This window comes from Rhyacophila brunnea, unplaced genomic scaffold (assembly GCF_057557595.1).
Source record: "Rhyacophila brunnea isolate RB1 unplaced genomic scaffold, BYU_Rbru_1.0 scaffold_11, whole genome shotgun sequence".
NCBI lineage: Eukaryota > Metazoa > Arthropoda > Insecta > Trichoptera > Rhyacophilidae > Rhyacophila > Rhyacophila brunnea.
The window spans coordinates 39,880,062-39,952,150 of record NW_028232763.1 but is presented as its reverse complement, the minus strand read 5'-3'; the positions used below and the strand labels follow the sequence as shown (position 1 = coordinate 39,952,150).

At 32.7% G+C, this 72,089-nt stretch overlaps 1 protein-coding gene across 1 annotated transcript; it reads left to right on the top strand.

Moving 5' to 3' along the window:
• The first annotated feature begins 18,322 nt into the window (after window positions 1-18,322).
• LOC147078707 (uncharacterized) lies at window positions 18,323-53,082 on the top strand. Its single transcript, XM_085960500.1, has 2 exons — window positions 18,323-18,986; window positions 53,060-53,082. The coding sequence occupies exons 1-2, from the start codon at window positions 18,323-18,325 to the stop codon at window positions 53,080-53,082; spliced, it is 687 nt and encodes a 228-aa protein (XP_085816626.1).
• The last annotated feature ends 19,007 nt before the right edge of the window (window positions 53,083-72,089 follow it).

The following is a 72,089-nucleotide window of genomic DNA, read 5'->3' as shown; positions in this document are numbered from 1 at the left end:
AACATGAAAATTAATATTTGCCAGTATAATACTATGTTTGTTGGTAGAGACTAAAATTCCACGTCCCATGGTTGTAAGAAGCATAGCTATTTATAGTGGAACAACGTACCCTTGAAAATGCGCAGATTCCACTGCGCACGAATTAACATAATAATATGGTAATTGTAATTATAGTTTCAGTTATTATTTCCAACTACTCTTACATGAAGCCTATTTATTGCATTATTTTCTCCCATTCGGGATCGCTCTAACTTCGTCATATTTTCTATCAAACTATCAAACTTCAGGTATGATTATAATACGAGTAGCATGCTCCCGTTGATCAATCGACGATCTAAAACAATGTCAACCTGCACTAATTTATTTGTAACAATATACAGAAAGTTTGTATAGTTTTACTAAATTTTATAATAGCTGTAGGCCCGTGGGTATCTTATACTTTTTGTCAGTAATAATTAAATAAAAAAAAAATCGCGACATAAAAAACTACGTACAAAATATTTTATTAAGCGAATGAGAAAAAAAATGATTCTTTACCCTTCTTCCGGCGCACTAAGGCGAAAATAAAGTATCTTTTAAGACAAAAAGCTATGCTGTTATTTCTTCTAAGTTTATCTTCATCTTGGTTGGCTCGTTCTATTGCCTTCCTACCTTTTTGGTAGCCTTTTTGCAACTCTTATATTCTGTGTTAACTAAGACAATTTTTAATATCAAACCAAATTAAGAAAATGTAGGTTCATTCTTTTTCCCTTAAAAGCCTTTTGAAGATCATTTATTTTCTCCAAAGTCTTGGAAATATCTTTTATTTACTATCAACGGGTTACTTAATACGAGAAAAATAAATGACGCGTGAAATACATCTCTTAGAATTCGAGATTTAAAACCGTATCGTAAATAATCTTTCGCGATAATAATTATTACAAAAGATATTTCTCTTGATTTATCCATTATTATATATTATGTTAGTAACGCATGAGAGAAAACATACACGTAATCGCGTTTTATAAATTTGAAAAATAAACTGACATTCCAATAAAGAAATCGTTTATTTTATTCAGGCCATGAAAGAAAAGAAAATAAATCCAAGTACTTTCATATAAGTTTGACAGATACATGCAGTGCAGTACTAACATATCGAGTAATTGAGTACCTACATTAATTATATATTATATAATATCAAATGACATTAATTAATTTCTGACATATTGAAGGAAAGGTATAAAGAAGTATAGTGATGGATAGGAAAATTATATTTTCTCTAAAAGTAACAATTACTAAATTTATTTTAAATTTTAAATAATTTCCAATGTAAAACTAAGCCACATCTAATCTGAATGGTAAGAGGTGGTAGTGCCACCTGGTAATTGATTCTAGCAACTATGTATATAGCTTATTAATATTATATTTATGGAATTATAATATCACAATGTCAGGTCAACACGGACGCAATGTTCGAAGGAGCACCCTCGTCTATGACGATACCGCAGTTATAGTTTTGCAATAATTGGTTTACGTTACAAAAGTATCTTAAATATTTTGTAAACTGCGTACCTAAATTCTACAGTGTTTTATGTTTTCCTTTTTCTATCTATGAGTACCTATATCTTATATTTAAACTGAAAAAATACAATCAAACAATAATCAATAAAACATATTGTGTATTATATGGCAATTAATTATTGTAAAAGGTTTCATACATTTGACTATGATTTTTTGTTTGGAAAGATATTATATTTTTCACTTCTGACAAAAACATAACCAATAGATTAAATTATTATGATTCGTTTTGAAAATAATAGCTTACCGAAAAAATACAGCAGTTATAAAAAGAAATATTGAGAATCTATGTGCATTCAGTTTCAAAATCAGATTAAAATTTTAACATCGTGTGTAGTAAAATATTATAATAAATGCCTCTTATTTGTCATTTTATAACTTTTAAGGTGAATGCAGCGTTACTCAAAAAGAAATACAAGAACTTTTTGATTGTGGATATCCCTGGGAGCGTATTCTTTACGTTGTTTCGGGTGAATAAACAAGCTTATCTGAGTGCATACGGCAACATGGTGACATGTCACGTACAGTTCGTCATTTTCTAGGAAATATTCACACAATATGTATGTAAGAATTATATTTGAACACCTATCGTTAAGATGTTTTTAATTTAATTAACTTTATTATACTTACGTTGTGTTGCAAATGACAATAAATGTCATTAATATAAATAGGCAGTGCCAACCTTAGTAACTAAAGAACAATTATTAATAAACCGTTTCTTTTATTCAAAGATTTTGAGAATATAACATTCTATATTATATTGAATATAAATTACTAGAAAACACCTCAAACCCCTAGAAAAAATTATTTAAAAAAAAATACGAAACTCTACGGGTTTGAACCCGTATAATCATTGATGTCGCCGTATGTGCGGAAGATTAGACGAGTTTAGATGTGAAAGCCGGCTAACGAAGACAATCGACGTCAAAACCAGTTGATACCGATACATCTCTAATAAGCATCAATATAGACGCTTAGACCATGTCCGATCCTAATATATATGGGCATCCACAAAGTGGAGGTTTGTATTAACAGATTTTGTTTTTACGAGAAATGGACATCAGCCACTTGCTCAATCTATTTGGTCCACACTCTGACTGATGCACAAATTGAAAAACAATATGTGTACATGCTGGACTCAGGATTCGACCCTGAGACCCACGACGCTATAGACCGACGCTTAAGTCGCACGGCACTCATTTTTTTATTTAAAAGAATATTTACAACATTAAGTATGGAATATAATGTCGTTCAAAAATGTCCGCCGCGGCTTTGCTTGGTGGCACGTATTCGGGAGGTCAATTTTTTTAAAAAGATGACCTTGTCGCATAAATCTGGCTGAATTTTCTGTATGGCGTTCGTTATATTGACTTTGAGGGCATCAATTGTTTGCGGTTTATTCGAATAGACATGCGATTTAAGATAACCTTAAAGAAATAAGTCTAATGGCGTTAAATCGCACGATCTCGGTGGTCAGTTCACGTCGCCGCCGCGCAAGATAATGATGCCCTCAAATCGCTAATGCAGAATGTCCATCGTGGCATGCGCTGTGTGGCACGCAGCGCCGTCCTCTTGGAACCATATGTTATCGGTATCCATATTATCCAGCTTAGGTCACAATATGTTCCTTATCATCGATTTGTAGCGCTTGCCGTTGACGGTTATGGCAATGCCAGTTTCGTTTTGGAAGAAGTACGGACCGATGATTCCGCCAGGCCAAAGACCGCACCGAACTGTGACTTTCTCGGGATGCATTTGGTGCTAGTATATCTCGTGTGGATTGGTATCGCCCCAAATCCGACAATTTAAATTTTTGGCTACGTCGAATAGTCGACTCGGCAGGATGGTTGTGGCGAGGATAAAAATCACGTGTTGTGCGGAACGTTTCTCGAACGGACCACTGATTTTGATAATAAAATTTGATAATTTACACACGTTTTCAACGCTATAATCTTTAACTACTAAATAATCCACAACAAATTTGATAGATGTCACTTTAACAACATATCATTTTTTATAAACATTTAAAAATTGAGCGTCCTTATTCAAAGACCCTTTATATTAAACATTTTATTAGATTTCCATCAAATTGTGATAGTTGTGTACGATCATGTTGAAAATAATAAAATAAAAGATGAATTGTTTGAAATAAAGACTAGTATAATATTATTATAGTATGCAATATAAGCAGGCGTCGTCTTATTGTGATATCCAGGTGAGATGAAAATAGAATTTCCAACAGCGTCATCTTTAACATCACATTCTATCAGATGTGAAATACTTGTGATAAGTTGTTACTTAAACAGGAAAAATATGGAAGAGTTTATCATTATTTATACGTGTATGTAAATGATAGGATCGTTAATCATAACTTAGCTAATCCGAGGATAGTACTATATTATATATTATTATGGAAACGCTTTTTTGAAATAATTTTTCTTTCATAATTACAAGTTTAATGCAAATACCTGCACTAAATTGAATAAGTTATTAGGTATCTGTAGTATGAAAAACTGTTAATTAGAGGAATCTATGTAGATAGTTGAGAAAGTTAACTTAAAAGTTAAATATACATCCTAATATAATATTAATGTGGTCTAATAAATGTGATACATATTTTTTCCTGTACCAAATGGAAATCTACATATTATTTCTCGATGTTTACTAGTATTAATAGTATTAAAAAGGTAAAATGAAACAACCTAAATTAAATTCGTAATTATAAAGATAATAACAAAATTCAATGTAATGAAGAAAATATTCATAAATTTTATACAAAGAAGTTTCACGGTTAAATCTATTTTTGCTCATTGTACCGATATGTTGATATCAAAACTATCACTCATATTTCCCTTTTTAATATTTTCCTCTTCTTTTTGTGCCATATTATTCATTATCAGTCTTCGGCGATGGGCTTTTCTACCTTTTCCTTGCTTTGGAGACTTCTTAAAATCGCGCTGATATTTTCAACTTACCAGAGGTAAATTATTTTTATGCCAATATTCGAATCATAGCAGAGTTGTTACACAAATAGGTATTATTTGTAAATAATTTCCATATTATGTTTGATAGGAAACTGATATTTTTTTTCCGACCATGTCCGATCCTAATAGGATCATATGGGCCTCCATAGAGTAGAGGTTTGTATTAACAGATTTTGTTTTTTACGAGCAATGGATGTCACCTACTTGCTCAACCTATTAGGTCCATATCCTGACTTACACACAAATTGAAAAACAATATGTACTCGCCAGACCCAGGATTAGAACCTGGGACCCACGGCATGATAGTCCAACGCTTATGCCGCGCGGCCACCATGGGTGTTTAGAGACCATAATATGGTTACTATTTGTAAAAAAACTCGTATCATTCAGGGTATAACCCAATTATTCAATACAATCAATCATATAAATAATATTGATTGCGCTTTTCATAGTATACTGTAATTTTGTGACAGAACGATTATGATGATGGATGTGGATGCTGGGGGGGGGGGAGTTTACGTTAAGATGCCAGGCACTGATCTTTTATGATGTTGATGATCTTGCTTCATGGTCTGGTTGCACTAGCACTCGCGCGGTAATCGAATTAATCATTAAATGATGGTTTAGCTTTAGCAAGCCTAGCCGCGTCTGCTGTCTTGAGGTAATTTCAGGTAACTAACTGTTACTCAATCACCGTCGACTGATGACCCATAACTGCTGGTCGCCTTGACTTGCTACAATATCTGGAGATTTGAGGTAGGTGGGAAAAAGCGACCATAGTTGGCCCAACAAAATATAATCAAATTATATCAACCGTATAGTTTTTTTTGCTATCTGATTATTTATTTGTTAGTTTTCATTCTCATGTTGGTATTCGTAACTTTGTAACGTTCGACCTTCAGCTTCTCAATTTGATTTTAAATAATAAAAATAGATTTTTAATTTCACGTAAGAAACGATTATTAATCCAGTAATATTTAATAACTGATTAACATGGAATAAGGCCGGTCAATTCTGTCCCAGGAAAATGATCAAATGCGCACATACCTTTCGTCCCCATGCTTCATAAATATAAATGACTCATCGGGGTCTTGCGGCGAATGAAGGTATAATGCATTCCTAAAGCCTCTAGTCTGTGTGGTGTAAAATTTGCGAGCCTTACATCGCCGGGGGAAGACGTAAAGTAACCCACCTACCCTGCTCCGTATATTATACGCTAGCTGTTTTTGTCAGAATATATAAAAGATACTTAAGTAACCTAACTACAGTTAGGAACCTATATACCCTCTGAATAGGGACTAGATTCTTGGACAGAATTTTGAGATTAGTATTGCCGACCCCGAACCAATATTATATAAAATATATTTTGAAATTTTATACAATAAGAGCAGTTTTTGTACTAATATTATGATTTAATTGAAATAAAACAAAAAACGTTACATAATAAACTACTTATTATTCCAGTAATTAAATAATCATCAGAACTGGTTTTGTCTACTTCAATATGATATTCAACAGATCAGTAATATTATCGGATAGGTATATGAACTTCAGATCCATCGTCTCGTATGTTTTATTAAAAAAAAAGTGTTTCTTGCAGAATTTCTAGCAGATTTCATTAAACAAGTATTAAAGATTAATTTGATGAATTTATAGCTTTGGGTGTTGACATAGTGTTTTATAAATTCTTAAAATAGGGTCTACTTGGCTTATTCGGTGTACTTCCTTGTATCTTGTATCTAATTTATAATTTATATAATTATAATATATATATATATATTATAATATAATATAATTTGTAAAGTTTACCATAAAATAAATAAAATAAAATGTTTTTTGATTTATATTTGTATTATAATTATCGTTAAAGTTTGTCACGTAAATAAAACGCACATTCAATATTAGTAATATTTTGGGACACTGCGGTCATATGTTATTCTTGTATTTTCTAGACCAACCATCATTAAATAATAAACCAAAACTGGCTTCAATATTATTATCGGAACTTATAGGATCTAGGATCTAGAATCTGTTCTTAAAGAAGGTGGTTTTACTCCAACTTGGTACCCAGTTCATATTATTATTGTATCTAGTTTCGATAGGTGAGTCTGGTCAGCAAATTCTTAGCTAGATTCTACTATTAATTGCTCAACATTCATTATTAGTTTCTTTGCCGGATTATTGTCATTAAATTTATTAATTAGACTTCTGAATATTTTACCCGAAGAGAAGAAACGGTTTAAAAAGAATGACAATCAGAGCATCCCCAAGGCAAGTTCTTAGTAACGAATATGGAAAACCCTCAACAGAGCATGCATTCTATATGGAAAAATAGTGACAACGGTCTGCTATGCTTTAAGTAGTTTAAGTGCTACGAAATGAAAAGCACGGCACATAATATCATCATGCTTTCTAACAAGAAATTGTGCCTAAAATAAATTTATTTGACAAAACATGAATGTTCCACAACATGTTTAACTGAATATTATATGTTTTATTTCAAAACCTCATTGAATGTTAAGTTTACACTTATACAATCTTCTTCTATTGGTGTCAACCCTCAATAGACGTCGGTCAATATCAGTGCGATATTTGCTCTATCATCTGTTGCCCGAAATCATTCGGCGCATGAAATCCTCCGTAACGTTCATCAATGGTAAATTAATGCAATACTTACGTAAAAATACAACTTACTTATATTAAATTATAACAATTTATTTAATGACTGATGGTTAGGTTCATTATCATTTTTTTTCTTCATAAGGTTGGCGCTTTGTAAGTGTTTCCATTTAATTTATTTTGTGAATTTAAGATATTATTATTATAATAATTATCATAGTGTAACATTTTAACCCTTAAATGTATAATGGCAACCCTTTAAATCGATCATATTTGATGTTGAATATTATTATAAATCTGCAGTACCATCTGTGAATAAAAAACTATTTTGTCAACACACTTTGTCAACTGAAGAGAACTGCTAGTTTTTTTTTTAAATAAAATTTCGTCTAAACAAAAAAATATAAAGAGTAATACAGTTTGTTACGGAAAAGCAACACCATGCAATAATTAAGGCTATACCTCAGCTGGGGCACGGTCTAAAAAGATCGTGACTAGGCGATGCGCAGATTGTTTAAATGACGCGTGCCAAACGAAATATAGTTTGTTATAAAAATAAACATGCGTCCATTTAATGTTCTGTTTATTGTTCTATTAGCAACAATAATAGTATTTTCATTGACATGTTTTCTTTTTCAAATAAATGGGTAACGTTTTTTAGTCATCTTTACACGGTTTAAGAATTAATACCCCCGTCGCCATCGGGAAACAAATTGACGTGTTCACGACTCGATTTTCGCTCCCCGATTGCCAGCAAATCCAAAATTTCGTCGCACCTATAGTTGAAAATTATTTGCCGTTTCACTGAAGTATGCTCTTAAGGGTTAATTGTTGAAAATATTTATATTTTTATTTGCTCTTGCGACGTTCTCCATCGTCTCCATAAACATTAAAAAAATGTTTTTATAAAAACTAATGATATGACTTTCAAAATATCACTTACAATCTTAAATGGGTTGTTATTTTAATGTGAGTCTGACCAAACAAAATCATTTTTAATATTATGTGTAACGTGGAGTATGAATGTAGAATCATCACTAGGACAACCAAATTAGCGCTGGCAGAAAATTCCGATTTCAATATTTAAAAAAGACATTAGTTAAATGTTCTTCGAGGTTGTTTTTAAGTATGAATAATAATTTATATATTATAAAGCTTGCACTTTAGTCATTTTTTTATAAATAATTATATACCATTCATTGATAGCTAACATAAAAAAATATAAATTTATTGACTGCTGAGTGCTGACTGACTGGAAATATGCTTTATATTTTTACAGTCTACTATTATTTATTACCTTCTTATCTTGGATGATAAAAATATGAATGAGAAATTTTCATGGGCTTAGAACGTTAGATTAATGCTTGAATCATATAAATCGTCTTATGTTCAAATGATGCGTACTATCAGATAGCCGAGATAAGTAATGTGTCTCGTGTATTCGAACAATTTATCTCGACATGAATTATTACAATATTCACATTGCGTCTGCTTAGTTCAATGGATATTGAAAGTCACTGAGCGTATTATAGAAGTTTTGCCAATACGATCTTAAGATATTTACTATACGTCTACATATTGTGTCTGACCTAAATTGATAAAGTTATTACTCGAGATAACATTTAATGTAATAATAACGATATTGCACAAAAGCACCATCCATTGTAGACCACGTAAAATGGCGAAAAGTGAACCCTAGTTCCATATCTGCAAACTTTAAATCACTGTATGCTAGTGACGAAGGGTGGAGGTAGACTATTTTTGAAAACAAATCCGTTTGACTGACAAAGTTTAGTGTGCATTATTTATGTCGTATCTTAAGAGCCTACCTCCACCCTTTGCCACTGCAGTGTGTACTAATTATCATGATGTGGGTTCCAAAGTATATGCTTAAATTTTTAATGAATTAAAAATACTAATGCAGGTAGAATGACGTATTTTAAACACTGAATTATTTATTATAAATAGCATACACTATTTTTGAAAACAAAGATGTACTTATTTCTTGAGAGATCGCCAAGAAGAATTTTGAAAGTTCACGAATATATTAAAAGGATTGTATTATTGATACCCACGGTGGCCGCGCGGCTTAAGAGGAGACGCCGTGGGTCTCAGGTTTGAGTCCTGGGTCTGGCAAGTACAAATATTGTTTTTCAATTTGTGTGTGAGTCAGGGTATGGACCTAACAGGTTGAGCAAGTGGCTGACATCCATTTCTCTTAAAAAACAAAATCTGTAAATACAAACCTCTACTCTGTGGAGGCCCATACGATCATATTAGGATCGGACTTGGTCGAAAAAAAATTATATTATTTATTATAGATTCGATAGTTTTGATTTTTGGAAATAAAGTTAAAACGAAGGAATATACATTTGCAAGAAATTTGGAAAAAAAATCTTAGCCTAAAATCTAATATCCATATAATAATATATCCTAATCTTAATTATAATTTTCAAGATTTGTTTTAAAATATTTAAGAGATTCTCGTTATTATTTAAAAAAAAAATCAATGAGAATATTGAGAATTTACGACTATTTTAGCATATTTTTTAAAATTATGATATTTCGAAAATTTTAAAGAACAAGTGAAAAAAAGCTGTCGACGTAGAATCAGGATGATTTTTTAAACTTATACCCCGTTTACACGTGCATGGATTTACTGTTAGTTGACAGTAAGAAAATGTATGGGTATCCTGCAGTTGGCACGATTGCATGCATGCATTAAAAAGTTTGGAAGCTTCTGAATTTTCATGCGACAGTAGGATTATTTCCATCTGCGCCTGCGCAGTAAAACGAAAGTGACTAACCTGCCAGGAAAAAACGAACTACGAACGAATTTTTAGGTTGACCGATTTTCACTACCTGTCAAATAATATGAAATATCACCATAAAAGGACAATATCGCGTTTTATAGAATGAGATTAGAGAGACAGCCAACACTTTCATGAGTAAATAGTTATTGTCAGGATAGTTTAAAATACGCACTATTGACGCCTATTGTACGGGCGCTATTACTTACAAAAAATGTAGTTATTTTAGTATTTAAAAATGAAAAATAGTTGTTAAGTCAGACCCTCTAATTTTTTTTATTAATGGCAGGCATTTTGGCACGTTTACACAGTACTGTAAACGGGTACTCTGTATGAAATATTATTACGTATCTTTTATTTAATTATATTAAGATTTATAATAACATTGTTATTAAATCGAAGAACCTAGAGGAATAAAATATTTTACGGAACATTACCGTTACAACAGAAATAAACATAACGTTAATTACGATTTAATGCAGGCAAAAGTGCATACGCGTATAATATATTATAATAAATAATTACACCAGTTAGGCTTCGTTGAAAACTTTCAAGGAGGTCGCACATTTAAGTGCGTAATATATTATGAAATAATAACGACTCTTTGGAGAGTTACAGGGTGTGTTAGTGTAATGCATCCCAGCAATTTTGTGGAGAATATGCCTGCCTCCCTTTGGAATCTGTAGGGCGCGGTGGCCAGACGGTTTGCCCGCCCTGCGCCCTACTACACCCTACAGCCTGGGCCGGATTTTCAAATAGCAATGTTGATATTTCGCTTAGCGTCGTATTGTCGAATGACTTTGCTTCGTGGAAAAGAGAAGGAAAGGGAAAAGAACGATATTGCAAAATTATTTTCACACTTGGTATTCACACACTAAGCAAGTTCTTGATATTTCGTGTAAATACTGAAAATACTTAAGGCGTCTAATTACAAACAGCGACGTGTCCACAATTTAATATTTTCGGGAAACACCGTTTTTATGTTTCAAGCTTTAATTATTTGTTTTAACGTGAGATTATTTTTTTCCGTTGTATTCTATGTCGAAATTAGAACCAAATGGTAATTCGTTTCAGTCGATAAACTCTTAAATGTAATAAATATAGGCAAAATAAAATTGGACGTAGCGCTACTTGTACCTCACTTTTTAATTTATTCCGCATAAGGCACATATTTCCGTGGCACTGTCATGAGTTTACCAGATGCTACAGCATGGGAGACGCCCTTTTCAATATTGAACGTACCCTAATTGGTTGACTTAATCACGCGCGAAATCAACCAAGCTTTAAATAATATGAAACACGGACTTGGCGCTATAGTCCGTGTTTAGTGCTAGTAATCTTAGATAAGTTTAAGACGTTCACAACATGACATTTAGAAACAAAGATATATAAATATAACAGTATTACATAAAAAAGAGATATATCATTAGATGAATTAGATAGGTGCAAGGAAGTACACCGGATGAGTTAAGCAGACCCTATTTTAAGAATTTATAAAACAACATCCACCTAAACTCATTCTCACGTAGGTGGAATATATCAACACCCAAAGCAATTTTGTTGAACATAGATATCTAAGAGATAGAGAACATAGAGATCTTGGAATTACGTTTGACGGTAAACTGACGTTTAGTGGTCATATAGATACCATTTGTAAAAAGGCGCTAAAGATGTTGGGCTTTGTCTTGCGTACTTCCCGGGTCTTTTCGGATGTTACGGTACTAAAAATTCTCTAAAACTCCTTAGTTAGAAGCAGACTTGAGAGTGGGTCTGTCGTTTGGGCCCCGCATCAGTTGAAGTACGGCCTTATGGTGGAGAGAGTCCAAAAGAAATTTTTAAGACTCCTTTACTTTCGGCTGTATGGATATTATCCGTGGCACTATAAGACTGATTTTCTCTTAGCGATGCTTACAAACTGTAGCTTAAAATTTAGAAGGGATCTTTATTTAGCTACATATTTTTTCAGACATATACGCGGCGTAAATGTGAACTCTGCCTTTCTTGGTGGTGTTGGCTTGTGTGTCTCTGATAATTACCTTAGGAATCGAGGACATCCGTTGTTTGTTTTTCCACGGTGCAGAACTAACCTGCCATTAGTAATGCCAATTGGGAGGGCAATAACCATGTTTAATGAAATCGCTTCGGATATTGATATATTCCACTTACGTGAGGGTGAATTTAAGTGGACATTGTTTTTTAAATTCTTAAAATAGGGTCTGCTTAACTCATCCGGTGTACTTCCTTGTACCTATATACTTAATATTTTTTGTATTTACACATTTATACTGTACATAAAACTGTTTTAATAATATTTCTTTGTTTCTAAATGTCATGTTGTGAACGTCTTAAACTTATAATTTGTAATGTCCACAATATTTAAAATAAATAAATAAAATGAAAATAAAAATAAAAAATTGAACACATGGGTTGTTTAGAAATGCATTGTTGGGAAAAAATATATCTAGCTCGATGTATTTCTAAAAACAAAATTTTAACTTGGCCAATTGTGGCACCCATTTGTATTGTCATATCATGTAGGAACAATAATCAGGAATTTTTAACCAGTAAAATCATTGTTTAATAGAAAGATAATTATTTTATTATGTTTCAAAATATTTTGAACAAGAACGCCATATGAAAAATTCTGATGAGGCTCGAGAATTTTACGAGACATCTTGCTATCTTCTAGGATTCCACTAGAAGGAACGGTATATTCGAGGATCCCACGAGACGAAACGGTGTTCTCGAGGAATTCACGAACCGGAACGGCGCTCCAGGGCATTCTGCTCCATTCCGAGCGCTGGATATTATCCATGTTACCGCCCACAATAGCCTAGCAAATATAGTGTTGGTCTATAATCTCATGGGTTCTGGGCTTATGCCCTGGGTCTAGCAAGAAAAATATCACAATTAAAGTGTGTTTGGACACATAGTATGGAAACATTAGGTTGAACAAGTAGCTAACCCGCATTTCTCGTAAAAACAAAAATCTTTTTAGGATTGCCATAGTTTAAAAAAATATGTATCGTTTTCTGTAAGAACGTGTTGATAAATTAAAGTCACCTTTATCTATCCCCTGACCAAGGCATGTGAATAATAAAGTTATAGATCCTTTCCAAGACTAATTATCACAAAATACCTTTTGTTCTTTTTATGTATTATAATAGATTGTATAATATGTTCAATGTTCAAATTATTATTTAAAATATTAACACAAACAATCATAGTCGCAAACGTATATTATTTATGATAAAATATCTAAATGCTGCCTATGATTGTTTTTATTTTATTTAAAAAAAGAGCTGAAAATTCAATCAAACTAAACAAATTAAGAAAACACCATCAAATGAGTTGCAATAGAAAAAGTTTATCAGACTTATTTTGGTTATATTCAAAACTGTTTAATATGGCTAGTGTTTTAAAGAACGGTTTTTATGTAAATTTTTTTACCTTCTTTTTGTAAATTGTATTAGTCCAATTTTCCACAGCATATGTGTGTTATACTCCGGGTCTCTCTCCAGGCTGGGCTCCCGCCCTTTGTTCAACGTTGTTATCTCGCTCAAAAGTCACTCTCGCTCCAATGGAGGGGAAACATTTTTGCATTCGCTTGCGGGATTCCCCCGATAGAGGTGCGAACTGATGTAAATCATAACTGCAAAAAACGCTTGCGTGGCGCTGAAATTCGGGGCATTTTTTACACATTGGTCATTCCAGGACCTAGATGGTTTTTAGGTTGATGATTGGAGTCGAAAAAATCCAGTCTGGCAGCTCATTATAATGATTCAATTTTTACAATACAAATTCAATAACCTACCACGACATGGCAAGAATAAATATATAGTTGACACATTTAGTTATCTAGTACTTATATGATTGTGATACTTAAAGTTTTTCTTTTATATATATATTTAAATACAACTTAAATACAATGTAAATATAACTTAAATACAATTTAAATACTACTTAAATTAAACTTAAATACAATATATATGCAACTTAAATATACTACTTAAATAAATTATTATACTTGATGCTTATTAATTGATGCTATCTGTGTATTAGATTCGATTAAAGTCATTTCTTTTAATTATCTTGACTAGAAAATAATATGTTTTATAAATTTTTATAAAACAAATTAATATTTTTCATTTAGGTTAGGTTGGATATTTTGAAATGTATTTAAATATATGATAATTTGGTACCCTATAATTGATAACTATATACAACTCTCAATTGATTCACTAAAAATGAAAGGTTTCTAGTATATTATTGTCTGATTCTAATTCCTTCCTTCGTTGGGGTTATCGAAAATGTTGTCACCTTTTAATGCATCTAGAAACACCGACATGGCGTCGAACCATGGCAAAGATTTGTTAGCCATGGGCTAAATAACGGGTATGTCGGTCTCTATACGATGGTAACCACTTACACTTGGCTAGCATAGACCAACGTATGAGGGATATATTATGATTATGACCAAAAGCAAATAATGATGTTGACAATATTTGCTAGAAAGAAAAGTGTAACCGGGAGAGTGGTAGTGCTAGTGAGTGAAAACCAGAAGCTAGTCTCATCATCATTAAGGTCAGTGCCTATAATTCTTGGTATAACCCCCGCCCTCCCTTCCCCAGCATCATCTCGTTCTATTACAGTCCACTAAAAGCGTAACCATAATTAAAATTTTTCACTCTACAAACACTTAAGGTTGGGCGTGATTATAAAACCTTTGATAATTAAATACTTGTAAATTGTAGATTTCAACTATACGAAGAACTGGGGTTCTACTTTTAGACATACAAAACTTATTATTACATAATAATATCTACGTGATAATCGCGTTGTATAATATTGCTTATGTACATACTAACTTTGTGTAATATATTATTTAATTTTAATCCCTTTGCACATAATAAGTTATCGTGTGTTTTCAAGTAACCTCTTATAATATTATTTAGTCCAGTGGTGGCGAGCCTATGCCACTGGTGGCACGCGAGATGATTTTGAATTGCACTATTTTAAAGAGAAAAAAATAACTATACTAATATATATATAAATGACAAAATAAGCATAACGTTTAATGTAAATAACATATAATTCCATAGGTTAGTCCTTAGGATTAATGCGTCACAAAATATCATAATATTGCACTAACCTCATCCGGCGGCAGGGGTGTCGCGCCGCGAACCTCTGATTTTGATCGATCTACAATGCTTGAGATCACTGTAGCGAGAAAATACCTAATCTGATCGGAGCAATTCTGGTATCAATTTTTCGTAAAAAACCTAAATAAATAATACAGTAATAAATAATAATTTTATTTATTATTATATTTTATTAGCGCGGCTTAAGCGTTAGACTATCACGCCGTGGGTCTCAAGTTCGAATCCTGGGTCTGGCAAGTACACATATTGTTTTTCAATTTGTGTGTGAGTCAGAGTATGGACCTAATAGGTTGAGCAAATGGCTGACATCCATTTCTCGTAAAAAAACAAAAATCTGTTAATACAAACCTCTACTCTGTGGAGGCCCATATGATCCTATTAGGATTGGACATGGTCGGGGCGGGGGGGGAAATAATTATTTTATTTCAACCCACAAAAAAATGCTTTCATCAAATAAAATACAAAAACTTGGTGGAGCTAGTAGTAGCAATTCTAGCAGACAGTTTCAAAATTAGTTGACCGAAATACATGGCGTAATTATTGAAATAAGTGATAAAGCTATATGTGTGCTTTCAAATCAAATCAAATCAAATTTATTTATTTTACATATAATGAACATAACAAATTATAAATTCAAAGCGTTCACGACATGACATGAAATAGATGTTACAGAGAATCTATATATATATATAAAACAAAGTCGGGTTAGTAACACCATTTATAACTCGAGAACGGCTGGACCGATTTTTCGATCTTTGCATTGTTGGATTTGTCTGAGCCCCGAATAGCAGAATAACTATTAAAACATCGGAAAAATTCACGGGAAAAAAATTATGAAGAAAATTAATTTTCTCATACATTTTGACATTTTGAACAATGAACGCGCAATCGAAAATAAAAGAAAATCACAAAAAATTTAAATCCATATACAACGATACATGACAAAAAGAATAAACAAGAAACAAACAAACAATGAAAGGCGTTGTATGCATTATCTATCCTTTGACAGTTGATTCAGTTCAGACTCAGATAATCCCGAAAGACTTTGTTGTATACTCCGGCGAATTTTGGAGGAAGTTGTCTTGTCTGAATCTTTTTACTTCTACGACAGCGTCCAAAAATAAAGCCAAGGATAAAATTACATGATCTCATTGCTGGTATTGCTCATTATTTACCTACCAATTTCAAAAACCATCATTTGAACTTCATTCGACAATCGATCTACGTGAATAATCGAGTCGATTACCAGCTAGGTGCGCAAATAGCTATTTCGATCGTGATTTTCAAACGGTAAGTTGCCTTCAAAGATGTTCACTTTGTGAGGTTATCAAATTTGTGATTGTGTGTGCATCGATAACTGCTTCATTATGTGATTAATTCTCCAGTGTTTATCATTTGATGATTCGTCAAAATGCTGACAACCATTTGTTGCGATTTCGTCGATTGCTTAAAATCGAGACGGAGCGCCTCACTTTTATTCGGTTGAACCAAACCAAACTGCGATCGGAGGAGTATATTCATTTACGCGATGCAATCAGCACCGTAGGAGATGCAGCTAATATTGGTCGATCGACTATTCTATCGGCGATGTACATTATCAGCCCACGTCATATGCATGAATATGCGCAAGATGCAATGACATATGTTCGTTATTACGGTCGTCCAGATCTATTCATCACCTTTACATGAAATCCGAAATGAATAGAAATTGTTCAACTGCTACTCCCCGGACAAACATCAAGTGATCGGCACGACATCACCGCACGTGTGTTTAAACGAAAAATCCTGTCGCTGATGAACTATATTGTTAATCATCGCGTCTTTGGGGATACTCGATGCTGGATGTATTCGATTGAATGACAAAAACGAAGCTTGCCGCAGGCACACCTTCTTATTTGGTGCGTCGAAAGAATTCGACCAGACCAAAAAGATGACATCATATGTGCCGAGATTCCTGATTCCGAAACCGATCCAGACCTGCATGATGTTGTAACTACTTACATGATTCATGGACAGTGTGGCACCATCAACCCCCAATCACCGTGCATGGTCGACGGCAAGTGTTCCAAGCGTTATCCATGAAGTTTAACGGCGGAGACTATCACTGCCAATGATGGTTATCCACTGTATCGGCGTCGATCACCCAATGATAACGGTAGAACTATCACAACGAAATGAAGTGAAACGATATCGTGGTCGACTTTCGGCACGCATACAAAAAAAAGTTTGCTAATCCTGATTTAGTCGATAGTATAAATTTATTTTAATTTAATATTTACAGAAGTAAGTAAGTTTAAATAAATTTGATTGACGATGTTGACACATTATATAAGTCAAATAGTAAAATATTTAACAAAATGTTTACATAAAATCACTTTCTCTGTACAAAAGGTAAATAGAGTCGTACTCCCAGTAAGTCTCCGCAATTTTATTTGTTTACTTTTGTAACTAAAAGTAACTGCAAATGTTTCTCGTTTTTCAGAAAAGCAGACAAAGTATTTCAAAACTTTTTTTTTACTTATTTCGGCAACGCTTAAGGAATATTTTATCGTGATAAACCACGTTAGGGAAAAGTGTCTATGGAATAACAATGATACTCAAAAAGTTTTCACAATTTATTGAGCACCGATCTTATCTTAACTTTATATTTTCTCTGAATTATAAAGCCTAATAAGCCATACAACTTTCTAAATAATGCTTCTGCAAAGATGAATTTTATTATTTTAGATCGGATTTCTTTGTAATAAGATAACTGATTTTTCAAATAAAAGTTTATCAGCCATGTCGAATTTACATGAAAAAATGTGTAGTTTTAATCGGATTATACGAAAGTTTTTGTCTTTTTATTATTTTTTAAGGAAAAAATTGGGCTATACCAACATTCGATAGAAATAATTTTTAAATCATTTTGAAGTTATACTTCTTGAGGCGCGTTTGGAAAATCAGATCAGAGTGTATTTTTGGCGTGTGACATGTAACACATAATTTATTTTTTCACACGAAAAAAATTGCACTTGATTGGATTCGAACCACCGATTGTTCGGTTGTCAGCCGAACGCACTCCCTTTACACCACAGTATGATACTATGAGCTGGAGCTGCAGAAGCGCTTATATGATGCTAGAACTCTCACGTCTTCCATCGACTCGGATCTCTTGGAAGGAAAATGGATATTATTCCGGGATGCTATAATGAGCTCCGCAACTACTGCCTTAGGAGAGCGGCATACGCACAGGCCGGACTGGATGTCACCTCATACATGGGAGATGATTGAGAAGGAGAAGCTCCTGAAAGAATTGCGAGACAATGGTACATACGACCCACAGCGCAGCGCGGAATACCAGACAATGCACCGCGTGGTAAAGCGTTCTGCCCGCCGCGATAAGCGCCGACGCCTGGATGACCTCATTCGGGATGCGGAATCTGCTGCTTGCAAGAATAATCCAAGTGCTCTCTTCCGCATCACCAGAGCAATTTGCGGTAAGAAACGTCCAGTGGTCACTGCATTACGCAACTCTGACGGAGTGACAATCACTGAACCTGCAAAGGTCCAGGAGCTATGGCGCCAACATTTCAGTGATGTCCTGAATCGCCCACCTCCATTGCATCCCTTCGATATTCCGTCGGAGATCACCGCCCTCGGAATCACTACTGCATCGGGATTCTGCGAAGATCCTCCGACAACTGCTGAAGTTAAAGAGGCTGTCAAAAGAGTGAAGCGCAGGAAAGCTCCTGGAGATGATGGCATCCATGCAGAATTTCTGCTCTGCGGACTGAGCGCTGTATTGCCGTCCTTGTGTGACCTTCTGCACGAGGTGTGGGAAAGGGAGCAGTGCCCCAAAGCCTGGAGGGATGGTACCGTTGTTACTCTGCACAAAAAGGGTAACCCACAAGACTGTAATAATTACAGAGGAATCACTCTCCTCAGCGTTCCCGGGAAGGTGTTAGCGCAGATTCTCCTATACAGGATTAGAAGTCCCATGCTGGACGTTTTGCGTGCACAGCAGAGTGGATTTGTCCCGGGGAAGTCCTGCTCAGAGCATATTTCAACTCTCCGATGCCTCCTGCAACAGTACCAAGAGATTAATATACCTGTCGCCTGCTGCTTCGTGGACTATGAAAAGGCATTTGACAGTCCTCATCGTGAATCTCTGTGGCAAATTCTGCTAGGCTATGGTGTTCCACGGAAACTAGTCGCCGTGATAAGTGCTCTCTACACCAATACAGAGTGTCGCGTAAGAGCAGCCGGAACATCCTCTGACCTCTTTGAAATCACGTCAGGAGTCAAGCAAGGATGTGTACTTGCGCCCTTTCTTTTTATCATCATGATGGATTTCATAATGCGTAAGACGGTTTGCCCCGACAGTGGGATACGCCTACATCATGATGACACAAGCGATCTATGCGAAGAAAGACTGTGCGACTTGGAGTATGCAGACGACGCAGTCGTGTTTGACTCGACGATCGAAAGGTTGGAGGTGACCGTGAACAGGCTAGCCGCGAACTCGATGCGTGTGGGTCTTCATCTGAATGCCGCTAAGACCAAATCCATGTGCAGTGCTACTTGCATCGACGCCGACACTCCTCTGCGGGTTTCTGATCTGCCCGTCGAGCTGGTGTCCAGATTCAAGTACTTGGGTGCCACGGTTGCCGATGATGGTGGTATTTCTAGTGAGCTTGGAATCCGCATGGGTGTGGCGGGCTCTGCGTTCAACCAACTTGGAGTCGCATGGAGGTCAAGGCTGTATTCTGTGAGGACCAAATGTCGTTTGTTTAACGCGTGCGTGCTACCTGTGCTCCTGTATGGCTGTGAGACATGGCATCTTACTAAGCTTCAAGAGTCTCGGCTTTTGAGCTTTGAGAATCGATGTCTCCGCAGAATCTTAGGGGTACATTGGTACGACCGCGTTACAAACATCCGAGTTCGTGAGCAGACACAACAGCCTTCGGTGATTGAAGTTATCACGAAGAGACGATTCACGTGGCTGGGACATGTATTCCGGATGCCGCCAAAGAGTGCGGCACTTCGTACCCTTGTGGCACAGCCTCAAGGGTTCCGTCGCCGTGGCCGGCCCTCCCTCACCCTGCAGCGATGCTACAAAAGCGACCTTCGTGCTGCAGGTCTGACATGGCGGGAGGCACAGGAGTTGGCGATGGACCGAGGGAAGTGGCGCCAACTTGTGCTTGCCTTATGCCCCAACGTTGGGACGTGACAGGGTGAAAGAAGAAGAAGAAGAAGATGATACTACAATCGTGTCGATTATAGAGTATAATATTATAGTTTAGAATTGTTCCGTTGCCTAGGCAGCGAATATATTATTGTCGGCCATTTGCAATTCCTTACGTAAACAAACAATTAAACGTCAGAGTGACATTTGGTACTTTAAAAATAAAAACAACGAGAAACCATTATACAATTATTTAGTAAAGTGTATACAAATAAACCAACGGCGCTTCAATAAGCGGCCCGTTTTCTTACGTGTGTAATTTAATAAGGTATTTAGGAGCTAGTCGAAGAATTTAGAATATTACAAGTTTTGTTTTTGTTTTGTTACCCCAAAGAAGTATAACTTCTAACGCGCGTACATAAGTACACACACCGTTTTTTTTATATAAACTTTGGTGTAAAATTCAAAGGGAAAATTGTTTTTTTGGTTCGGTGTTCACGCACTAACGCACTGGAAAACGGACGGTTCGGAATGTCACTCTCACGGTTTAACTTTGGTTTTGGGATAATGCTGATGACAAGTGCAGGATGGATGATAGACGCGACGTTCACTTCAAATTTAACGCAACGAAGGTCCAACAGATGCGTTTTATATGAGTCACTCTGTGGTTAGCAAATGCTTAGCTTTAACAAGTCAAGGCGCGTCCGCTGTCTTGAAGTAACTGAATGTAAACTTAATCATGGTTGACTCATGACCCGTGACTTGATCTTGCGACAGTAACTGGGATTTTTGATAGGTACTAAAAAAGGAATGATGACCACCGTGATTAGCCCAATTTAGAGGTGAAGCTGAAGAGGTTAAGGAGACATTTTAATTTTTTATTAATTAATTTATTAAGGCAACAAACAGTTACATATTGATTACAAAAATATAATAATGAAATGTTATTGCAACCAGCAAAGTTTCCATGTATACACAATAATATAGTTAGGCCTAACAAGATAGAGAGTAAGAATAACAATAATATAAAGAAAGAACATGAGAAAAATGAGGAAGAATAATGAATAATTAAATTATATACAAAAAAGTAACATTAAAAAATTATATATATTATATATTATAGAATTTTATATATTATAGAAGATTGTATAGATAATTAATATAGACATTATTGATATTTTTGCCGTATTAACATAGTTTGTTTCATCTTCTATTGTGAACATCTTGATTATGTATTAAAAAATATTTGAATAATGTTAATTAGAATGGCGTTTGTGTATATAACTTATATAATTCTTAAATTGAAATCATTTAATAAATATATTTTCGTTACCGCAAGAATAAAAATGAAGATTTCTAAATCTAACTACGCCAGCCGATAAACTATAGAGTATGGTAACAAATACTACTGTCGAATACACAGTACAGCATTTTGGCTATCATTTATCAGATATCTTGTCATATTTATAGGGCAATAATTTTATTCCGGACGAAATTATACGTCGCACATTTTACATGCACCATTTCATCTAACCTGCAAACTAAGCTTTCTGCTAAAGCTCCGGGTTATTCGCCTGGCCACGCCGCAGGCTTCGACGCAAAGAAAAGGCTCTGATGACGCGTCGCTTTGTGGTAGTTTTGCGCACCTGCCAACGTAAGCTGTCAGATCGTCCGTCATATTTTTCTTGTTCCAGCGGATTTAAGGCCTCCGATTCAACGGTCTGAGAGGCACCTTGTAATCCGGTCTCAAAAGACAGGGGAAACTTTAAAGTTTTATCCGCGAACACTTTAGCGTGGAAGATTTTCCGCACGTTTTTTGTTGTTGTTTCAACCTTTTTTATAAAATGTATACCTACTTAAGTTGAATTATACATTTTGTTTTTTGTTTCACGCTTTCCTACTTTTATTTGATGGTTATAAGAGTAGAGTATGTGCAGGGATTGTGGAATACCCTTTTTATTTTTGACTCTAGTAGCCGAAATTATATTACATTAATTAATCTGAAACATTTATTTTACAGATAATTTAATTGGCTTTATGTAGTGAAATACTGAATAGTGTATAATATAAACTCTGTTTCATATTGAATTAAATTTAAAAAATGAGTAAATTCCACAATACCTGCATAGTGAAGTTAATTTCGAATAAAACTTCAGAATATGTTACATAGTTCAGTCAAAACAATATTTGCAAATCGTTGATACAGCTGAATTTGTTGACATATTTGAATTTTCATTTACTTTTTTGACAAATATGAACAACGAAGTCCATGGGACATTAACATAGTTTGCATCTGCCTTTGAATTTTTCTTAGTAATAATGGCTTTAATCGCTTTTTTCGTGTTATTCTTGTTATGTTGTTTTTTTTTGTTACTTGTTTTGCCATTATTAACTTGTTCACGATAAGGAGAGCATCAAATTTTAGCACTGATAAATTATACAAAACTTCTTAATGTGGAATATATTCCACATTACCTTCAACAAAGTTTTCCACAATACCAAATTGTAACCAATTTCAATCGAATAAGTAGTAAAGATTAAAGGCTAAAATCTATCATAATTCACGTGGTGATATTTATTATACATGAATTAAGGATGGCTTTGTAATTACACACAAATAATTTACTTACATTTTACCGGAGAATCAGCAAATCAAGCACGAGCGTGAAAAAGGTTTCACGTCCCAGAAAAACACGAAACTCCAGATTAACAAAAATATGTTTGTTGTTAAATGTTTAATCAATAAAGACGTGAGTTACCAACGACATTATGTTAGTTTTAACATTAAACTAGATATTGAACTGCTTATATAAACGAGTAACACTCATATTCTACATTACCAACATATTTCAAATTCCCTTACACATACCCATAAAAAATGCTACATGCTATAATATGATGTTATATAAAAATATAATATATTGATTTAAAAAAACACAGTATGTACATAATACTTATTCCGCATAGTTTTGCATTATTAATCAGGAAGTAAAATGCGTCCGGTTTAGTTCTAAGCATGCTTGAGGGTAGGTCTATTGTTTGGGCGCCGCATTATAGGCCTTATAGTCGAGAGGGTTCAGAAGAAATTCTTGAAACTTCTTTACTTGAGGTTGTATGGATACTATCCGAGGCTTTATCCAACCAACGTTCTCTTAGGTATACTTACATTCTGCAATCTGCAATTTAGAGGAGATCTTTATTTAGCTATATATTTTTTTCGACCCATACGAAGTATAAATGAGAACTCTGCCATTCTGGACAGTGTTGACCTGTATGTCCCTGATTATTAGAGTATGAATTAATACTTTTTAATACTTATGAATAGAGAGCATCAGTTGTTTATTCTCCCAAGGTGCAGAACCAACCTGCCACTGATAATGCCAATTGGGAGAGCGATAATTATTATGTTCAACCAAATCACACCTACATATTTCACCTGCGTGTGATATTATAGGTGGGCATTGTTTTATAAATCCTTAAAATAGGGTCTGCTAAGCTCATTCGGTGTATTTCTTTATATCAAATTTATATATAGGTATATAGATAATATATTTTTTTTGTATTTAAACTTTTCTACTGTTTAATAACTTTTATAATAATATAATCCTACTGTTTCAATAATATTTCTTTATTTTAAAATGTCATGTTGTGAACGTCTTAAATTAATATTTTGTAATATTCACCATAATTATTATGTACAAAATAAATATAATTTAAATGTAAATATACATCATCATAATACATTTTATATATTTTAACCATTCAAGAGCTTATGTATGTAAAATCAACAACAATTAATAACAATGCTATGCTAAGAACTATAGATTTTAGTTGATTTAAGTTTTAAACAATTTCATTAAGATATTTTTAAAGGTAAAAAGTGAATTATATTGAAACAGGCTGAAGAATGTATATACAGTGTTCGTTGCATTAAAGAGTCTATTAAGGTTCAACCTATTGTCCAAAAAGACAAAATTACGGATATAGAACATGCCTGTGAAGCCAATCGCTCTGTATGGGTTTCAAATCTGAAACGTGATGGAAAAATCAAAAAAAAAACTATACATGTATTAAAAAACAAAATTCTCGTAATGACACTTAGATCAGATAAAGAAAACCAAGGGTGTCGTATTCGTATGAACGCTGAGCTTTATGAAGAATTTAAGCTGATAATATAGTCAATCTCTTAAGTGCGCGAGGTGGGCCAGTCACGTTGTTATATGGGATGAATCTAGAGTTCTTCATAAAGATTATGAAGGAATCACTGTAGTTACTAGGCGCCTGGGCCACCCCCGATATACAGTTTCATTTTAATAATAATTGTGATCCATGTTTAAATTTGAGATAACACTCGAATAATTAACACTTGTCCATAAAAATACTTTTTCATAGCTAATTATTTACCACGATTTTTTTGTATTCAAAATTATTCAATATTAATTTGATGCTTTATGAATGTGCATGTCATACTAACTAAAGCTAGTTAAAACCAAAATAAAACCGTTCGTATGATTACACCAGTGAAGCTTTTATGCTCACCTGTCCAAAATTAATCGAAATATTTTAATTAAAATTTGTACATTTTGCACAAAATATTTTTCAATAATACCAACTATGCCATACAATTTAATTTAGCAGTGTTTTAAAGAGACATAATATAAGTGATAAACAATTAATACTAAACATTATTTTAAATATACACATACAAATATTTTTTTATTATATAATTATGTACTTATATATGGTTTTTTCATCAACATTGATAAAGTTACTTCCATAGAATGGTTCTAAATTCCGACAAGTCAAATTAAAGATATTGAAACCCTAAAATAAAATAAATATATCCGAAATACCGGTTGAGTTATATCGGTATAGGTTAGGTTAGGTTAAGATTACGTTCGGACCTCTTTCTTCTCTAGGTAAAGCTAAGATCGGTATAAAATCTATGCAATAACCGAACTAACCTGTACCTCCACACCTTTATCAAGATTTTGACAGGTCGATTGTTATTATCGAGATATGACCTGAACCTATTTTTATTTATTGAGAGGTGAAATAATATTTTCTTTATTGCATTTAGTTAGTTATATATAATAAACAAAAGAAAAATAGTCAATAGTAAATAAAGATATAATTTTAACGAGGTCAATTAGCAGGTAGTCTTAATTATAGGTGCATACATAAAAGCAATATTTAATCAATAATAAAGTAACCTATTTAGAATTGTATGGAATATTAATTAAAAATGAGTAGGAATATAATATATTTTTAATTGGTTCTACTATAATTATGTCAATCTGGTTTGCATGACTAAAGCGTCAATTACATTGAGCTTCTTAACGAGCTGTTTGTTGGCGAATTTATAATCTGCCTGTAAAGTCGCCCAGTGTAATCATCGAACAAGCTAACATGTTCGATGATTACACTGGGCGACTTTACAGGCAGATTATAAATTCGCCAACAAACAGCTCGTAAAGAAGCTCAATGTAATTGAAGCTTAAGCGGGTTCATAGCAGATTTTTGTTTTTGAGAAATGGATATAAGCCACTAACTCAATCATATTATACATGCTCAATACATGTTTTTGGTTTGAGTCTAAACACCTTTTGAAAAACAACATGTAAACTTGCCAGACCCGGGATTTAAACTCCTTATTGCTTCAACATCGCGAGCGAAAAATAAAAATATGATTAATTTGATGTCAACCAGCGGCGAAAGGTGGGGTTAGGCTGTTAAAACCTGATATAAATAGTGCACTCTAAGCTTTATCAGTTAAACGTAATTGTTTTCATTGAACTTAGGCTACAATGTATAGATATAAGATGGTGTGTGTTAGTTTTTACTATTCAATTAAACCCTGCCTAATCCAAGCCATAATAATTTTTAGTAGGTTGTCAAAAATATTCTTTTATCTAGAAAATATCTAAAACTATGCCATTGAATCATACATAACTTTAAATATTTTATATATAATATATTGGTATAGGCGGGGCTTAATAAATATGAAAAAAACTAACCCATACCATTTGTAATAATGTAATATTAATTCAAAGAAACAAATAAGTGTGAATGAAAAAGTGTACATTATTTTTGTCGGATCACTCGTAGTATAACTAAACTATTATGATTTGGTTTTGGTAGGGTTTAAGTGAATTTTAAAAACTAACCCGTACCTACCACCCACAAATTGTATTCTTAGTTCAACGAAAACAAATAAATATTACTGAAAAAGTCTAGTGTGTACTATTTATGTCGAACCTTAACAGCTTACTTCCACCCCTCGCCGCTGAGGTCAACAGACAATAAAATATACAAAAATACGCAATATAAAAAACGTATTAATAATAAAGTAATGTGAATAACCGCTATATTGTTTACCGCTCGGAAAACAGATGTTTGCGACGGATACTGGATGTGCGGTGGGTATGACTTTACGAGCAACGAGGAGATAAGAGAACGCACCAAGCAGCCTCTCATCACGCTGAGAGCGAAGAGGCGACGTTAGACCTGGCTCGGCCACGTGCTGCGGATGTCAGAAGAGAACCTCAACCTGGCTTGCCTGTTCTTCAAGCCAACCGGATTCCGGCGTGCTGGAAGGCCGCTAAATACTATCTATAGAGTGTATACGGCGAAGCTACGGGATGCTGATTTGACCTTGAACGAAGCAAGAAGACTGGCAAACGACAGGGATTATTGGAGGCGCCGCGTGGTGTCCTTATTATGCTCCAACTAAAGGGCGGATATGGCCGAAGAATAAGAAGTATTTAGGTTTGCAGGAAATTATTTTAAAATATGCAAAGAGAATAAAACATATCTGCTAGATCTCTATGATGATCCATAGTTTTGCAGATTGGAGCCACCAGGCAATTTGTAATACTCAGATAAGTTTTTTATAATATGTTAATATATAGTAGTGAGATATGTGCGGCGGAATATTTAAGACATATGGCAATATATCTTATATAAATACATATTACTAGGTCGTACTGTTGTTTTGAATTATCAAAACAGCCTACGTTTCATTCCGGAAACATTTTGGGCACAAGACATTATTCTAGCTTCAGCCATTTTCCTCTCCTCTGTAATATCCTTTGTGACATATTATAGTATTATATATTATTCCACAGTTCTGTTATTTATAAACAAACAATGGTTGTGATACCTAATATGTTTAGAAATACTGAAGCTACTTATAAGATTACCCCATTGTTCAGTTATGAAAACAAAAGCTTAGAAACAAAAAAAAGTATAATACTTCTCTAAAAAACAACCTTTTAATAATAAAAATGTAACCGGTACGCTGTAAAATAATATATTTTAAAATACCAATAAATTTATGAGAATATAAATACTAATATTATTAAAATAGGTAAATAAGATTTTAATCCGTTGAAATTAGACTCAAACATTTAATATTGTAATAAACAAAAATGATCTTTAGATATTTTTATAGTAACATAAAAACTGATTTAATAAAATAATATTATTTATATTATATAGGTAGACAAAAAAATACTACCCTTTTATGTTGATTTCCTTAAACCAAACTTCACTATTTATTCCTAAGGAATTCAATTTTCTGATTATTCTTGTGTTGACATGTACAATACCTCCGTTCAGGTAATCGAGGATTGCAATAAATGATTTTTTTTCAACTTATTTTAATAATTTGATTATGCTGCTTGTATGTTATAGTTATTTTTCTTATATTTTTTTTCAAATTTAACGATAAATTAAATTTCGTTGTCAAATAATTAATTAATTGTTTATAACTATAATATATTTGATATAATAATTTAATTATAATAATGTTAATAATATATTTATTATTAATTTATGTGTTTTGTTTTACTTTTGAATTATATATATATATATATATATATATATATCATATACTATACATGCGCCGTTTATAAATAAATATCATATTATACTCTTATCATTGAATAATCTGAATAAAGCGTTCAACGTTCGGAAAATAAATATAATTATTATTCTTTGAATTATTCTTTTGTTTTAGAATATGCATAATATTATGTGAAAATAGCTTTCTGTAACTTTTCCTTGAATTCCCACGTTTGTTCATAAAATATGAAAAAATTCAAATCTTAGTAAAGTTCAAAGATGAACAAAAAATCTTGTAACTTCTGACATTTTGGTTTATCAGTAATATTTTCCACAGAAAGAACAAAGATTTTCTTTACTAATCATTTTACGAATAATGACCTACTTATATGTCAGGAAATTTTCTTACAGTAACATTAAGAGATGCATAATTGGACCATATTTTCAATAATGAGAATTAAATGTGTATTTAGATATTTTATACGGTTACATAATATTATTGTTAATTTTATTGTACGTATTACATTTACCGTCGTAGAGTTCATCGTGAAGTATTCTATCGGAAACCGATGGCATGGTGCATAAGGATCAAAGTCATAAATAAATAAATCATTTAAAAGCATTTCAATTTATTTATTTCAATTTCAATTTATTTATTTATTTTACATATTGTGGACATTACAAATTATAAGTTTAAGACGTTCACAACATGACATTTAGAAACAAAGAAATATTATTAAAACAGTTTTATGTACAGTATAAATGTGTAAATACAAAAAATATTAAGTATATAGGTACAAGGAAGTACACCGGATGAGTTAAGCAGACCCTATTTTAAGAATTTCAAAAACAACGTCCACCTAAATTCACTCTCACGTAAGTGGAATATATCAATATCCGAAGCGATTTCATTAAACATGGTTATTGCCCTCCCAATTGGCATTACTAATGGCAGGTTAGTTCTGCACTGTGGGACAACAAACAACGGATGCCCTCGATTCCTAAGGTAATTATCAGAGACAAACAAGCCAACACCACCAAGAATGGCAGAGTTCACATTTACGCCACGTATAAGTCTGAAAAAATATGTAGTAAATAAAGATCCCTTCTAAATTTTAAGCTACAGTATGTAAGCATCCCTAAGAGAAAATCAGTCGGATAGAGCAACGGATAATATCCATACAGCCGAAAGTAAAGGAGTCTTACAAATTTCTTTTGGACTCTCTCCCATAAGTCCGTACTTCAACTGATGCGGGGCCCAAACGACAGACCCACTCTCAAGTCTGCTTCTAACTAAGGAGTTATAGAGAATTTTTAGTACTGTAACATCCGAAAAGACCCGGGAAGTACGCAAGACAAAGCCCAACATCTTTAGCGCCTTTTTACAAATGGTATCTATATGACCACTAAACGTCAGTTTACCGTCAAACGTAATTTCAAGATCTCTTACAGATGATATTCGCGAGAGAACTCTGCCATGCATTGAGTACTGGAAAAACAATACTCATGAGGCTTTAGTAAACGATAAAAAATTTCATTTATCAATATTGAAGTCCAGTTTGTTACGCCTGCCCCAATCTAATATATTATCTATATCAAGTTGGAGTTGACGACAATCGTCCAAGGTGACAACTTCCATGAAGAGTTTCAAGTCATCAGCAAACAACAAAAACATAGCATTTTTAATTACCAATGCTATGTCATTTATGAAAATCGTGAACAGCAATGGCCCTAAGTTTGAGGCTTGGGTGACACCAGAAAATGTGTAAAAGGTCTGTGACTGATAAAGGCCGTACAAAACGTATTGTTGACGGTTCCTAAAATAACTCCCGAATAGCTTCAAAAATCGATCCGACAATCCAATAAGTTGGAATTTTTTCATTAGAATATCGTGATCAACTCTGTCAAATGCCTTCGAGAAATCATTGTAAGAACAGTCAACCTGGCTACCTCTATCTAGCACTGATGACATATTATCAGTGAATACCATCAGGTTGGTTTTCATTGATCGGCTTGCTCTAAATCCATGCTGTTCATTCATTATAAATGACTCAATTTTTGGAGAAATCATGCTGTGCATGATCATCTCCAGAACTTTTGCTGGTGCAGAGAGAACAGCTACCGGCCTGTAGTTTTCTACTGACGACTCTGTACCACTCTTATAAATTGGAGTCACCTTCGACATCTTCCATATTTCCGGAAAGATACCTGTCTCCATTGTAAGATTATATATATATGCAAGTGGGCCTTTGACAAAATCAACACACCCCTTTAAAAAAAAAATTGGGACGTTATCCGGTCCCAAAGAGCGAGTATTCCTAAGTTTTTTTAATAAATCTAAACACGTCACCTTCATCAATTGGGAAGATGTCAACGGATTGGGCACCGCACGATCGTTTTCTTGACGTTGAGGCGACATCCAGATTCAGAGTACTACTTGCGTAGACGGACCTGAAATGACCAGCAAATGCTTCTGCTATTCTATGTCTAGTCACCTCTTTGCCCTTCCAAGTCATCGAATTGGCAAATCCACCATCCTTTCTTAATGATTTTATATAATCCCAAAACGATTTAGGATTTTCGCGAATGCAATTCTTTACCGATTCCATATATGTTCGATAGGCCAGCCGAACAGCTTGTCTCACTCTCATACGATAAAGGCCAAACATTTCATAGTCATGCTGACCATGCTTAGCCTTCCAGGCTGTATGATAGTAGTGTTTGACTCTAATGTCTCTTATAATCTCCCGAGAAAACCACTTCGGATATCGTCTTCCACCTCGACATAGTGACTTCCTTGAAAAACATGTATTAAACACATTATATACAACATTATAAAAGTATTGTACCGCCTCATTCACATCAAAAATCTCACGCAACTCACTCCAATCTACTTCACTCATTAAAGAGTAAAGCAGCTTGAAATTTCCACCATCAAACTTCCATACCCCACACCAATTAGCTTCGTGTGAGGGAATTTCTGTTTGCAGCGGGCAAATCGCATGAAATACGTGTAAAAAAACCAACGTAGGGTGATACACACCCTCTCGTATCAAAGGTAATGTACATCGCAAAATTGATAAAATAGCGTTACTGAAAATCCTATCCAGAAGTCCACCTTTAGAGTTAAGAATATCATTGTACTGGGAAAATCCAAAAACAGCACACAGAAATTCCAGTTCACTCTTGACCCTTTCACCGCTGCGCGCTGAGTTTAGGTTAAAATCTTCCATCACAATAGCCCTCTTATCCCCAAATACGACGATACTAGATAACATTTTTTCAACAAAAAGTTTATACGCCTCCACTTCATTTGCTGGAGGAAAAAAAACGACACAAACGTAGACAGTTTCTCCGTTACAGGTTAGTTTAACCCAAAGGTCCTCGTTAGAAGTCTCCAAAATACGAAAACGTTCGGCCTGCAACCCTTCCATATTTCTAACTCCCAGGAGGCAGCCTCCTCCCTGCCTGAGGCCTGTTCCGGAGTCTCGATCCCGAGTGGTTTCGGTTGTGAGGCCTCGGGTGACGATGAGGAATCCTCTTCTGAGGCGACTGCTGGAATAACCCCGAGTGCAGGATAATTTTCCTTGCCAGGACGCGATCGTTCTAACGCGGCATTTTTTGAATTTGCATCAATTTGTTGTTCGGTCGATGCTCGGCGCTTCGTTTGCGCGCGCGTTTCAATCGTCGATTTTGAACTTGCCGTGGTAATTGGTTTTACCGTATTGTCACTAATTACGACGGACTTAATTACTGGCGAAGTGCAAGTACGAAGCATGTTTTAAAAACTACCTGAATGGTGGAATACGGCATCTGTATGCATACAATTTTCTGCACACGTTTTTTTAATAATAAATTAAGATAAATCGTGTATAGGCATACGCCATCGCACATAAAATACATTGATTAAGACAACATGCGTATTTCAAAAAAATATTACCAGTGTTTAAATCATGTATAGGTATTCCACTTCGGTAGTAGATAAGTGTTGCAGATGAAAGACAGTAGTAGTTATTCGTGATGATGGAGGAGGCGAGAGTTTATTTACCGTTTCAATAAGTACAAGGGTACAATCGATACAATATAAAAAATATACTGACAATAATTCGGTGCAATGTGTTTTTAACGGGAACCTATTTATAATCGAGTGACATATCCAAACAATTATAATGACCCGATATATTTTATTTATCGGTGTACTGTCAAATAATATGTTGAAATGATTATGCATTAAATTGCGGATCCGCTATCTCACAATATTACGAAATCATATTATATATTATACTGATTCTACGTGAAAATGAATGTTTAATTAAAAATATTATAATTTTATTGACATCTGGGTTGTCACAGCCACACCTGTACAATGGTAAGTACTTAATTAGAGTTTATAAATTATTTAATGATCATTTATTTTGTATAATCGTACTTTACTACTGGCGGATAATACCCAAGACCTTTAGTGTTTGTTAACCAAAATAAATACCGGAAGTAAGACACGAGGGTTTAGTATGAGTCTACAACAAAATAACGTTTTTATGGTCGTAAACAAAAGTACAGAAATATCCGCCGGCATATTGAGGCAGTAGCGAATTTGCCAGTAGTTACTCTATGTGCGCACAAAAGTAGAGCCCTTTCAAAGCCTTTGCAACAAAGTTTAAAAATATGAAAATGCTCGTATTACAAATATTTAAGAACCATTTTTTAGAACCAAACTGAACTTTGGATTGAAAGGATTTTTCAATTACCGAGAAAGAGGCATGATCACCATATAATATTATTCAATGATATTGAAGACTTAGTTTTTTTTACAAAGGAAATTATATATTATAAATATAATAATTAATTATATTGAATACGTAGATGAAGAAAAATGGAAATATTAAAACTTAACGAGTACATAATAATATTCAAATGATATTAATTATGTCAATTTAAAATGCGTAGTTAATTAAAAATATTTATTGATACTTTGACCAAGACCCCGAATAGAAAAATTAACCCCTGCATTGAAGGCAATCCCGTAAAGAGGGTGGAGCATTAAAATATCTCGGTTGCTATCTACGTAAAGACTGGAGCCTAGGCCATTAAATCAAGATCAGAAATGTGGTGGCAAGAAGAAACAGTACTCATCAAAAAATAAAATATTTCTGAAGGGCAGTCTGGCAGAGGAAGTCTGTAAAAAAGGAACGACCATAATAAAATTGATAGCTTTTGAGATATTGCTGTATTGACGATGCATGAGAATTTTCTAGATGAGATTTTAAGATAATCCAATAAACCAAGATAACTCATAACTACTATTAGGCGCAAAGACGCTGCGTAGTTCAGCCATACTGTAGAGAATGGTAGAGGGCAGAAGACACAATATAATAAATGTAGAATGATATTATCTTGGTTTACTGTTCAACACGTTGATCTCATACAGTTAGGCAAGAATAAATATATGTACTGCAATTTAGTAGCATATCTTTGATAGAAGCCGGCTCGAAAAAAGGAAAAATGTATTTTTTATGTTTTTTAATTGGCTTCGTATTCAAGATGTGCGGATCTTGGCTGCCTACTGCGGACGTTTCAATATAAATATATTTTTAATACCAGAAACGATTGTTATTTATACTGTGTTAATAACTTAGTTAGCAAATTATCTCTGTAAATAAACACAATTTAAAACGAATAAATAATAAAGTTTACTAAATGTTATATAATATAATACCAGGACATATATTATACAAAGTGAGTAAAATAGACCATAATATTATGTTGAAATAATATGCATTTAAACTTACCCTTATGTATGTGGAATATATTGATAACCGAAACACTAATTGTAGTAATCTGGTTCGGCAGAGGATAGGTATTGCAGATGAAAAACGGTAGTAGTTGTTCGTGATGATGAAGGAGGCAAGAATTTATTTACTGTGTCAAATAACTACAAGGGTACAATCGATGCAATATAATAAATATAACGGTAATTCGGTGCGATGTGTCTTCAACGGAAACTTGTAATCGATTGAGGTGCCCAATCGATTCTGACCCGCTATATATTGACCGGCGCACTATGAAAGAATATGTTTATTTTTATTATTATATTGCGGATCCGCTATCTCATAACATTACGAAGTCATATTATATATAGGTACTGACTGATTGTACGTGAAAAATGAATATTTATTATATAATATTATAACCGATGACAGCTGGTTATTGTCTTAGAAACTTAACGAAAAGCATACAAAATATAAAAGAAAAAACATAATTTATACAGACTTTATAAAAAGTAATTCAATTTATTTATATACTCGTGAACGATAATTTTCCATAAATTCAACTAGTAATAATAATTATGAATAAAAATATACCTACCTTTTTTTAAGAGTTACAATAGTAGTATACTCTTGGGTTTTCACCGTGTCTCCTTCTTCCTTCTTTACTCGACGTTTCGGGCTCGTTGCAGAGGCCATTATCAAGAGATATGTTTTATGATGAAATATAGTGTATGTATGTGAATGTAAACGTTGCTCTAAGAATGTCAAATTGAATCCGATTATCTAAGAGCAAACGTTGCTCAGAGTAATCTGTCGATCATTACGACCGGGGATACTGGCTCGAATATTAGATTTTGCTGATAGTGCCGGAAGCCATGACGTTTTTAACCGTAATCCATCATCCCTATTGATATTTTCAGGGTTTCTGTGGATTTCAATGGCCTCCTTTACCAATCGTGCGAAATATCCTTTATTCCGACCCAATATCTTGGTCTCAAAGTCAAATTTGTGCCCTGTATCCATCGAGTGCTCGGCAATTGCGAGGAAGAAGGAAGAAGGAGACACGGTGAAAACCCAAGAGTATACTACGATAAAAAACAACCGTGAAAGCCTCAAACATTATAGTTACAATAGTTTCTGTTTTATTACATTATCGAAAACATAAAACCAAGTCACAAAATAATTTTGAACAAGAGAGATAAACTCATCTAAATAATAAAACAATAAAATGTTTTTTTCCGGGAATGCGATATTATTTTGGTAAACAGAAAGCTCTGTATATTATATTATACATCTTTCGTAAAAAGATCTTTCCTAAGACTATCATACCACTCCCGGGGACCCCGCTTAATTATTACACCACAGCACTAGGGTGGGTCTTCATAAATAGAAAATAACTTATTGTCATTGCAAATGAACCTTATTTAAAGGTTATCATTATATAATACTGGAGGAACCGGCGGTTTCCCTGCATGAATTAGTTTGTTTCGTACATACTCGTATTACTTTCTGGCCAATTTCACTAACCGAGAAAGAAGGATGAATACATGAATTTTTAAGTAGATGTTACTTTGAAACTCGCTACAACATTTTGTTTGATAAATTCTCGTGCGAAATTATAATAGGTACCTATAATATAATAATCAAATTTTTAAGTTAAAAAAAACTGTTCTAGATAGAATTATAATTTAGGATTTTATAATTAATTTAAAATTATACCTACTATATTATGTTTAAATTTGAATACTAACAAATTTATTAAATAAATTTAAACTTATAATTTGTTTAAATGTTTAAGAACGATATAATATAATAATTAATGTAATAATATTCTCTATTGAATCATGGCCAGAAGTGATAAATTAAAATTAAACTAGTATGTTCAGATTTGAATACTTATGAATACTAATAAATTTGGTGAAGATTTAATAATAACTATTTAAAAATGTAATATTCTTCATTGGATATACATGGTCTGATATGGATCTCGGCCACCCCACAAAAAGTTGTTTTTTTTTTTTTAACGATAAATATATTAGTCACTTGCTCAAGCAATCAGACCCATGCTTTGGGTAACACGTCGTGGTTGCGCTTTTCATAGTGGACTATAATTTTGTGACAAAATGATTGTGATCGTGGATGTGAATGGTGGAGAGGGGATCTTAGAATGCCAGGCACTAACCTCATTGCTGTTTAGGCTGCCTCCGTGATCTGGTTGTACTACCACTCGCGCGGTATTGTTTTTTTCTAGATGATAGATAGGTTTGAGTTTTACGGTACACTTTTAATGAATGACAAGAGCCGGTATCACAACTTGCCAGGTATTTAGAATCATAGTTTGCATTGTGGTCACACTGTATCAACCTGACCTGGCCGTGGTCTACGAATAACTTCTGAATCGGTCTGTATGCGCTTTATGCTTTACTCGCGACACTCTAACTTTAGCAAACCTAGGCGCGTCCGCTGTCTTGAAGTTACTTCAACTAACTGGCTATTCTAAAATCACGGTCAACTGATGATCCGTAACTGAGTTGTACCTGGACTTGTGACAATAACTGGGGATTTGAGGTAAGAGGAAATTTTAGGATGAAAGCGACCATAATTAGCCTAACTACGCTATATTATTGAAACATATCATTGCACTGATTGAAATATAACGTATTATGCACTAATATAACACACATGAATTTTTCAGACCCAGGATTCAAATCAAAAGATCGTGACTTCAGGAACGGACACATTACCATTCGTATATCGTGGGTGATATATAACATCGGTATCTAACATAAAACATATTATAATATTACATTAAGCCTTGAAACTATATTCACTGTCTTTGAGATGGTTGATTTAATCTAACCAGTTGTTGGACCCATCGGGCCGTTCGACTTGATCGCCACAAACGCTTATCTTATTGCCTTAAAAAATGGCCAAGTCCAATTGCAGACATAAAGATCTTTTCTTATAGAACGTTTGTTCTGTTTGAATTAGATTTATTTTATATTACTTTTTTATATAATGATTATAACAAATTAAATTAAAACTCAGTCAAAACACAATGGGGTGCGTGGCAACTTTAGTATTAAGGAACTACTCATGAGACACCATTTCCCGGCATAAAAAACTACTGATGCTTTACATCAAACGTAGGGCCATGTGATCTGCTCGATAAAGACTGAGTGTGGTGTGGGGCTGATGGTTTGGTGGGTCTATATTTATGTTATATTTACTTAGGTATATGCTGCGATGCGGTAATGTAAATCAGTCTCCCGACATATAACGCATTTGTCCGGCACTACACTTAACCCAGCCAGAGCTATCTAGTAATTACAATGGGTGAAAAGGTGAACGAGGCATTAATTAGCTTAAACTTTTTGCATAGAAAAATAAGTAAATGATCCTATTTTTTTTATTATAATATATTCTGGAAAAAATATTTTTAAATGTAAAAAACTTTAAAGCTTTTTTCAATTTCAGAATATTTTTTTCCATTGAAGTACTGTTGACATTTTTCAGGATGATGTTTGATTGGCAAATTCACATAGTCATTCGGACAACACAATAATATGATTGGTCTCGAACTGCATGCGAACAACTTGTTAATTGCGCCAGACGTACGGTAGTCAATGAGCATTCAATTAATGGTAAAATTTCTGCACAAATATTTGACATTGCGTAATAGATGATCGATATTATTTTAAAGCTAATTTCAATTTTTGAATGACGCGTGATTTTCGATATATATATAAATTCGGCAAGTTTTAGAATTCACATATTGGTTGCGCTTTTTGCAGTGGACTATAATTTGAAAATGTGGATTACGGATCCAGGGAGGGTTGTTTAAACAGGATGCTAGATACTGACCTTTTATGTTGAGAGGGCTGGCGCGTGCTGGAGCTGGTTCGGTGTTCACGCACTCGCGCACTGTAAACGGACGGTTTGGAATGTCACTTTCACGGTTTCATTTGAGTTTTGCGATAAATAATGATGACTAGTTCAGGATGGATAATAGACTCGATGTTCACTCAAACCGTATCATATTTAGCTAAACAAAGATCGAACAAATACGTTTTGGCTGGGTTACTCTCTGTAGTTAATGCGGCTTTGATCGTATCGTACTTATGACCTGTGACTGCTGGTCGCCCGGTCTTGCGACAATAACTGGGATTTTTGGTAAGTAAGAAAAAAGGAACGAGGGCTACCATAATTGGCCTAACCAGACATTAGTCAAGAGGATGAGCATGAGAAAATTTCATTGGCAAGCGTCTACTTTATAAAGACTTGATCAATAACATTTTCTTGGCATGGGGGAACATAATAATATGAACTAATACAAAATCTACCCTGCCCCATAAAAATTCTTTGCAATAATCAATGCTTAAACTCCTCATCTGAAACCTAAAACATCATAACCTGATCGAAAACACAATCATATTATAATACAAAATAAGAAATTATTCCGACTTCCGGAAAACGTTCATCACTTAGAAGTTTTGTATTCCTTACATCTAGAAATAAAAAAAATGCCTAACCTTGAAATATTTTGGGTGAAATTTTGAAATCCTAACAGTAAAATGCCGAGATGATGGAGATTATTTTTAAATATTTATCAGTTGAAAATGCACTCTAAAGACAAAAAAGATAGGCAAATTGGCACGGTCCGAGATGACGTGGATTCGTGTCTAATATATTTTTTGGAATATGTAGCATAAAACTTTCTATAATTAAAAATAAATTACATGAATTACCCTCAGTAATAATTCTCAAAATTTCACGTTAAAATTATTATATGGTTTCTTTATACGGGTGTGTGTATGAGTTTGAGTAATAAGTAATTAAAAAAACATAATCAATCGTTGCTCACATTTCGAGAATTAAATAAAGTTTTAAACAACGGTGTCGAGGAGGGGGTTCTAACGACATGCGGCGTAATTCCAACACATGCGTTAAATTGAATTCATTTCCCATGTCGGCGTTAACAGTTTTATGGCAAAGAAAGGGACATTTTAATTTTCAACTGAATTTTAATTTTCGAAATTATTTTCACTCGGTTATGGAAAATATGAACACGCAGTAATGTCAACTCTGCAAATCTCGGTGTTATCATGGAAAGATAAATTTCATACACATATTATATATTATGTATTTTCTCATATAAATATAATATTCAACAGCAGTATATTATATTGACTTATATCTAAATTGCTGACTGTCGACGTTAAGTTTATATTTTTATGGTTTTTTTTAAACACTTTAAGAATCTTTTTATCCTCTCTTACTAATTATTGGGAAAATTAGAGGTGTTTTATAAAAGTTTTATATATTTGTAAATATCTTGACAAATCAACCTCCCAGCAGGTAGCTATATAGTCAAATAACAGGAAAGATGATAGATTTTACCAAGTTTTTATTGGCTCATATTCTTGTTTGTCCAAGATTTGTATTGGACGATTGAAGATTTTTAACTTACTTCTCAACTAGCTAGACATTTTAAACTTTTAGAATATATTAGAACACGACGACAATGCATTCTTTTAATACAGTTGTCCATCTTTAAGCGGAATTGAATTCATTTTCAGTTAATTCTGTTTTGCATGTTTCGGAAAAATTTCATAAAATTAATATTTACTACTCACTATTATTGATTGCTAAGGGGTCATAGCAACTATATTATTAATATATACCTGCGTTACTATGGAAATCAATATGAAATGTCAAAATGACATCTCAGTATTCTTTAATATTTACTTAGCATTTCTATCAAGTACAAAAAAAGTATTTATTAATACATAAAATTGTCAAGTTTATATGAATCAACAGAAAATTTTGAAACGTGGTATATAAAAAGTTCTTTTTATCTTGTAATTATTTTGGGTTATTTGTCATTTATGTAACGGAGCTGCTATACATATTATATATTATTACTATCTAGTTTAGAATTCTACAATCATACATGCTGCTAATAATATATTAATTACTGTAAGCATGGCCCCCACATCCTGAAGCAGGCCTCCAAATTACTAAAAGCGGGACTACAAATTGTCTAATAACCGTGTTTGCATAAAATAATAAAATGACTATGATTTTTTGTGATCTCTGATCCTAATAGGATCATAATTATGGGCCTCCACAGAGTAGAGGTTTGTATTAACAGATTTTGTTTTTTACACTTGCTCAACCTATTAGGTCCATACCCTGACTCACACACAAATTGAAAAACAATATGTGTACTTGTACACCCACGGTTAGCGTTGGGCCTATGAATTTTGGTATTCTGTAATCACGATTTAATAAGAGTTAGTTAAATATAAATAACTTTTATTTATTGATCATATGTCAAATAACTATAGCATTCACTCTAGTAAAACAAGTTTTCTTAAATCGCCAATACAGAGTACCTACACCAAATTAGTAGGTAGAAAAAATATCGGCATGTCATAGTTCAATATTTTGATAGGTACGATGGTATGCTTTTTCTTTCATATCATGCAGTGAACCGCATCAATATTGCCAACATACTATTCATTTGGCAATTGTCCAGTCATCCTGGCGTTCAAATTGTATTTTCATGTCGGCGTCGTCAAATTTTCTATCCTCAACTAAATTATAATAGTATTAGGTACTACGATAGTAAAATAGTTAGTAAAGTAGATAGATAAAACAAGTGAATAATTAATGAAGCAGTGTTAGTCAGAATTAAATTACCTATATATTTTGAAATCTTAATTGTCTTTCCTGTTACAAAATTACAAAATACAAGCAAACTATAAGAATATATATTTTTTTTAAATATATACAATTCGACTTAAAATTATTTTCATTTTTATTAGTCCTGCACAAATGGTGTTAAATAAATTGGCATCGGATTTTATAGTCAGCAAATTTTTGTACGTAACTTTTCGGTCTACAGTTTGTTTAAGCCTCGTGAATGAATTGAATGGACACATTTGCGTTGGATTTTCCAATGTATTTTTTAGTATTTATAACCTACACTATTATTTCATTGTAGGTGTAAATAAATGTAGAGATTAAAATACAAGCGTATAAATGGTCTCACACAATGAGTGAAGAATGTGCCATATTGTTTTGTTGTGTTAAGCAAGAGTACAATTGAATTTAAATTCCCATTTAACAAAAAATTACCCTGTTGTCATATTCTATGCTATTTTTTGTTTCAAAAAACTAATTTTTTATGTAACTGTGAATATTTTTTTGTAGAGTAGAGTCCTTGATGACCAGCAATGACACGTGCAGATTTTTGAATTATATGTAGGTACATATATACCTACTTGCCTAATTTAAAATGTATCCAAATATTTTTGTCAGTCGCTCGCGAGCTTAGGAAGTTGCCAGGTGTATTTTTAAATGTATCTGAAACCGTGGAAATATTTCTATTGAAGCAGGGGTAGCATTTAAATTAGATTTATTAGTATATATTTTGTCGGTAATGTAGCTATACCACACATTTCTTAGATATTCATGTCAGAAGGATAATGAAAAATATTGTATTGAAAAAACGGGACGGCATTTTATCTAGGGACGTCACTGCTTTTATCCTCTCAAGACGTGGCTGAAGTGCTGTAGTTTTCTGTTTTTGATATTACGCAGAACTTATCGGTCTTTTCCAATTCATCATACGATATCACAATATATCACCTTATCATTCCAAAGAACATTGAAGATTCATTCAGTCCTAACTAGGATTGAGAGAACCAGGAAACCATGCCTAGGCTCAGGTCTAGATTAAGCTTATTCTACGAAAGGTGTATGTGTATTCATAGTGTATTAATATTAATATAATAGAATGGTTTTTAATTTCTTCAGATAAGTATTTTTTTAAGTAAAGGTACTTTCAAATCACTAGAATTTTTCTCCGTTTACTGGAGCTTTCCTTTAAGGGGAGGATTTATGTTTTCTAAGTAGTGATAATCATTAACTGTAGATTATTATCTCAGACTCGATATGAATAACATTTAATTAAGTAGTCTTATAGGTATGTGAACATGCCAAAAGTTTTTAGTTGCAATAGCTAGAAATAGAGTTTGTAAGCAAACGATACTAATGAAAGTTTAACGCTTAAACTTTATCTTCACCCAGAAAGCTCATCGGATCCTTATTTTATCCCCCTGGGCATAAATTGTTAGACATCAGCACGTTATTTACCTACACAGGATAAGTATTTTTAGCTAAAACTTTTTATTTAAAAGTATCAAAGTGCTAATATTACAAACTTTATGAAATTTATTTAATCTTAAATATTCTATTACGGTTTAGTATTGTAAGTTCCATCGGTGAAAATATGTCAAACAATCGTGATTAAAAATAATTTAAGTAAACCATATTTTTTAATATCTGTATTCAATTCAATTTATTTTTTTAACATATTGTGGACATTACAAAATCTTAAGACGTTCACATTGTGACATGAAATATTATTGTAAAGAAGAAAAAAAGTAATAAAAGTGAAAAATGAAAATATAAAAAGGGAACACAATAATATAAACATACAAAATCAGCGACAATACAATTTAAACATCACGTTTGCTAAGGATACCCTATTTTAAGAATTTATAAAATAGCGTCCACCTAAACTCACCCTTACGCAAGTGGAATATATCAACACCCGAAGCGATTTGGTTGAACATAGTTATCGCTCTCCCAATTGGCATTACCAGTGGCAGGTTGGTCCTGCACCTTGGCAGAATAAACAACTGATGCTCTCTATCTCTAAGATAGTTATCAGGGACACACAGGTCAACACTATCCATAATGGCATAGTTTTCATTTATACCTCGTATAAGTTGAAAAAAATACGTAGCTAAATAAAGATCTCTTCTAAATTGTAGACTGCAGTATGTAAGAATAACTAAGTATTATATTATATAGTCAAACCACGCTGCATCCTGGTAGATATTGACTTGTTATTATTTAAGGGAAGTTTTATTATAATAAGTGAGACGACTATAGAAAAAGAATTTTCCGACTCAAAAATTTCAGAATGAGTTTCAACCCCTTTTTATAAAAATAGGTAGTCAAAATCATTGCCAATATTTAATAATGATTATGGTATATAAATAAAGCTATTAATCAAGTCGTTAATTACTTCTTGTCTGATAATAAGTTTGTCATTATTAAAAAATATGATACATCAATTTTTAAAATGCTTACAGTATGTCATGTATATTTAGGTAGATAGGTGTTCTCAGGACAATATGTTTAAATTGAGAATATCTTTCATAATACAGCTTGCATATACAGTAAGTTGCATTGTGTTGATCACTAGCTATTCTCATGTAAGGCATACCCACTCAACGAGATTCTACAAACTGAGGAAAATGAGGTAGCCTAGTAACGTCATGGAAAATTGGCAGGAACATACGATTCTAAAGCCTACAGTCATTTTTTTAAAAATTTGTGTCGATAATTTGAGCGAATGATTAACAACTAATAACAGCATTTGCTGCGTCCAACGCAACTGGTGCGTTGCCCATCAGGTGGCCATTAGATATAATTGACATGTTTTTTCAATGGGGTCATTAAATATTAATACTTTGGACGCGGAAGACGCACACGGCGCGTAATGACCAGGCGGCCGATCGATGTAATTAACGTGCATTTTAAAGGGGGCAATTAAAATCTCATTATCTCTTCAGCAGCGAAAGCGTTATTTAAAAAATCCGCAGTAAATGGGGTTACCCATTTCTTTGGAAAGTGACTAAAATCTATTACTATACTGTAGAATGTAAGTATAGTCAATCATTGATAAAAGATTTATGAAAATAATGTCCACAATTTAATTAAGTTTCTAATAATTTAGTGATATTTTTCGGGAATCATTGAAAAATGTTATATAATCGAGGAAATTAAGAACAAATATTAAATAGGTATAACAAGATATAATTAATTTGTGTGAGTATTTAGAGTTTCATACGTTATATTGCATAAAACAAAATCAATAAATTTCGTAGACAGGTCTACGAAGCAGCTACGTAATATAACACATCTGCTACGACGTTACAACTTACTACTAGCTAAAGTGGTGTTGTATTGTAAAGGCATTTCTATTCATACAACCCGGCGCCGCTAGATCGAGTAGAGCACCTATTGTTATGAACGATTTGCATTGGCTAAAACCTAGGAAAGCAATCACAAACTCTTTTCGTTATCAAATGTTTCATTTACAGTACCTATTCAAAATTGTATATATTATAAATGTCACACATTTTCAAACAGAGCGTCAGAGCAGAGCTCGTAATAGGAGCACGGAACAATGGAGGAATGGAGTTTTGCCCGGAGCAGGAGCACCAAAAATGTGTAATGCTCCACTGGTCCCGGATGTTTTTTTTATTAATTAATTTTCTTCCTAAAATAAATGAAAATATTTTATTTGTCACTTTGCAACACTGGAATTATTTGAAATACGGCTACACTACCGAGTGATAAAACATAATCTCACTTTTTTGACAGAAGAGGCAGATAATAAAAGACGATTTTTTGTCGGTTTTGTTTAATAATGAAATGGACAAATAATAAATCTTATTTTTTTTAACATTTGTATACATATAATACCCATTAAAACTTTTTATCTGGTGCGGAGCACGGAGCAGACCCTGGAGCGAAGCTGGAGCAAGTATTAGGGTCCCAGTCCAGAGCGAAGCAACGCAAAAAAGAGTCCGCTCCAACCCCCCCTGTTTTCGAATGCCATATAATTATTATTGTCTTGTTCACTTCCAATATTTTCTTCTTTTTCATCAGGACCTTATGACATGGCTATCACCTTTCCTCATGATAATGCAAGACCTACGGAATTTTAATAAAAAAAATAGTTTACCCAAAAACATGAAGATTTTTTTAATATTTCAACGTATGTTGGTATTTTTTAATTTAAATACAATCGTTTTATTATTTTATTGTAACTATATTTTTTAATTAAAAAAAACCTTTGTACTGTTTTTAGATACGTTTTGATTATTAAAAAGGAAATAATCATTAAGACGTAGTAAATTCATTATAATTTACATATTCATTCGTTAGAAGAATTTTACTCTCATTCTAAAGTCATATTATCCATGATTTTATAATTTCCTTTAATAAAACACTGTTGACGATCAATGCAATAGGCTTGTAGCTTTTTGCTCCCAGTGGGGCGTATGCTAAAAATAATATGTCTTTAATTAATATTAAGTAGTAAATTCATTATAATTTACATATTCTTTCGTTAGAAGAATTTTACTCTCATTCTAAAGTCATATTATCCATGATTTTATAATTTCATTTAATAAAACACTGTCGACGATCAATGCAATAGGCTTGTAACTTTTTGCTCCCAGTGGGGCGTATGCTAAAAATAATATGTCCTTAATTAATATTTGATGACGTCTTCAAACGATGTCAGGAATAATTGCGGATTTATTTGTAACGAAGCAAATTAAATTTTAATTTTCCTTGAATATGTCAGGGCTATTTCTGTTTTGTATTTGATATTATTTACCTACTGAAACCTTTCCTCTTCTACTCTGGTTTCTTTCCATTAAGCAGAGAGTCACCAAGTGAAATTTTAATAATAGATTAAGTGCTTTTTATAGCAATAAAAAAACCTTCGTAGTTAACTAGCTTGCCAACATAATTTTTGTACATAAATTTGACAATTTATTAAAGAGAGAAGGTTTAAAATTATTATTTTGAAGTAAGCTTGTAATTAAACACATAGGTAATACAATAATTGAATACATAAGTTAAAGAAATCTTTATGGTATTCCCTAGAAAGATAAGACAACAAATGTATATGCAGAGTTATGTTCTAGACCGATTTTTTTCGCAGTTAATGAAGCCATATACAAAATATAATATGGTTAGATCAATTATGCTCGCCCTCATCACTGTATTTCCTTCCTACTTCAAATCCTCGTTATTTTCGCAAGACCAGGCACAGCACAGATACGAGTCAGTGGTTGACCGATTATTAATATCATCGACCGCATGCTTACAAACACTTACAACTTAATCCATCTTTGAAAATCAAGTGCCGCCCATCATGTGCCCTAATAAGTAATACCGCACGAGAGTAATAGTGCAACCAGACCACGGAGCTAGCTGCTACAGCATAAAAGGTCAGTGTCTGGCACCGTAACATAACCCTCCTCCTCAGCATCCCTATCCACCATCACAATCATTCTATCAAAATTAATTACAATCCACTTTAAAAAGTGCAACCATAATAATATTATTCAGACCATGCGTGCTACCACCTATGGCAAGTATATCAAACTTGTACACGTTATTGCCATGCGAAAATATAAAATTTTAAAAATCAAACTGGACTGGCAAAAAAAAACTATGTAGCGTCCCGGTTCAAGCCAGTCCGTGGCAGACCTCGGGACTGTCAACAACACACTAACAAGTTGTCTTGCATTACAGTATGCACGTTTAAAAATTAATATTATATACCTTAATCAAACTAAATAAACAGTTAATAAGAGACCACGAGTTTTACCAGATCACATACATAGTCCCACAATGGAGGAGAGTGGGTTTAACCTTATACTACGTAATAATACATTAGGTTACATAACGTACTTGTGTATTATGTGCGATATATACTATGTAATTCTGTGACTCTTTTGCCTCAGAGTATAAGGAAAGGATAATATAGTATTCATCCCTCGATTCAGTACCCTGTTACATTCGTCAAGGGATGTCTGCTGTGCGTAGATTACTCATGTAGCACTGATTGAATCCATGATGTTATTTCACAACACCCGGAATACATGCCTCAGTTATCAAAGACTGATGCGACTGGACATTAAGTCGATGTTGCATTTGTGATGCTATAATATCCGTGAACCTACATTAATATTCGCCAACAATATTGATATTTCAATTTATTCTAGTGAAATAAACTTTAAATGAAACATCATATCATTGTTTTAATGACTCACCTAACTGGATATTTATATTGTACACTGTTTTCTGAAAACATTATATAGTTTAAAGTTGGGTACAGTCTTATTTTTGGTAATACGTTTTTTTTCAGACAAGCGTTTTAGTGGCTCATTGTTAGTCATTCTCATTAGGCATAAAGTCCACTAAAGCAGGCTTGCGGGGTGGGGCGCTCGCGAATTTTCTATGTGAATCATCGAAAATACAACGTTATCAAATACGCCAGCGCACACTGGATTTGACGACGTATTGTGCCCGCCTGCCCCATGAGTCACCGTTGTGTAGCTTTTTAGCCGGATGAATTAACGAAAATACAATGTAGTCCATTCATTGAGCACGGTGAGCAAAATCACGCTCTGGAAGCGTCGTCGATAGATGGACGAGAAGTCATTATTTAATAACAGAGAACTCATTGTTTAGTTATTGCGTAATTACAAGCCCCGAGAAATAACATATTATTTTTATTGCTTTGTTATGAAGACGCTGATAATAATAATTATTTTGTGCTTCTTGGGCCCCTTATTACATAGGTGAAGGGTAATGCGCAGGTTGGAGGGGGCCTACTCAGTAGTGAGCGCACTGAACGCTTTTTTGGTGGGCTTTATGCCTTAATTGTCTCGCCCAAGTGAGAAATGTTATGATTAGAGCAGGTCTCAGAATAGGAAAAAAAGCTCATTATTTTAATGACATCGTCATACACTCCGGTCTTTCACAGAGTAAAAATAACTTCATTAATTTGATTAACACAATAACTATAACGCGGCTCTTGTAGTCAAGTGCGTAAGGTGCTGGCCTTTCTGGCAGGATTCCTTGCGAGATCACAATAATATAATATTTATGTGATCTTTCAGTGCCTAAATGTTTGTCAATGTTTTACTTCTATTACTAATTAGATTACTATATCAATACAATTATATCAGTAGGCATCATGACCTGTTGTAGTGTGAAAAAAGAATAAAATATATTATGTACATGTGAAGCTGAGTAAAAATTTTGAAAGAAATGAATAAATTTAAAACAGTACTTATAAAAAATATGCCATTAACATTTTTACTATACAGCAATATGATCATAATATTAAATAAGATTGAAGATAGACTTTATTTCTAAAATTGTATCTTTCAATTACGAGAGTAAATAATTTTATTCTAATATACAAGTAAACACATTTTTAATTTTAAGATATTATGGAAGATTTAAACCATTCTATAAAAAGCGCAAAACGTAAAGGAGAGTAAGCCACGGTGAGTGTGCATGGTGCGTAGTGGTACTACAAACGTGGTCTACGCGATCACATGGCGGGAAGTACAAGATGTGGTGATGGACTGAGAAAGTGACGCAATCTTGTGCTTGCCCTTTAGGTTCCTGACAGTATTAAATAAATAAGTATAGCAATCGGTCATAGTAAATGCACAGGCAGCTGAAAAAAAATTACAATTTTACCGTGTTCATTTTAATTAGTTTTCAATATATCAGAGATACATATAATTATAATATTGAAATTAATAGTATTAGTTTCAAAGTCAATTACTTTCAACTTCGTTGTTTGTGTACTTGTTCATTATAGTATTGTGTTAGTTGATTAACTATCAAAGCCAGTTCTTTCTCTTGGTGAAATTGGGTTAAATTGGAAGTAATGTAGCAAAGTCTGTAATTGTTATATCGGCCGTTATTGATAGGTGTGTTATTTCACCAATAGCAAAAGGGTGGTATCCAAATATTAATCATATTTATTTAATTATTTAATTGTGTACATTTAATATGTTTGACAAAGGAATATTATTTTTGCAATCTTTGAATATGACAGCCAGTTTTATTAAATATGAATACATTTTATGAAGATAATTGATTTTACAACAGCTAGCACTCGTAATTAATATTTTAAAATATTCAGGACATGAAATTCGATTAAATTGAATACATAGTATAATCAACAATAATACAGAACCTCAATCTCCATAAATAAAATTAAAAGCGCATTTTAATCAGATTGATGAATAGCAGAAAGTGTTCTAGAAAATATATATTATATTATGATTTCGTTTCCTGCGCACTCAAACATTTTATTTAAATTAAGTGTTTACATAATATTATATTATTATGACATACGTAGATAGATTATATCTGCAACGTGTGCAGTTTGTACATACGATGAATTTGTGAATATTTTTGTAAACACACAAAAAACGCACAATAATGGTGTAAAATTTCTTCAGGCTTTTATTTCAGTTTATCTCAGAAAAGCTTTTTTATTCTAAATTGCATTTATGGGTAAAACGATATTATCAGTAATTTTAACGGTTTTACTTTTTGATCTGTTTTGAGTGATCAATAATATTATACATTAAGAAAATCTGCAACAAAAGAAATAAATTGAATGATAAAATCGATGGGCATGTTTCAATAAAATTGAAAATACAAGAATACAGCGCGACGACAAAATTCTACACCGATCCACAGTGTAAAATTACATTTTCGAGACTAATTAACAGAAATTAACTCTGGTATGGGTGTATTACGGAGCACTAAGATATCCAATATTAGTTCAACAAGATATTCCGCCAAAGAACAAGCTTTTATTATATCCGGTAATTTCATTTCTGGGAGAACTTTTATTGTTAAGTCTAGCAGACTATTCTTGGTAGTCAACGTAATCTGCTAATGGTGTTCTCAAAAAGCTTTCATGCAGCAGTTTTCCATGAAGTATGAAAGTAATAAAATTCTGCATACTCTTACATAGATAATATTGAATTAATAAAATACTTCTATACATTATATAATATACCCGGTTGGGAAAGTAAAATTTTTATAGAATCGCTGCTAAAATTTCTTGTATATGTTTTAAATACCTTGTAAAAGTTACATTATTATTTATAAACCTACCGTTTTTATTACAATTAAAATATTTCATATAAATACTAGCGTTTGTACCCAGCTTCTCTTGGGAGTTTTTCTTATCGTTTGGGTATTATTACTGTTTCCATATTATTTTATGAAACACAAAAAAATTGTTAGGTATTTTTTTACAGAGTTTCAAGACTTTATTTTGATTGCGTATTTACTTTTCGTCGAATGTAATCCTTCAGCCTTTCAGATAAATAATCTTTTTTATGAAATTATTCTCATTTGCTAGTAGGTTTTTCAATCATCCACTCACTATACCTATTGCATCATTACATCAAATTGACAATGAAAAAATAATTCATTACGTAAGTTATTTCTTGTCACATCGAACGATTGACCTTGTTACTTAATTGCTATCGATATAAATTGAAATCAATGGGATTAAAATTATTTAAAATAATCGATAAATTCCATCAGATAATTTCTAATTTCATGTTGTTTGTTAGTTATAAATGTAATTTTTTTGGAGATATCAGACATTAAATGAGCGTAGTTATATGCAAAGCAGCCAAGCCACACAAACCTCAAACAGAGATAGAAGCACTTTTATATAAAGTGTGTTTTTTTTAATCCACAAAGCCTATGTATACTATTTATACCTTTTGAATGATAGATAATATATATTTATATGATTTTGTGTAACTTATAAAGAGATAAAAGCATAAAATCTATGAAATTTTGGTGTTTTAGCAGTCCAGGCTGTTTTGTGTAAAAGGGTTTTTTAGAATGTTCATTCTTGGATGCAGCCAACTCTTATTTTTGTATGAAAAATCGTTATTTTTGCATATATTGTCTTAAAAAATCCTTCTAAGTTATTCAAGTATTATGGGAGTTTCAAAATTCTGAAAATAATTCGAAAAACTTGCTGGCACTATTTTTTATATGAAAAATCTGTATATTATACATAAAATAATAAAATGAAAAACATATAACGTAATTGAGAAAATAATGTTTATTATTTGAATGTAGAAAAACACACCTTACAGTCAGGATTTTAATAATTAGGTAAGTACATAATATTATCATTTGGCTGCTTTTTGCAGAACGAATATGGCATATTTTAAGAACGCATTTATATGACATTTTGCAATTTTTGGTTGCTTTATGCAAATCGAAAATATCATATTCTGCAATTTGCAAAATCTTTAAAACGCATTTATAAAAGATTTCGTATTACAGCAGCTTGGTTGATTTGTGCAGAACGTAAAATAAACGTGTGAGATTTTGGAAATCACAATAACTCTTTTTTTTCAAAATTATGGCTTGGCTGCTTTGTGCATAACTACACTCAAACGATAATGTCAAGAAATTTTAAGTTTTTTATAATTAAGAGTTATTCTTGAAATTAGTAAAAATCTGACAATTTAGACATTTAATTTACTAAATTCAGATTTCAAAATCAAAATATAAAAGAACAAGAGATAAAATACTTCTTAATAATAGTATTTTGGTGGTCTACCACAGACATTCATGACTGTATTGGAAAACCGTTTTATAGGGCTACAGCAACCAAAGTTTTTTATGCGCCAAAATGAAATATTTATTGTTACAAAAATATAATAATAATTGAAATAATATAAAATTTTATTGTTTGTTATTTTAACAATATATATTTGCAGAAAAGGAAACAAAATGATGTTTTATTTATGGATATTATTATTTGTAATACAGAATTCCTATAAATATTTAATATTGAACGACATTTTTTTTATTTATCTATCTATCTAACCTGCAAGGCAAAAGATTGATTGGTATTTCTGAATTTTCCAATAGATACCTCAATTCAAAAAGATTGACACGCTAGTCAAATTTTATTGAAAATTAGCCCTTTTGAAGGCAATTTTTAGGCCAATAACTCAGAAACTGTGAAAAAAGGGTATTTTTAATAATTTGAATGATAAAAAGCAATTCCATTTAAATTATGTATTTTGATGCGTTGATAAAATCACCAATTAGTATGTATTCAGTTTTCAACAAAAAAATCAGAATAATATTTATTGAAAAAGGGTGTAAAAGTAAATGTATTTTTTAATTAACCATTTCTTTTATTCAACGAATAATTCAGAAGATTTTGTAAATGTAACATTCCATTAATTATTGAACATACATAACTTGAAAACACCTCAGAAACCCATCAGAAAAAATCAGTCAATAATAGCGCAATTTGATAAGCATGTCATGTATCACCTACTTGTTTAAATTGTCGTTATTAGATAAGAGGCATGTAGCATAATTAGTAATGCACAGTTGGTGCGATACCAGTGGTTATACGGGTTCAAATTCCGTCGAGCATTGTATTTTTTTCAAATATGATTTTTTCTAGTGGCTATAATTATATCTGAGGTGTTTTCAAGTTATGTATGAATGTAATTGTATTCAAAATTATTAATGAAATGAATGTTTTTGTTTGTATATTGTTTGCTGATTTAATGAGATAGAATAATTAGCTATTAAATATTATTTTATAATACTTGTTTAGTTCACAAATAGTAGTTGCTTGCTTATAAAAGCTAATAAACGTATCTTGTAAAAATATAATTAATTTCGACATGCAGTGAGTAAAAAACCTCTTACTATTAGAAAAATAGATTGATGAAAAGTATTGTGTTATAAATTATTATTATAATATTGAGGACCGACCTTTGGTTTAAGCTTCCGATATAAAAACATTTGGATTAGACAAATTTCGTAACAATGAAGTAGTATTTACGTTTCAAATGCATTTATTATGTGTACCTTTCAGATAATTAGTTATCTGATGGCCAATGGTAAATGATTATCTTCTCCGGAGTCGTTTATCCTCATTGCTGTAGATCATGACGACTATTAAATAGAATGACTCCCTTAGATAAAATACCGACAATTTATTTTAGTTATGAGGGATATTGGGACAAAATATCTTACACCTGGTTACTCTAGCAATCATTTGCAATGTTTCCTTGTCAATCTTGACGTTTGTTTGTATTAGAACATAAAATTAACTTAGAATGGTTTTGTACACCAAATCATTCGCAGTGCTGTATTGATTTGCATGGATGTTCTTTAAAACACTTTTTAAAACATGAAATTGGAACGTTTTGGAAGACAATCCGGCCATTTGGATGACTTCATTAATTATTATTTGTAGAAATGATACTTTACACAAGCAATACAATTCCATGGCAATCGACATATCGGTATTTGAAAATAAAACTCTCGGCAACTAAATATCAGATTTTTAAATGTTGTGTTGTTGAATCTATGGTAAATGTGTCACATCATAACAACATAATAACATTATATGGTTTTATTATATATTTCACAGAATTCGTGAAAGAAGAGACCTGAATACAATTTTATATAACTTAAAATCGAAAGTAAGCTATTATTGCCAGTTTATTTTATACAATTTTGATTAATTTTATCAAACCAAAAATACGTTAAAATTTGATTGAATATTTTTTGTGGTAAGTAAATTTATAGTAAATACCTATTGATAGTGGTCATAAATAAATACATGATAATAATAAATTCACACATGTTTTAAGATTCCAACACAATTTGACAGACATGATTATTTGTTATTGCAGATACAGTGGTTTCCAATCAATGATGGCATTATTTCTAATGACGTATTCTATGTCCAACATACACCTCTTTATCTAGATCTAAATCTAAATTTATGAATTATTTCTAAACTACTAAGAGACCAAGGCATAGTAATTACAAGCAGATCCAAACAGAGGATGATCAACAATGGTGGCACTATGAAAATAAAAGCAGAAAACGCTGGGCTGCATATAAACCAGTCAAAAACTAAGTCTATGGTCAGCACACGCGATCAGGTACCGCTGCAGAATATAGACATAGGATAGCATGCATATGAAGGGGTGGACAAGTTCACGTATCTTGGATCCAGCCTAAATACCCAAAATAAGACAGCAGAGGAGATAAAAATCCGCCTTATCTCCTGGAATAAATGCTGGCATGCCTGCAAGCGACTGTTGGGGTCAAAATTTCTAGGCCAAAGAAGTAAACTTTTTATTTATAAAACAATTATAAAGCCAGTGGTCACTTATGGCTGTGAGATTTGGTGCATAACTCAAAACGACGAAAACAAATTAGCTGTCTTCGAGCGCAAAATACTCTGCAAAATCTTTGGACCCACGTTGGAAAATGGGAACTACAGAATAAAAATGAACCACGAGTTGGAAGAACTGATTGAACAGCAAACAATCATAAGATACTGTAAGTCCCAAAGGCTACGATGGGCGGGCCATGTGGAGAGAATGCCTGAAGTTAGAGCACCAAGGATCATGACAAAGTGGCTACCCCAACGGAAGAGACCCAGAGGCCGTCCAAGAAGGAGATGGGCGCCGTAGAAATGGACTGGCTTCAAATAGAAAGACCCGGTAACTAGAGAAGTGTGGCGAGAGACCGGAGTGAGTGGAGAGCGGTTGTGGAGGAGGCCAAATCCCATTCCGGGATGTAGCGCCGTGGAAGAAGAAGATACTAAGAGACCAAGTTTTAAAGGCATACATGACCAATGAAAGTCCACATTCAGGATAAACACTCGGCATTTAATCATGGATATCACCATTTTTTACAACGTTTTTATTAGCTCGTATTCTTGTTTGTCCAGTACAAATCTTGCAATCGATTTTTAACTAACTTCCTGACTAGATAGACATTTGAAACTTTTAAAATATATCAGAAGACGATGCGATTGCATTCTTTCAATACTTTTAGCCATCTTCAAGCAGAATTGAATTCATTTTCAGTTAATTCTGTTTTGTATGGAAAGTTATTTCAGAGAGGGGGTGGTCCCAGCAACTAAATTATTAATATATTATACGTGCGTTACTATGGAAATCAAAATAAAATGTCAAAATGTCATTTCAGTATTCTATAGTAGTTTGTTTTTTATTTACTTCATACCAAGTACAAGTTTGAGCATATTGAGCATAATAATTCAACAGAAAATTTAAAAACGTTGTATATAAAAAAAATATTTTTTCTTGTAATTATTTTTTTAAATATATATACCATGTTCGATCCTAATAAGGTCATATAGCAGTGGCGAAGGGTGACTTTTGGAAAGAGATAGGCTGTGGAAATGTGAAATGTGAAAAGTGGATGTGAAAAAAAATATACTGGTCAGATATACTTACGGGTAATAAGGAGATAATCCGATACTACTACTGATGAATATGTACACAACACAATGATACACATCACAAGATACAATTATTTTTTATATTTAAAATCAATTTTTAGTTATATCTCATTGAATCCAATAGAAATTATTTTTTTAGATCATTTTATGTATTTATTATTTGCTTAAAGCGACAGACATCGACAATAAACATTTTCCTAAAGGGTGTAGGGCCTACAGTAAGCGTATTCTGTAGCGCTTATAGATTCGGTTCAAATTTACAGACATGCTTGATGTTATGTGACGTCATAGCGATACAAAATGTAGTTTGGATTCCGTCAAAGTCAGCTAAATTAAACGGTATTCTAAATTCTGACGATAGATGGCTCTGAATTGTTTTATATTTTGCATACATATTTTTTATTTACCTATTTTAATATAAATCAAATACTTGAAGATATATTTTTCTTAGAAGGTAGGCTATAAATAATCGCCTAGTATGGAGCCTTTGCCACTGTCATATAGGCCTTCACATGATTAAGGCTTGTATTAACAGATACCACCATAATATAATAAATACACTAAATTTATCCGAGATAGATGTAGTTGCAGAAATACTCGAGGATGGACATCATAGATTCTTTTAATTTATTGTCTTTGCGTTGACCAACTAGTTTATCATGACTTGTCTTCAAAATATCATCTTTAAAAATCTACCCGTTAGTTTGTTTTACTGGATTTGCTAGATCTCTTGATTTTTATTTCACGATGAATATTTTTTTTTAAAAATAAATAATTTATTAAATCAGTATTTTAAATATTAATATTAGTACTATCGACCAAAGGTTATTGATTAAATTCTAACTAATTCCCAATACGATACCATTGTTCCAAGAATAAACGATTATATACCTCTTGAGTGTAGTATTTTTATTGTTTATAATAAATTACTAATGATCTATTATTAGGTTTTGACGATTTATACGCCTATCGGATGTACTGATAGTGATAAGGTAGGGGTTTTTTACAAACACTGACCCTTGACCTAATAAGTAGATGATGAAGTTTTTACCTACTTTATTGTATTAATTTGATATAAATAAGTTGGAATTAACTGTATTCGTTGTCAGTGTGTATTTTCATTTTGATGAGTGCACATAGTGCCTGAAGTTGCCGAAAGGCAAAACCCGGGTCGCAATAGTACATAACTTAAATCCATCAGTATTTTGAACGTTAATAATTTCATGTATTTGCCATGGTTCAGATAATCGAAGTGGTTTGAACAATTCATTTATGTAATACGTTAATTTCTATTGTAATTAAGTATTTTCACCGATAAAATATTTACTAGAGCTTTCGACGTCGCTTATTTTGTGTTAATAGAATAATTGGAAACCGATTTCATTACACTATACAGAAAGTTCAAGTGTCTCTCCTTGTCAAGAACTGATAATTAGTACGTAATCCTTTGTTGTTTTGCTCCTGGTGTATAATCTGGATATGTTTTAACTAGAACACTTACTGAATAATAATATTATTATATTAAGGACATTGAAGAACGCTCTATATATATACATATAGCATAAACATACGTAGGACGATCATTAATAATTTATCTACCACAGTATGAACTTTACTCATGTATTATGTTACCTCTATGAAAGTTATTTTTATGGAGTTTTTAAGTTAATACGTTACGTTGCTTGTGAGGACCTACGCCGCAGATGTCACATTATTTTTTTATCATCTTTATTTCAATCTCACCGCAAATGTTAATAAGCTTATTTTTATTGTGTTTACGGCAAATGATATCATTATTCTACACATGTGCAAATTGCGGAATTTTTTCGCGATTATTTTAGCGGGTGAGATATTTTTCGCGGGTCTTTTCCGTAGCCTCTGCAAGCAGCAAAATCATTAGATTCGTATTATAAATATAAATAAAGTCCTAAAGCCAAGTAGTACAATATATAAATCGCATGTATAAAAGTTAAATTTTATATGATTTCATACAACGCGTTTTATAAAGGTTTTGTCTATAATTGAGTATTTTTAAAATTGATTATGATTTTGGAATATATAATGACTAATGTCAAAATTAAGGGGGGACATGCTCGTCGTATGTCAAAATTGAGTTTTTATTGTATTTTCAAACTATGATCCTGGACACTCCTTAAACGTTGTAGATAATCTATTTATATAATTTTAAAGCCTTATTATCCCTTATATTTATTTTGAACATTTAATGACTGTATAAAGTATTTTTGTTACATAAAATGGTATTCTTTTAAACCTCTCGCTCTAATGTTTTAGAATATAGTCATATTTCGGTACATAACTGTGCAGTGGTGTTAAGATTTTTTACATTTATTAATTTTTAAACGCATTTGTGAAACCATTAGTATAATTTATTACGAGATAATTTTTGTAAAATATTCACGATAAAAAAATATATTGATAATCTCTGTGATCCCAAATTTGACAAGAATTAGGCATTTTATTATTCAAAAAATCGGCAAGATTAACACATTTGAAGATGATTCTAAAGATACTTATTATAAACTATGTCTTCGACTATTAAAGTATGATAAACATCTTATGAATAATGATTGCTTTATCATAATTATTGACCTAAGAATAAGGTAGTGTATTTTTGAAATACGCCAATTCTTTTGTCATTCCCTAGTGGTTAAGCTACAACATACGGCCGTAGCATAAAATTGACAAACTATAATTAAAATAGGGAGTAAACGTATGTTAACGCGCGTGTTTGAACATGTACCTAACCGATTTTTTTTTTTTTAAACGGTACATGTTCAAACACGCGCGTCAATATCATTTTACTCTCTACTTCAATTATAGTTTGTCAATTTATGGCTACGGCCGTATAATGTAGCTTAACCACTGGGGAATAACAATAGAAATGGCCTATTTCAAAAAAACACTACCTTATTCTTAGGTCAATAATTATTATAAAGCAATCATTATTCATAAAATGTTTATTACACTTGAATGGTCAAAAACATAGCTTATAATAAGTATCTTTAGAATCATCTTCAAATGTGTTAATCTTGCCAATTTTTTGAATAATAAAATGCCTAATTCTTGTCAAATTTGGGATCACAGAGATTATATATATAATTTTTAATCGTGAAAATTTTACAAAAAATATCTCGTTATAAATTATACTTATGGTTTCATAAATGCGTTTAAAAATTAATAAACGTAAAAAATCTTAACACCACTGCACAGTTATGTACCGAAATATGACTATATTCTAAAACATTAGAGCGAGAGGTTTAAAAGAATACTATTTTATGTAACAAAAATACTTTATGCAGTCATCAAATGTTTAAAATAACTATAACGGTTAATAAGACTTTAAAATTATATAAATAGATTATCTACAACGTTTAAGGAGTGTCCAGGATCATGGTTTGAAAATACAATAAAAACTCAATTTTGACCTACGACGAGCACGTGGGCCGTTAAGTATATATTAATTATAAGTACCTACTAAACAGCGGTTACCCCGAATACCTACCCAATGATATTTTAAATTCTATAATGTGCACGAGCATTACAAACAGTCATAAATATGTGATTAAAATTCGAGTAACCAATTTAACTTATTGCTCGATCGGTAGATCGTAGAGTAACCAAAATGATAACTATCCCAGAATCTTAACGCGTGGCTACATTTGAATAAAAACGCAGATAGTATAATATGATAAATTTATATCCACAAGCAATTATTTGTACACAACGGACATAATATAAGGCTTGTATTTTCAAATGAACTTATTCCACTTCAACAAATGTTTGGCAAAACCGAGAAAACTCTTTACGGTGTTAATGTTATATTTATGTTTTTGTATTGGAATAAGTCACTTTTGTAACGAACACCGATTTTGAAGTTGATTTGTCTATTGGATTGAATGCTATTAGGTTCATCTATACAAAAAATACTTTTATCCTTTACATTCAGGTATTCATAACTTATTTTCGTCAAGTAGTGGAATAAATTCACGTTGAAAATACACCCCTCGTGTCAATGTCAAAGGAAGCAGTATTTCGTGGTTTTAGAACTTATATGATTGGTTCGAGTGCAGCGGCTTCACCAAACTGTTCTGAGTAGCAGACAATAAAGCAAACCCTTACCTCCAATAGAGTATGGTATGACACACGAAGACGGGAAAAAAAATTCTAATGGGTCAGGATATCGGCAAACTTTATTTTTACTTTTACAGAGATTTTACAGTTGGCATATATATTGTTAACTACTTGCAAAAAATATTACATTTTGATACAAGTACATTAAGATAATAAAATTTACAAAAAGGGGATGCTTTGGAGTAGGATGCATTTTGTTTTTCAAAATAAAGGCTTTACTTTACGTAGCATACCGATGTACTATTCAGGTATCAGTCATCTTGGCTTGTTTGCTTAAACTTAAATTTAATCTGTATTAAAGTTTACCAAAGTCTGATGTCGTGTCATTAAAAAGGGTCTAACATTCTAAATGATTAGTAATTCATGAATGAAATTGAATTTTTTTGCCAATATTTGATGAATGTCATTTATTATCTGGAATCTAGATAAATATACGCAAAATCAGTTAGTACAAACATACCCGAAATAGCTTTATACATATAAGTTGTGCAATGTCTACTAAAGACAAGGAATCATATACGATCATATAAATGTAGGTTAAAAAGAGTAACGGTGAAACTAGTCAGTGTAAAACCATTACAGTGATTTAAATAGTTAATAATAGACATTTGGAAGTGAGATGGAATAAAGAACAGGCAGGGTAAGTTGGTTTGACTCCCAAATAAATAAATCAGAATTTGATGCATGAATGGAATGAACCCTGGTTTTATTATCTCCTTCCAAATAAATATTAATTTAATTATTACAGATAAGCTTACAGATTATAATTTAGCTGACTGAAATCACGAGAATGCGTTCTGATGGAATACAAATTTGACCGAGTGAAGCAAAACGATAACCTTACGGCTAATTCTTTGATGACTGAATGTAGATGTTGCTTTCTTCTACTGAGTGTTTTATACTAATTCGATACAAAAGAAAATGCTGCTATCAACTACTTGAATATTTTTGATAATCATGCTTATGAGGTTAATTGTGTAATGCATGATTTGTTTCGTAAATTATAAACAATTGATTTTAATTTGAACAATTATGCAGTTTTAATAATTGAGCAAGATTGATTTTCATACAAACAACTTGTGTGCATATCATAGTAAACTTACATAGCACTATTTCTTAATTTGCGATATTATTGATGAATTATTATATTTTTTTGCTAAATTAGCTTTCTGTTGAAATTTGATTGACTCACATAAATCGCTTGTTTTGGAATTTTAACAATATGATGTTGCAAGATACATTGTAGTTATAAATTAATGGTTTCCTGCCAAGTCATGCTGGATGGTAGGGTATTCACCCTACAGACACATAAGTATAATGTCTAATGTAGTGTAACAGGTTTAACTGCATGAAATAGAATTTGTAAATCTGGGTCAGCACCGCATGTTTAGAGCAGTTATTAAATTAATGAAAACGTTTTATTATCTGCAAACCAATCGGACGTTGGAAACAATATTCAAACTTTCTTATTCCGATCGAAGCAATTACTTGTTAATACGTGCCCTTTAATAAGTCGTAAAAAACAAAATCGAATACAAATACCCACTACTACAGCAGCATTTTCCGGCACCATTAAACCCAACTCCATTAAATTTTTGATTCCTGTATATTTCGATCAGTTCTCGGAATGTGCCTTCTCAAACAGTTGACCCATGTAACATTGAGTGATAAACAGGTAATATTGCCAATAATTAATGAAACGAATGTTATGAGGCAACATTGATGAATCTTTAGTACATTTGAATGTTTGCATGAATGAATTAATTCATAAATACCTAAGCGGTTTCTAACGCCAATATTCAGCGAGATCGTAGTAGTTACTTTAGGTAATATGTATATTGTACAAAACACGTATATTAATTGTATGAATAATAACATTGATATTATTATGTCTGTCTTTCATTTCAAAATATTTGGATTTTGATTAGCGTTTAACTATTATCCTGATACACAAGCATAGAATATATTTTTTTTAAATTTGTATGCTTGTTCTGTATTAATTATAAAACTATTATATTATAGATGAAATCAAATAATAAAAAAACTAGGTAAGTATCATGTAAGAATATTATTTAATATGAATTGTTGAACTAATAACTTTTAAGACTGTTATCATAGATATATCTCATTAGTTAACTTCCATTAATTTCCATTGTTCCCGGAATGGACGATTTTACACATCTTGAGTAGTCTTTTTATTGTTTATAATACTTACTAATGATCTATTAGGTTTGACGATTTATTATATGCTTATAGAGTGTATTATTATTGATATGATTATGATTGAGGTATGGGGTTTTTTCATCATGTGTTTGTTATATATATTTTATGAGATCCTTGACTTAATAGGTAGGTGATAAGTTTTTCACTTACTTTATTGTGTTGATTTATTATATAAGTGTTCGTTGTCAGTGTGTGTTTGTCTTTAGGTGAGTATACACAGCGCCTGAAGATGCCGAAAAGCAAAACTTGGGTCGCAAAAAACGACTCAAATGCAATAGTATCCATTAGAATTATAATATTATATTATATAAATTTCAGAGCTTATAGACCACACCTTCTTTACAAATTTAATGAACTTTCATCTTGACTTCTCGAAATGATCCGAGATTAAAAGTTAATTTAATTTTTCTATAACGCACTTGAAACAGTATGTAAAGTGGTCAGATAGTAGTCAACTGGTCACGTGGCGAGATACGGTCTTATTAGAGGAGGACGTGGTTACATTCATGTGTATAGCATGGGTTTAGTCAGAGTTGATAATAAATTTAAATAATAAAGAAGGTGTAGGTGTAGGATAGTCATGGTGGAGTGGCAAGATGAGGTGGGGGTAAAGGGGCAAATAGTTAGGGAGCAAGGGAAAATTGGAGCCTACTAAGGAAATTGTTGATAAAAAGTAACAAAATGTTCTAATCGTTTATTATTAAGACTTGAAATGAGTCCTTTGGTTACATAGTAATAATAGTACTACAATTTCCACTCAAAAATTCTCTAACTAAGGTATAAAAAAAACGTTTTCCCAAAAAACACATTTGGCTCCAATTACCCCACATGTAGGGTAATGAGAGCCAAAAATTTACCAAACATGTAATGGGAGCTTAATATTTTAATATGTTTACAAACACTTAATACACATTATAACAGACATAGGTACAATAAAATGTTAAATATTTACTAATGTAATTAAACAAAAATATGCTCTAGTACTAAAAATATCAATAGAATCAACACGTCATGTTATGGAACTAAGCAAAAAACACAAACATAATCTTTTTGGTTTCGAAGGGCTTCGGAGGGCGACTGTGTGTACTCTCATTGTCAATTGCTGCTCTGTATGATTTCTTTAAAGTACTGTAAGTTATACTTGACTCCTGTGCCACTTTACGTATAAACATTCTTTCATATTTTATTTCCTTTATCGCATTTTCCAACAAAGTCACCGTCCAACTAGCCTTGAAAGTCGTCAGCTTGATGTTTATGTATTGTAAATTTGTATAAGCACCGAGCCCAAAACACAATTCCACTCGCCACGTGCGTGCACGTGCCACTAAGCAGCCGACAGCGATCGACGGGCTTAGCCGACGATTAACGAAGATGTTTTGGTTAATTCCGAGTCATTTTAGTGTTAGATGGCACCTATTTTGCAGTCGCTCCCATTACCCGCCAGCTCCCCTTACCCCACGCTTCCCTATACCCAACCATCTGTTTTAATAATTATAAAAAAATCCGTCGTCCATCCGTCCAAAAGTGAAAATATTCTCATTGTCGAAAAGTATTTCATTCTTACAGTCATCAACAAACCATATGTGACTTGATTCAATTGATATATTTTAGAATAGCTTGACCAAATAGGAGGAAGCCTGATGCTTTTAGAATGTTGTACTGGAAGCGGATGCTGAGAATTTCTTTGATAGCCAAACGTACCAACGACTCCACAATCAGCTAATTCCAGATTCGAGATAGACTCCTCCTGGTTCACTTTCGCCGAGCTCATCAATCTTGTAGCCCGCAAAAAATATGACAACTTGGAAAAACTAATGATGTTGGGTTGGTCAAAGATGGAAAGGAGCGATACATAACTATCTTTTGTGACACTGACAATTACATCAAGACTGCCCATCTCACCGCTGAATACCGAGAAGGATGAAGCAAAGCTGTGGATAAGGCTATCATCATCATCTAGGTCACGATTATCAGTCATGAGATCCCGACGATGATGAAGGCAAAATCGGGTAGGTACCAAAAAACATTAAAATATATGTAAATCCAGTACAACCCGCTGTATGATGTAAATACATTTCGCTTATGGAAATGAACAAAACTTTACAAAGTCCATCATCAATAATTATCTATCAATACCAATTAATATAGAACCTCATCAGCTACACACAAAAAGATTTAAAAATAAATCTGGATAAAAGTAAAATGAGACATAGTTTACAGTACATACATTTACAGTAAAAATTATTATCAATAACAGTTTCCACGATATGTCGTCGATATGTCTTATAATAATGCAAAACATAAGATAGACTTTTTGCGAGGTCTTGTGGTTGGTGGGGCGAGGCCGCTGGGCTTGGGGATGACCAGGAGGTGTAGATGGAGAGTCGTCAGGAGGAGATATATGAGAATTCGAGATTTGGTGGTTGTTGCTCCGATGGCGCTCCTGAGCTAAGCTTACTGAGCTTATAGATACTAACAGGTATTTAGACTGACTGACTAATCAACTATGACCTGCTATTTATATGCATGAATATTCGGTAAATTGCAAGTCATTGTTGATAAAGTTTGCAATTGAGAAATCTGCTGGCCTCTGCATTATTGCACTTCGATGTCACGCGTGTAGATTATTCTGACCGTAGTTTAAATGATTTGCTAATTATTACACTGTCGAAATAATGCTGAGAAGGCCCGAAGTCATTGACCACTACAGACATTTAGTAAACAAAAACTAAATAGGTTAATAATAATTTTGACAGTTACCAAACAGGACTATAGAATTTTGACGCAAAACTTTGTATGTAGCCTTGATATAGGTGGTCTTAGTAATGTCTATGGAAATTTTGCTTACATTGTTTCATAGTATAATATCTCAATGGAGCACAATAATATGACCGGCTTGTTTGTGTTTAGTTTTCCAGTGAAGCGTCAGTTGTAATTGTCCAGCAAGATTCGCCCCCGAACGACTGATGGGACAAGGACTCAAAGTAGAAAGCAGCGTGTTACGCACGTACAGGAATGATTGCTACCCACCCACGCCGCTTAATAAGGGCCGTAACGGCTATTCGTGCGTAAACTCGCCCTTATATTGGATTAGGGCCGTAAAGAACGGCGCTAAACGATCGCGCTCTTCGAATGTTTCAATTTTAAAATGACACTTTTAAGCGTCGCATTAAAGTTAATAATGCCGTAGCAGTCGGGCAACGGCCATGATTATTGTGTAAAGTATCGGATTCAATTCACGGATAATTGAATCGTATTTTTTTAATAACGGCATGAATATTAACGAAAATCATGCACGTGATAAAGCGACTGTTATCCTAAACCAGAGTTTTCTAAATATTTTCAAAATACGACCTGCTTTTAGAACATAATACCCCGTTTACACGTGCATAGATTTACTACTGACAGTAAGAATATTAATGGGTAAATATGTATTATCCTGCAGTTGACAAGATTGCATGCATGACTTAAACCAGTTTTAGAAGCTTCTGAATTTCCATTTGACAGTAAGATTTTTCGATCTGCGCAGTAGAACGATAGTGGCGAACCTGCCGGAAAAAAAATGAATTTTCAGATTGACCGATTTTAACTAGCTGTCAAAAATAGTACGAAATAATACCATAAAATCACAAAATCGCGTCTCGCTCACTCTTAAAGAATGAATTGGAGAGACAGTCAGCACTTTTACGTGTAAACAGTTGTTATTGTCATGATAGTTTAAAATAAGCACTATTGCTGTCAGTAAATCCATACACGTGTGTTTACAGGCGCTATAAGATTATGTATATTCAATATTGCATCAGCGCCCACCTTTCATAAAGTGAGTTCAAAATATTTATTGAAAATAAAATTCAAGCAAAATGTACCACAACTTAAAAACACATAAAATGACAATTTACAGATGTTTTTTTCTTTACATATAAGCAGGACGATTAGTGTAAACCATTAATTATTTATTAATTAATTATAAACGGCGCACGCGCAAACAAAATTAATAAAATAAAATAGTAAGTCAGTGCACACAGAATAATAATATTAATATTTTATATTACAGTCATGTACAATTTATACAACAACAAAATACAATAATTATTACATAAAAACAGCACAATATATAAAAAATTGAGTAGTTTGACACCAGGAAAAAATCATTTATTGCACTACTTGATTGCCTGAACGGAGGGAGGTATTATACATATCAATAAAATAATTAAAAAGTGATATGTGCTCTTTTATATGCACAGTATCTCATGACTTCAAAACTACATATTGAAGGTGAAATATCTTATCGATATCAATTATTTGCCTTTTTCAAATAACCTAATTCCCCCCTCCCTCTTCCACTTCTTTCACCTCTCTCGCTTAACCGCCATCTTTTCTTCTAACGCCCTTATATTTCTATGTGTTATTACACAACCCCCACTTTTGCAAACGCTTCTGTAAGCACTCCAAAATGACAGTCAAGATCATCATGATTATGAGCGTGATAACCTGGGGTTAGTTTTGACTACCCCTAACAACATCTCAGCTCACTTGTCCCTCTTCAAGTGGCTACTCCAAGAATACGGCAACTATTAGTAAGTGGCTCAATTTGTCAGCGATTTTTAATCGACAGTTAAGAGGTGGGCTCAATAATTACGTTAGTCGTGCAAGAAAACGATTCATCGGCTACTTACATATTGAGAAGCTTTAGAATAGAACCTACTGAGAAAGGTTTTGCGTTGCGCATTGATTCTTTTAAGAATTATTAAGTATACGATGTTGACCAGTTATAGTCGATTGTTTCGAAGATGGGTTTATAGCACGAAATAACTGTCAACGTAAAGAGCTCACTACGTAATATCAACAAAAAAAAATATAACATATTATAAATAGTTCTATGATGTAAATGCCAGTTCAATTATTCTATGTCTCAATAGTGCCAGTGGTGAGGGTGGACAAAGGTTGTTAATATTCGACATAAATCTGCACACTAAACTTTGTCAGTCATACTTATTTGTTTTAATAGAACTAAGAAGAAAAAAAATGTAGATGGTGCTGGTTAGTTTTTAAATATCAATTAAGCCCTGCCTAAGCCAAATCATAATAGTTTTGTTATACTATGGGCGATCCGACAAAATAGAGCACACCTTTTCTGTCACACTTATTTGTTTTCGTTGAATTAAGAATACATAACTATTACAGATATTGTTGGTTAGTTTTTTTCATTAAGTCGTGCCTAATATACCGAACCATAATCGATATAAAATATTCTTTTATCTATAAAATATCTAAAATTATGTACGGTTTAATGGATATTATAATATTATTTTATAGATAAACGAATATTTTTGACTATTATTATCTACTATGGTTTGAATTAGGCAGTACCTAATTAAAGTTATAAAACTAACAAGCACTATGTACTTACACATTGTAGTCTTGGTTCAATGAAAACAAATGCGTTTGATTGATAAAATATAGTATGCACTATTTATGATCATAACAGCGTAACTCCACCCTTCGCGAGTAGTAAATTCAATTGAATAACGAATAAAAATCTTTTAAATAAATCACATGTAAGATTTGCAAGGAGGTATTTAATTCACCACAGACTTGGAATAAACACGTCATGTTAGATTTTGAGGCAATGTATAAATTTTTACCAAAAATCTGACTTTGCAAAGGAAAGTCGATGCAAATGATATCAGGCATATCTTTGTTTTAGCATTCGTCAAAGGAAATATTGTATCTTTTACTGATATCATATTATACTCAACTCATTTTATAACAACAGAATTAATATTAAATAAAAATATATTAAAAAATGATAATGATTCTTGTATTTTAATCAATAGGTTTTACTATGACTATGAATGTGAATTAAATTACATATTTATGTTATCATTAGTATATCAAACTAAACAAAAGTAAATATTATATTTAATTGACACGAGTCATTAGTAGGCAAATAGCTTAAAGAGTACTTACATGGAGAATAAAGTATTTAAGGCCGAATTCCACTTTTATTATATTATTTTTCTGAATGTAAAGTATCTATATTTTATGAAGTGTTTCAAAATAGCGTATTTTATTATCAAAATCTGTCTATCTTCATTTGACAATACAATGTTAATCTAAGATTCAGTCATGACGTGAGAAACAATAATATTGTTTCTATATTATAGTCATCAGTAATTTAGCAGGAAAGTGAAGTCATATTATTTGTTGATTGACGAAGTATACGAATGTATCATTGTGATTATCAATAAATGTATCAGTTCATTGCATTATGATTTAATAGAATTATTAAAATTTAAATTTAAAATATCCTATGCCATCCCTGGAAAATGAATCGCGGCGCACACTTTAAAAACTTTTGTTGTGTAGAATAATAATTATTCCAGTTCATAATAACCTATTACAATAAACAATTTAATTATTATTTTCTCTGTTTTAGTTAATTGTTTGAAGCTTAAATTAATACCGGAATAAAACGTAAATTAACAATTGAGTTTTAATCACTAAATAATTACTTATATCTAATATATTATTAATATAGTATTATATATCAGTAGCGAAGGGTGGAGGTAGGCTGTTAAGATCCGCCATATAAAGTGCACATTAAACTTTGTTAGTCATACGTAATTATTTATATTGAACGACTACAAATTACAGATAGTATTGGTTAGTTTTTAAAAATCAATTAAACTCTGTCTAAACAAAATCATAACAGTATTGGTATATTTGAGCGATATGAAAAAATTGTGCACACTTTTCCATTCATACTAAATTGTTTTAGTTGGATTTAAGAATACATACTATTGCACAAATTGTTTGCTCATTTTCTTAAATTCATTACGCCCTGCCTAAACCAAACTATAATAAATAAAAAAAATATTCTATCTTTAAAATATTCAAAGAAATGTATGATTTAATTGAATTTTAAAAACTAACTAACACCATCTGTAAATTGTAGTCTCATTGAAACAATTGCAATGCATTTATAGTAAATTATACTATTATGAAGCACCGTGTAAGATAAATTATTATAAAACAATGTAAGTACCTACATGTAAGATAAGGAAGTGGGTAAATTTCCGATTTGTATTTTTCTATAAACGATTTTAAAATATATATAAATCTTATTACTATGCAGTGCCAAATTTCGAGCTGTAATACAGATTTCAATCGATCCAGCTCGGAGAAGCGCGTAACTTGAGATTTTCTGAAATTGAATTTTCTGCATTCGATAACCTGCTTAGATTTATTCAATACACATTATTGCATAGTAAATTTTTATCTCAGAATTACAAGTATATTATAATATAAAATACCGCTGAGGTTGTATTCTATTTGTTTTTTTAAATGTTAAATTAAAACTATCTGTAGAATTTTTTTCGAGAAAGACAGTTTCGTAAACCAAATAAAAAAGAACATTGGTACATAATTTTGAAAACACTTCTGAGAAAATATACTACCTATAACCAATAGAAAAAATCTTTTTTGAAAAAAAATAAGACACCCAGCAGGTATCGAACCTGCATATCTCGGGTTTCACGTCCATACACATAGACCACTATGCTATAGGCGCCATACTTAATTGCGTTACATTTTAACTAATGGTTTTTTAATATTTTCTGAAGCGCTTTCCGAATTGAGTTACTATTGGCGTTCGACTTTTGTATTTGAAATCAAAGTAGTTCTCACTGTAATTACTAAGCGATGTCACGGATGACTCCAAGATATTTTGTTGTAACTTACTTGAGCTTGCTTATAAGTTTTAAGTTAGTCTTCTATATTATGTATAGGTACTCAGTCCTTCCATTTACTTGGCAAAATACAGAATTAATGAATAGGCATAACAAATACAATTAAATATAACCGCAAATGGAATATTAAAAAATATCAATAATGCAGAATGGATTTTTGTGAAGAGTTTTTTAGGATACGCCATAACCTCGTATGCAGTTATTAAAATAAAACAACCAACAACAACTAATATGCTGTATAATATATTATAACATATAACGACAGCGTGAAAAGGTGGGATGGGTCCCTGGAGGGTCATAACTAAAAGATTAAAAGATTTTGATGAAGCAATTTGTTACTTTGCGATTAATGTGATAATGCGGCGGACATTGCACATTTTAAGGTATAATACACCATATTTAAACAGCACAGAGTAAAACTGCAACATGCTGATTAGGAATTGCAATTCCGATTTTTCAAAACCGATATCCCGGTATTTTGATAGCGAAATACGGATATTAAAAATCAGACAATACCGATGTATTATTTGTTTGGGCTTGGGTTGGGTGTACCCAATAGCGCGGTATTATTTGTTTGGGTTACCCGGTGCGCGGCACTTGACGGTACACTGTTAATGGATGATAATGCGGTTGATGAATGATGATGATTGATTATATGAATGAAGAGCTGGTATCACGGCTTGAAAGGTATTCAGAAGTATCGCTTGAACGACGGTCACACTATATCAAGCTGACTCGTTCGGGGTCCACGAACTATTTCTGAATCAATTTGTATAATTACGCTGTGCGGCAACACGTACCAGTGGTATTCTTGAGCTGACCCACGCGCGACGAAATATTAATAATTATTTTAATGATATATGTTTTTATTGGTAGATATTATTTCTGTTTTTTCCATATATTTCACGAATACCGGTATTTAATAGGCAATACAGAAATACTGGTTTTAGTATTTTCACTCGGTATTGCAATCTCTAATGCTGATGTTTTTAATAGCATCGAGGAACTACAATGTGCTCTGGCATTAAGGAAGACGTTAGATTTTGATAAAATTGTATAGTTTTTTCTATATAATTGGGAAGAGGGCCCAAACAACAGGATTCTCCCATTGAGAAGAAAAACGGGTAGCAATTGAAGCCTCTGTAAAATAATATTAAAAGGAAAATTAGTCACGATTCTTAACAATGAACAAAACCAAAATGAAAAAATATATATCACAATGTTGTATGTACAACAAAAAATGGTAAAAGTTTACATTTTTTCCATCTACTGGTCGCGAGTAAAAAACGGATTTTTATGCGGAGTGCACATATCAATTTCAAAACATTTGTATTGATCCTTAAAAGCCTTTTTGCACGGCGTCCCCGAGCCTACAGCGAAATGAGAACTTTATTTTTCTGCCATCAGACATTACCGTCAACTTTTACGTATTTTTCTCTGCAGTTACTCTTTTTTCAATGCCCTTTACACATTCTCTTATTCGAATAAGCACTTTGCTTGGGAGCAAAATTTCCACTCAAATTTCATTCAATCGTAATTTTGCAGTATTCTTGTATTTTTCGCCCATCTAAACATAAATAATACCATCGACCATTAAGCATTCAACGATCCGATTCCCTTTTCACTAATGAGGTATTAAACATTATTATTTATTTTATTCCATTTACTAAACGTTATTATAATCATCAGACCTGGCATGAAGTTCGTAGTATTCGAGTGTCTTAATAATATATTCAAAAGTAACCTTCCATTGTGTCTTGAGTTCTGATAAAATTGATGTGCATGTCGCCTACTATCACGTGACGTCACAGAAAGTTACCGCTACGAGAAAAAAGTGTGTAATGTCATTTTTCTTGGTGTGATCAGACTGATGCTCTCATCTCGTTGCACATTTTGAACCTTTAAGCCAGCGATACTCAACCTGCGGCCCGCGGGCCACATGCGACCCTTTAAGCTTTTATGTGTGGCCCGAAACACATTTATTATCAGGAAATTCGTATATCTTTAGATTCGTTTCGACTTTTTCGACACCCGAAGAGGATTGTCATTATGGTCCACATCAGATCTGGTATAAGAGTGTTGCTATTGCACACGATTAATTTAAAAAACACACATAATTTTTTAAATCTCAAAAATGTTTTGTAAAAAAGGGGGTTTCATAATTTTTTTCGTCACACCAGTAGTGATGCGGCCCGCGTTACTTTACAAATATATGTATTTGGCCCGAAGAAAAAAAAGGTTGAGTATCATTGCTTTAAACGAATATCGTCAGTTAGCAAAATCTGCCGAAATCACTAGAACAACAATGAGGTCACCTCATGTTCAACTGCACTGCATCGACACCTGCATGACTTAATGAACGTTTTTATCATCTTCTACATGCCTACACTTTGTCGAATCATGTCAAAATCACGTTTTTTTTCACGTTTGGCACTAACTTTTGGAACTCTGCTGGTTCGGTTCTATTCAAAACATAATGTATGGATGTTATATCGCAAGTAATTTTAACATACGCACACATAGAAACTGTTATAATAATTTATTGAAATTAGCATGAGGAATTAATTATTAATAATAATTCAAATTACTATTATAGTTGGCACTCTTCATCAGTGTCATTCTACACTGAATTTACAGAGATGATGATCGTTCAAAATATTCCGCAAAATGATGAAAGCATAGACTAAATTTATCGCCGTGAAAGAGTGACAGAGACGTGAGATGTACTTCAATTTGATCAGAACTTTAGGCGTAAAGTATTTTAAAATACGTGGTACCAATGCTCACGTATGCGCGTGAAACACGGAATCCTTATGTTAGAGAAATCTAAAAATTATGAGTAGCGGAACGCGGCATGATGAAGATGCATGTTGGACAATAGTATATGATGTGATAGATATTGCTAAGCGAATGGATACCTGCTGCAAAAATCATACGGTTGTACTCAAGGGATGTAACATTCTAATTATTGAAAATAGTACATAATTTTGAAAACACTTCTAAGTATGGCGCTAAAAGCATAGTGGTATATGTGCATGGGTGCGAAACCCGAG

Excerpts from the sequence above, each read along its gene's own strand:
- LOC147078707 (XM_085960500.1), top strand. The coding sequence starts at position 18,323 with ATGAGCTCCGCAACTACTGCCTTAGGAGAGCGGCATACGCACAGGCCG. Across the intron at positions 18,987-53,059 it reads CCCCAAAGCCTGGAGGGATG|AATTCGTGAAAGAAGAGACC; the intron begins GTACCGTTGTTA and ends TATATTTCACAG.